Below are 66,406 nucleotides of genomic sequence, written 5' to 3' on the forward strand. Positions count from 1 at the left end.
TCTGGGGGAGCCCAAGGACCCTCACAGACCACAGCTGCAGACACCTGTGGTGCCGTCCTGCTTGCCCTCAGGCTGATTTGCACTCGCACACCTTCATCCACATGGTTCTACTACCTGCCTCTCCACACGATCCCTCCTCTCCCTGTCCCCACAGTCTCTGACTTTCCAAATCCCACCTTTCCTGGAAGCCCATCTTCCCAACATCACAAACTCCCCACAGATCCCACCATATGCAAGGCTGGACTTTGACATTTAATTCACTCATAGACATTTACTGAGCTCCCACTGTGTGGCAGGCACTCCTCTAAATTATTGGGGTACAGCAGTGGAAAAGGTAGATCGCCGACTGAACATGTGGAAGACAGATAAGCACCTTAGACCGTTTCATGCCGCGCTATGTACCCCAAGGGAAAGGAAAGCAGAATACAGGGATAGAGCTCGATGGGGCCGTGTGGTAGCTTCAACCTGTCTGCACGCTCTTTGACGCGCATCCCTTCAAAGGGGAGCCCAGTTCCTCTCTCCTCGAATGTGGATGGACCGAATGACTCTCCTACTGGGTGGAACGTGGCGGAAGTGGCAGTGTGACTTCTGAGGTGAGGTCTAGAAGGAACGGCTTCCCTCTGGCACTGTCCTTCCTGAGTCACCTGCTCTGGGGGAGGCCAGTGTGGACAGGAACTCTCTGTCAATGGCCCCCTGCCGGTGGCCAGCATCAACTTGCCAGCTATGGGAGTGAACCACCTTGGAGACTCCAGGGGCCCTCCGGCCCCCTTCGAGCCTTCAAGGGATGACAGTCCTGGCTGATGTCCTGACTGTCACCTCATGAGAGACCCAAGCCTAAGCCACCCTGTCAAGCTGTGAGAGATAATGAATGTCTACGGCTGTGGGAATCAATAGATGACTAAGTAATCAATTCAGGTTGCTTTTTTTCTGAATGAAATGAGAGAGCAAGCCCTGCACATATCTGAGGAAAGGGTGTTCCAGGAAGGGGGGTGCAAGGGCATGGAGCAGAGGGAGGGGGAGACAGGAAGGAGGCCAGAGGGGCCGTGGGCCAGGTCCTGTGGGATGGGGCTGGCTGTGTAGAGGGCCCCAGCTTTATTCTAATCAGATTGGAGGGATGAGACCAGGAGAGTGACACTGTTCAATTGACCTTTTAGAAAGGACCACCCAACTGCTATGTGGGTAACAAGGGAGGAGCGGTGTGACCAGCCAGGAGGTTACTGGGATAATTCGTGTGCCAGGCAGGAGGTGTAGAGGCGACAAGACGTGGGACGAGAAAGTGAGGGGTCACGAATAACCCCAGAGCAACTGAGAGAATGGCAGTACTACCACTGAGAATGGAAAGGTGGGGTCCAGGAGGAGTCAAGGAATCAAAACTTTTATTTTCTTATAAAGTTCCCACTAAGCTTTTAATCCTGCAAATTTTGATACGTTGTGTTTTTGTTTTTGTTCAGTTACATATTTTTTCTAATTTTCCTGTAATTTCTTCTCTGATTTATGGGTTATTTAGAAGACTGTTGTTTAATTTTCAAATATTTGGAGATTTTCTGCATGTATTTCTGCTATCGATTTTTACTTTAACTTCAATATGGCCAGAGAACATATGTTGTATGATCTTAAATACACTGAGACTTATTTTATGGTCCATAATGTGGTTTTTCTTGGTGAATATTCTATGAGCACTAGAGGAAATTGTGTATTTTTCTGTTTTGGGTGTAGTGTTTTAATAAATGTAAATGTTTCTCATTGTGGTTTTTTTAAATTAATTAATTATTTTATATATGTTTGGCTGTGTTGGGTCTTTGTTGCTGCGCGCGGGCTTTCTCTAGTTGTGGCGAGCGGGGGCTACTCTTCGTTGTGGTGCACGGGCTTCTCATTGCTGTGGCTTCTCTTGTTGCCAAGCACAGGTTCTAGGTGTGTAGGCTTCGGTAGTTGTGACTCATGGGCTCTAGAGCGCAGGCTCAGTAGTTGCGGCGCACAGGCTTAGTTGCTCTGCGGTATGTGGGATCTTCCCGGACCAGGGCTGGAAACTGTGTCCCCTGCGGATACTTAACCACTGAGCCACCAGAGAAGCCCCTCTCATTGTGGTTTTAATGAGCATTTCCCTGAACGACTGATTAGGTTTAACATCCTTTCATGTGCTTATTGGCCTTTTGTATACTTTCTTTGGAGAAATGTCTATTCAAATCTGTAACCATATTATCAGATATATGTTTTGTAAATATTTTCTCCAAGTCTGTGACATGTTTTTTCATTTTCTTAATGTTGTCTTTAAAGTGCAAGAGTTTTAAATTTTGATGAAGTCCAATTATCAGATTTTTTGTTGTTGATCGTGCTCTGGTATATCTAAAACATCTTTGCCTGACCCAAAGCCGCAAAGATTTTATTTTATGTTTTCTTCAAGAGTTTTGTAGTTTTGGTTCTCGCATTTAGGTCTATGATCCATTTTGAGTTAATTTTTTATATGGTATGAGGCAAGGTGTAAATTCATTCGTTTGTATCTAGGTATCCAATTGACCCAGCACCATTTGTTGAAAAAGAGCTTTCCTTTCCCATTGAATTTTCTTGCTACCTTTGTAGAACATCAGTTGACCAGAAGCGTAAGGGTTTGTTTATAGAATCTGGATTCTGTTCCATTGATCTGTATGTCTGTTGTTATGCCAGGACCACACTGTCCTGGTTACTGTAGCTTTGCATTCAGTTTTGAAATCAACTAGGGTGACTCCTCCAACTTCGTCCTTATTCAGTATTGTTTTGGCTCTTCTGGGTCCTTTGTAATTACATATACATTTTAGGATCAACTTGTCAATTTCTGCTAAGATTTGATAGAGATTGCAATGAATTCATAGATCAATTATTAAGACAACTGCAGTCTTGGGACTGTCCTGGTGGCGCAGTGGCTAAGAATCCGCCTGTCAACACAGGGGACGCGGGTTTGATCTCTGGTCCGGGGAGATCCCCATGCCGCAGAGCAACTAAGCCCGTGCACCACAACTACTGAGGCCGCGAGCCACAGCTAATGAGCCCGCGCACCTAGAGCCCGTGCTCTACAACAAGAGAAGCCACTGCAATGAGAAGCCTGCACACCGCAGTGAAGAGTAGCCCCCGCTCACTGCACCTAGAGAAAGCCCGCGCACAGCAATGACAACCCAACACAGAAAATAAATAAATAAACAAATTTATTTAAAAAACAACAAAAAAACAAAACCTAGACCTGGCTTTAAAAAAAGAAAAAGACTGTCCCTTGTGAGCAAGACCCCCAGTGTCTGCCCAGGCCTGGCCTGTCTGGTGCTGGGATGGCCCAGGCTGGGCGAGCATCCTGGACTCTGGCTGCAGACTGGAAACCCAAGGTCCCAGGCCAGGCTAGGGTGGAGTGGGGAAGGCTAACCATTTGGGAAGCCTTCCGGAGGCCCTCACACTGTCCCAGGACTGTCACTGTGGCAAGCAGCATAGTAACAATGACTGTCCACCAGGTCACACTACTAGCTTCCAGAGACCCTCACACTGTCGCAGGACTGTCACTGTGGCAATCAGCATAGTAACAATGACTGTCCACCAGGTCACACTACTCCATGGACACTGGTGTGGCTGCCACCAGACGGCAAGGGTTCAGGTCCCCGCTCATCCTGGACGTGGACACGGCCAGGACACTGCAGGCCTGACTCCCTCCTAGACCTGCCGGCCCCGGGGTCCCCAAGGCTGAGGAAGCAGCCCTGGCCTGGGCTCCAAGGAGGAAAGCAGGCTGCTCTGAGTTTCTGACTGAGAACATGGACCACAGAGGGTGGGAACTGTCCCGCCTCCCGCTCCCCTGGGCCCGTGACCGCAGGCCCGCTGTGGGCCCACTCGGCCTCTCTGGCTTTGCTTCTGCTGTGGGGTCCAGGCCGCAGGCAGAGGGACTCAGGACCTTGCGCAGTGGGGCTCAGAGGAGGCTGATGGGGGCCCGAGGGAGTGTAGCCGCTCCGGCCTGAGCTGAGGCCTGACGGGACAGGACGGGGCAGGACGGCATGGTGGCTCCCCGGCCCCAGGCGAAGCCGCACGGTGAGAAGCAGCAACCGCCCCGCGCTTCTCTGCAGAGATGAGGACAGTGTCCTCCCCTCACAGGGCGACAAGTTGGAAGCGGCTGCCCCTCCCTCCCTGGCAGCTGAACCTAGGGGCCGCGGCCCAGCCCCCTTCCCCGCCCGGCTGAGACCGACAGCAGGTCGGGATGGCTCTCCGGAAGCTTGGCCTGCACGCCTGGCACTGAGTTCTCTCGAGTTCCGCCCGAGGCCTCGGCCCCCAGGAACCAGTGGGACTGATGCCGGTGCCGGGGGCTCCCGTGGTGGCTGATTAGTCTGGAGTTTCACCAGGAGGGGAGCGCCGTCCCCGCCCAGCCTGCCGGCAGCTGCTGACGGATCCCGGGGCTCACACTCCGCCCCTGCTCTCTGGGGCCGTGGCCCCCTTGCTGCACCCCGGCAGCCTGGCCGAGGCAGGGAGAAACCAGCTGGCTCTGGTCTCTTGCCCCTGACGTGGCTGCTCTGGGTGCCAGTGCCCGATGTCCCATCTGGAGAGCAGCAGGCGGCACCGGCCTCTTCCTGCTGACGTGGAGCGCATCATAAAACGCAGCCTGCCCAGCCGACGCCGCCCGCCCCCTCGCCGCTCCACAGTCCACGCGCAGCAGTGCTTTCCCCCGGGAAGGATGCTGTCCGGCGGTGGGTTCAGAGGCGGTGATCCCTCTAGCGACTTGGAGTGGACGGTGGCTGCGTCCACGCCTCCCAACCTGGGCGTGCCGGCGGGGTCAGGGCCACGCCCAAGGCCCACAGGACGACTTTGCATCCACCCAGGCGCTGCCACGTTTTTCAAGCCTCAGAATCGAACCTTGTGCCTTAGTTTCCTTCTCCCCGCTGCTCCACAGGCGAGCAGAGGGCCTGGGGCAGCGGAGGGTCGCCAAGGGGGAGGCCGAGGTTGAGGCTCCCGCCGCGGCCCAGGGGCTCCTGACTGCCACACAGGGGCACCCGGCAACCTTTTTGCTACACAAGTACAGTTAGTGGGGTAAACTGCTGAAGCAGCTCGCTTTTGAAAACGCTTTCTATTTCCACGTGAAGTTTCACACGTAGCACAGAGGGGTCCGGGCTACCCTGCACTGGGTTTCCTGCAATGTTTGCATCTTCCGTGACGCTAGGACACTGTGACCAGGAGACCCTGCTTGTGCTGAGCCCTTTCTCACAGGTGAGGCTCCCCTGTGCCCACCTAGCGCTCGGGGGCAGCGCGGTCGGTGGGTCCCTTCGCCGCACGGGCCTCCCTCCTGCTCCCCTGAGGGCCACACGCCCCCACCATCTCTAACCCAGACGGCCGCTAGTGAAGCAATTGAGTTGAAAGACGGCAGACCCTCGATTTTCCACAGAATGTGGGGATTCCCAATAAACACGAGGCGCTGTGATGCCGCCCGGCCTGCTGACTGCAGTTTCTGACCAACACGTGTGGGAGCAACACCGACTGTTCCCAGGGCCGCGTCCATCCAGGGGCTGCAGCCGGCTGCGCCCTGAGGGGACAAGAGCCCACAGGCTGTGCTGACCCCGCTCTGGACCACCCAGGGATCTGCCCCATGCTCCGTCTAGCTCTTTCCCAGGGTCTCAGGGGAGCCCGAGGTGACCTAGTGGAGCTGGCACCCTGGGGACGGGCCCAGAACATGCCCTTTGAACCAGGTGTCGGGGGGGCGGGGGCTCCTGCACCCTCAGGTTTGACAGCCTGTGACTCGCCCTCCTGCACATGCATCCTCCAGATGCCAGCGTTTCCCTGGTAACTCACTGCAGGGAGGGGTGCGTGAGGACATCGCTGGAACTGCCAGCAAAGCTGTGTGTGGGAGAAGACCTGAGGAGACCCCAGGGACGACCCCTAGAAGGGAAGGGGCAGGAGGGGAGGAAGATCTTTCTGGAACGGGTTCAGACAAGCCTAGCTGCTGAGTAGTAGGTGCACGTGCTGGGGAGCCCTCCTGAGGCCCAGAAATGTCAGAGCTGAGAAGGCAGGAAGCAGTGGGCTCCCCACGGAGGGAGTGGGCAGTTGGGGCCTGGAAAGCCCTGGAGAGGGGCCAAGTTTGAGGTTCACCAGCAGAGAACACTGGGTAGGGCCGTGAGCTGAGCAATCCTGGGCAGCACAGAACTGCTTTGCCCTGCTTATTGAGGGGGAACATGCTCGCAGCACAGTGCAGTGGTCTTTATTGTTTTAAGTCTTTTCTTCTTATTTATTTGGCTGCGCCAGCTCTTAGTTGCTGCACGTGGGATCCTCTTAGCAGCTTGCAGGATCTTTTAGTTGTGGCGTGCAGGCTGTTAGTTGCAGCATGCATGGAGGATCTAGTTCCCTGACCAGGGATTGAACCCGGTCCCCTGCGTTGGGAGCGAGGAGTCTTAACCACTGGACCCCCAGGGAAGTCCCAGTGCAGTGATCTCTAGTACATCCTGAAGACTATCGAGTCTGTTGACCTTAAGAATGAGCAAAAGTGGATTTATTTGGGAACATCAGAGGAATTGCGATTTGGGACAAGCAAGCTACAGCAAAAGCCATAGGTAAGTCCAACAAACAAAGGAGAGGAATGGTTATTTTACAGAGAAAAATGAGGAAGTTGAGCGGTTTGTGTGGGTTTTGCTTTTTGTTGCTGTTGTTGTTTTTTGGTTTGTTTGTTTTTTATGAAAGCCCTTTGGAAAAAAGTGAGAGTTCAGGGTGAGGATGGTTTCTCATTGGCTAAGTTGCTGAGGTAGTTGATTTCTTGTACAAGATGCAATGTACATCTTTTCCTGTTGGGGCCTGTGATAGACGATTCTTCCCTGTTATGATTCTTCTGCTATAGTTCATAATTGACTGTTGACCTGAAGCAAGATAACAGCCAATTATTTTAGCAGCAACATGGGTTTATTCAGGAACAGTAAAGAATTGGAAAACAGAACAAGCAATCTAAGGTGAAGGGCAGAGAACAAAGGAGTGCAGAGAACACAGCAGAGGAGACTCTTTTATAGAGGAGAAGTGGGAGTTGCCAGGGGCTGTTCTAATCAAAGAATCCATTGGCAGAAACTGGGAGTTGGAAGTGTGGTGGCTTTTCATTGGCTGCACTGTGATGGTGTCTCATTGGCTGGGCTGTTGCTGGGAGCAAAATCCTCCTTCCTCCTGCTGGGTAGTAAGTAGTAACCTTCCTGTTGGGCCTGCAATTAAGGCTGCGCGGTAGGGTGTGAGAGCTCCCCCTTCTGGCCTCCTGGCTGCAGTTTAGTGAGGGTTCCCTTTATTACTTTTCACAGGTCCAATGGATGAAGACCCCAAGAGCCCGCCTGCCGCTGACCCTACGGCGGGCCCCCCAGGCCCCAGCCCCTCCAGGCCCCCGGGCAGGCCCCTGGGTCGAGACCTGGGGTTCGGGGCACAGGAGCTCCCCGCCGACGTGGCGGAGCGGTGGGACACCTGCTCAGGGTTAGAGCCAACTGAGAAGGCCTGGCCGATCCCCACTGCTTGCTCACAGGCCTTGGGGGAGCCGCACCGGGGCGCAACAGGACGCAAAGCCGCGGATTCCGGCGAGACCTGCTCGGCCGGAAGCCAGCTCCTCCTGTTGCCTTGGCCACCGCCCAGCTAGGAAGCGGTCGGCGCATGCGCAGAATGGCGCCGCCGCCAACCGCCGCAGGTCCCGTTTCTGCGCACGCGCGCTGCGCCGCGAAGGCTGGTCGTTGAGTGCCGCGCGAAAGACGCGTGGGGGCGTCAGGCCCGCCGAGCGCTCCGCATCTCCGGGAGCCCGGCCTCCTGACGCCGCCAGCGCCCCCTCGCTTTCACGGGTCCGCGGCCCGCCCCGCCGGGGGCGCCTGGGCGCTGACTCTGAGCCCGGGCCGGAGCCCGGACGGCGGCTGCTGGCGGCACTGCTGGTGCTGGCGGGTGAGCGTCCGGCGGCGCCGGGCCCGAGTCTTGGCGTGGGACAGCCGGGCCGCGACAGCCTCCCCGGGACGGGACGCCCGGGACCCAGCCTCGGACACGGGCATCTGAGACCGTGAGGAGAGACGAGGCGGGGCGCTCCCACTCCCGCTGAGCGCAGGACCCCAGTCAGGCTCGCCACCCTCCGACCCCCGACCAGAGCTCCGCTCCCCGAACGGTTTCTTCCCGGCATCCTCCTCCCGAGACCCCCCGCCCCCAAGTCCCCGCGGTGCCTGGAGTAATGACCCCACCTTGCTAACCGCAGTTGTCTGTGGTGGGCTTTGGCACAAGGAACCTGGACTGGGACCCTGGGCTCGGTAACGGTGGGCCCATCTGAGGCCCCTGTGCCTCTGTGTGTCCGAGGAGCCACCTGTCCTTGAATGGGAAGTAAGTTCACGCTGAACTCTGGTATTTCATTGACACCCTCAGCATTGAGTGTGTGTGTGTGTTTCTGGGAATAACTCCGTCAGTGGGGTTTTGGTTATCTGATTAGATTTGTATTTTAATTAGGTGGAATTTTTTTTCCTGGCCGCTGACATCTGCTCCCTAGTGCTTTGTCTGCTTTCTCATGTCTTCAATCGTCTGTCCTTCCTCAAGCTGCCCTCTTGAGCTAAGACATTCAGAAGGTTTCTTCTCAAACCCATTTCCTTTGATAAACTGCCCCGTCACCATTTAAAACTTTATAAGGACTTCTTCCTCTGATTCGGGTGTCTGTGTCCCAAATGCTGCTTTTGTCTTACTTCTGCCTAGAATCAGGAGGTTTTTGTCCAGCCACTGATAGGAGACCAAAGGAGGAAAAAACAAAACAAAACAATTAATATGATCTTCCTTACCTTCATTCTGTAATTTCTCTCATGGTCTCATAAAAGTTAAGGAAAAACAAAACTCTTATGCGTTTTCCCCAGACAGACCCTGCAAGAGGTCCCTTCTGGTTCTTAAGTTTCTTTCACATCTCTGCTCCCGAACTTAAGTTGTGAACATTGAACTTGACCTCACTTCAATAAATGTGCCTGCTGGGGGTTTCCCTGGTGGCTCAGTGGTTAAGAATCTGCCTGCCACTGCAGGGGACATGGGTTCAAGCCCTGGTCCAGGAAGATCCCACATGCCGCAGAGCAACTAAGCCCATGCACCCCAACTACTGAGTCTGTGCTGTAGAGCCTGCGAGCCACAACTACTGAAACCTGTGCGCCTAGAGCCCGTGCTCCACAACAAGAGAAGCCTGCAGACCGCAACGAAGAGTAGCTCCCACTCGCCGCAACTAGAGAAAGCCCACGCACAGCAACAAAGACCCAACACGGCCAAAAATAAATAAATAATTTAAAAAATAAAGTGATGGAAAAATTGTCAACCAAGAATTCTATATCCAGCAAAACTGACCTTCAAAAATGTGGGAGAATTTAAGGCATTCACAGATAAACAATAGCTGAGGGAGTTCATCACCACCAGACCTGGCCTACGGGAAATGCTCAAGGTAGCCCTTCAGATTTAAATGAAAGGACGTTAGTACCTCAAAGCCATAGGGAGAAATAAAGATCTGTGGTAAAGGCAAAACCATGGGCAAGTATAAGAACCAGTATTACTGTATTTTGGGTTATGACTCCACTTTTTATTTACTACATGATTTGGAAAACAAATGCATAAACAATTACAAATTCATGTAATTGTGCACACCGTGTACAAACATGTAGTTTGCAATGACAACATAAAGCAGATGGAACTGCTTAGAAGCATAGTTTATGTGATTGAGTGAAGTTGTCCACCTCAAGTACGCTGTTATAAATTTAGGATGTTAAGTGCAGTCTCCCTGGTAAGCAAAGAAAATATCTAGAAGATATACACAAAAAAATCCACAGGAAAGCTACTAGAGATAATAAATGCAGGAAAGTTGCAGGGTACTAGATCAACAAACAAAGTCAGTTATGTTTCTACGCACCTGCAATGAACAATTCAAAAGGAAATTAAGAAAGCAATTCCATTTAAAATAGCATCTAAAAGAATAAAATAATTAGAAATAAATTTAACCAAGGGGGTGATTTAATTGTACACTGAAAACCATAAAACATTGTTGACATAAATTAAAGAAAACCTAAATAATTGGAAAGATGTCCTTTGTTCACGAGTAGAAAGATTTTTTTTTTTTTTTCTGGCTGCACCACGCGGCTTATACTTAGTTCCCTGACCAGGGATTGAACTACGGCCCCAGCAGTGAAAGCACCGAGTCCTAACCACTGGACCACCAGAAAAGTCCCAGGAAGACTTAATTCTAAGATGTCAGTACTACCCAAAGTGATGTACAGGTTCAATGCAATCCCTATCAAAATTCCAGCAGTGTTTTTTTTCTTTTTTTTTTTTGCAGAAATTTTATGTCAATCCTCAAATTCATATGGAATTGCAAGGGGGGCCCTGAATAGCCAAAATAATCTTGGAAAAGAACAACGTTAGATGACGCACATTTCCCAATTTCAAAACTTCCTACAAACGCACAGTGTTCAAAACAGTGTGGTGTTGTCATAAGCATAGACATAGACCAATGGAACACAAGTAAGGCTCTAGAAATAAACTCATATATCTATGGCCAATTGATTTCTGCAAGGGCAGTAAGTCTATTTAATGCGGGAAATAATTTGTCTTCAGCAAATGATTCTGAGAAAATTAGATTTCCACATGAAGTTGGACCCCTACGTCACACCATATGCAAAAAGTTAACTCAAAGTGAATCAATGACCTAAATATAAGAGCTAAAACCACAAAACCCCTAGAAAAAAACATACAGGTTAATCTTCATAACCTTGGGTTTGACAACGGATTCTTAGATAAAACTCCAAAAGCACAAGCAACAACAGACACATGTTGGACGTCATCGAAGTAAAAATGTTTGTGCAGCAAAGGACACTATCAAGAGTACAAAGGCAGCCCACAGAATGGGAGAAAATATTTTCAAACTACAAATCTGATAAGGGTTTAATAACCAGAATATACTTTTTAAAACTTCTAAAACTCAACAACAAAAACAAAAACTCTTGAAACTCAACAAACAACAAAACCTCAAAAACAAAAACCCAAATTAACAAAAAACTAAAACTCAACAAAATGAAGAATGAAAACACCTTTTATAATGTCAAAAGGGTACCTTATATGTTATGTATAATTTAACACACACACACACACACACACACACGAACGTGGGCATAACTGCAGGTGCCGCGTGGGTCAGAGCTGAGAGCACTGGGACCTGCTTGGGGACACCCCTTGCCCATTCAAGACATTTCTCCAAAGAAGATTTATAAATGTGCAATAAGTACATGAAAAGATACTCAACGTCACTAATCATGAAAATGCAAATCAAAATCTGAATGACAGACCACTTACACTCATGGGATGCTACTATTAAACAGAAAACAAGTGTTGGCAAGGATGTGGAGAAATTGGAACCTTTGTGCACTGCTGGTTGAAATGTAAAATGATGCAGATGCTGTGGAAAACATATGGAGGTTCCTCAAAAAATGAAACATAAAATTACCATATGATCCTGCAATCCCACTTCTGGGTATACCCCCCCAAAAATTGAAAGCAAGGTCTTGAAGAGATATTTGTATACCCAGGTTCACAGCAGCATTTTAAACAATAGCCAAGAGTTGGAAACAACCCAGGTGTCCACTGATGGATGAATGGATGTGCATAATGTGGTCCATCCATACAATGAAATATTATTTACCTTTAAAAAGGAAGGGAAAAAAAAAAAAAAGGAAGGAAATCCTGACACAAGCTGTGACATAGATAAGCCTTGAAGACGTTATGCTCAGTGAAATAAGCCAGACACAAAAAGATAAATTCTGTATGATTCCACTTACATGAGGTATCTAGAATAGGCAAATTCATAGAGACCGGACAATAGAGGTCACCCCAGGCTGGGGGAGGGGGAATTGGGAGTTGTTGTTTAATGAGTGAATGGTTTCTGTTTGGAAAAATGAACTCGTTTTAGAAATAATGATGATGCGTTAAAGCCAGTGCATTTAGGGACTTTCCCTGGTGGTTCAGTGGTTAAGACTCTGCGCTCCCAATGCAGGGGGCCCAGATTCTATCCCTAATCAGAGAACTAGATTCCACATGCCGCAACTAAAGATCCCATAGGCTGCAACTAAGACCCAGCGCAGCCAAATAAATAAATAAGTAAGTAAGTAAGTAAAAGATTATTTGTGTTTGGGGGGGGGAAAAAGCCAATGCATTTAAATGTGGTTGAAAGTGTATAACTTAATGGGCCAGAGCTGAGAGCCCTGGGACCTACTTTGGTACCTCCCATCCATCCCCCCTCCCCACCCTTGGTTCCTGGCAGCTTTGAGGTCTGAAAAGGGCAGAGTAGGTTGTGATGAGGGACTGGGCCTGGCTCCCCAAATCTGTGGGCTGTGGAGGGGGAATCAGGCCCCAGCTTTGTCCCCAAAGTCAGTGGCCCCGGGCAGTTGGAGGAAGGGCCCTGGACCCCCAGACATACCCGAGTGTTCAGGGTCACCAGGTGTGGCAGGACAGTCTCAGAATGCACCTCTCTGGGCCTTTTCAGTTCCACCCCAGGCATGGAGGAGCTGCCTGGAGGGTTGGGAGGGGGGAACGTAGTGGGTCTGTGGTGGGGGTGTTGGGATCAGGCCCCTGAGCTGATAGAGGAAGAGATGCAAGTGAGAGCAGCCTGGGGAGGGGCTGCCATCCAGGGGAAGGGGCTGTGAGTCCTTGTGTCTTGTCCTTGCCCCCACCCTGAAGAGGCCGTTGGGGGCCTTCAAGTGTAGCTCTCTCAACACAGGACAGGAATCCCTAGGTGCAGGGATGGGGACCCAGGAACAGGGACATGGGAACATGGGAACCTGGGCACACAGGGACACGGAAAAGGGGGCATGGGGACACAAGGATGGGGGCATGGGGGTGGGCACACAGGGATGGGGACACGGGGCCGTGGGGGACATGGAGTCACAGGGATGGGGACATAGGGACATGGGAACACGGGGGTGGGCACGTGGGGACATGGGAAAGTGAGGAACACAGGGACACAGGGATAGGGACATGGGGACGGGGACACAGGGACATGGGGATGGGGACAGGGGCTGTGGGATGATTGTGGGGTGGCACTGGGTGACCTCAGGGTGACTACACCCATAGGGTGGTGTCATGTGATGGACAGTCATTGTCACCATGCTGACTGCCATTGCAACAGTCCTGGGACTGTGTGAGGGGAAGCCAATGGGCCAGCTGGCCCGGTTTCCCGGCTGTGGCCAGAGCCCAGGACCCCAGCCCAGCCTGGGCCGTCCCAGCACCAGACAGTCCAGGCCTGGGCAAAGCCTGGGGGTCGAGCTGGCCGGGGACAGTCTTGGGAGTGGGAACGGGTGGCTCCCCTTCCCTCTGCTGCCTGGCTCACTGCCCACGTCCCCAGCAGGACTGTGGTCAGCACGGCCCCACCTGTGCTGAGCGGGCCGCCCAGCTTGGCCTGTCTGGCCCCTCACCGGGCCCTGGACTGGCACCGGGGGAGAGGTGGCCCTTCCGTCCTCTGGGTACTGCGGAGCCAGTGAGGGGGCTGGCCTGATGGGGAGGGGAGGGGGTCCCAGATCCCAGGCTTGGCCTCCTAGCCTTCTCCACCCCCACCAGCTGCCCAAACTCCTGCCTGGGCTCCGAGGCCCCCGCTCGCCCGCCCCCTGCCCAGCCACACGGGCCCTCACTGTTGCTCGGACAGGACAGGCTCTTCTTCCACGGCGGCCGACGCTCTTCGACGGAGCCCCCACCCCCATCCTCCTAAGGCTCCCTCCCTCCCTCTCAGGGCTCGTTCTGAGCAGCTGCTCAGGAGGCGGCCTTCCCCAGCCCTGCCCTTGACGGTGACCCTCCCCTGGGGCTGCCCGCTGGGGGGCCCGACCCAGGACAACGCCGTGCGGCCGGGAGGCGGCTGGGCAGCGGGGCAGGCACTTCCGCCCGGTGCGTGTGTGGCACGGCGCCCGGCCCTCAGCAGTGGCCGCTAGAGGACGGGTGACTGGCCAGGCACGTCCCCGCCCAGCACCGGGCCCTCGAGCCCTGGGCCCACTTCCTGTGCCCCACAGCGACCATCTTCGTGGTGACACAGGAGCGCCAGAAGCTTGAGGACCCGGAAGCGGGCCGCCGGCGGGACACGGCAGAGCTGCTCACAGCCCCGCCCAGGCCGTCACGTGAGGGCGTCCTGCCGGTCACGTGACCCCGCCCACCTGACCCGAAGCCGGCGGGCAAAGTGAACATGAGCTCCCCGCCGCAGGCGGCCCCGACGTGGGCCCTGGCCCTGGTGCTGGCCCTGCAGCTGCGCAGCCTGGAGGCCGGGGGTGAGTGCCGGCCCGCGGGCCCCCCACCCGGCACCCCCAGGTGCCCCCCGCTGAGCGCTGTGCCCTCCAGCCCACAGAGCCACGGACCCTGACTTTCAGGAGGCCTACTTCGAGCAGCTCCTGGACCATTTCAACTTCGAGAGGTTTGGGAACAAGACCTTCCGCCAGCGGTTCCTGCTGTCAGGTGAGGTCGCCCTGGGGACAGTTCCTGCTGTCGGGTGAGGACGGCACCCCACGCCTCACCCGCCCCCTTGCCTCCATCCGACAGAGAAGTTCTGGAAGAGGGGCGAGGGGCCAATATTCTTCTACACGGGCAACGAGGGGGACGTGTGGTCCTTCGCCAACAACTCGGGGTTCATCCTGGAGCTGGCGGCGCAGCAGGGGGCCCTGGTCGTCTTTGCCGAGCACGTGGGTACCGGCTGGGGCTGGGGGTGGGAGTGGGGGCCAGACCGGGGCGCGGGGTCAGTGACCCCTGGTCTCCTGCCCACAGCGGTACTATGGAAAGTCTCTCCCGTTCGGTGAGCGGTCCAGGTGCCGCGGGTACACGGAGCTGCTGACGGTGGAGCAGGCCCTGGCCGACTACGCGGGGCTGCTCCGGGCGCTTCGGCAGGAACTTGGGGCCCAGGACGCCCCCGCCATCGCCTTTGGCGGGAGGTGCGTCCTTGTCTCCTTACTCTCCCGGAACAAATGCAAGCCTGGCCCCGGCCAGAATTTCTGTGGGTCTTAGAAGTTTGGGGTCCTTTGGAGGCATGGGGTGGGGGGCTCTGAGAAAGGAGAGAGGAGGCAGGTGTCGTCGCGGAGGCGCACTGGGGCCGGCGGGAGCGGGGTGCTGCAGGGTGGCGTGGGGAGCCACCCAGCTAACCCTGCGCCCCTGCCCAGCTATGGGGGGATGCTCAGCGCCTACATGAGGATAAAGTACCCCCACCTCGTGGCGGGGGCACTCGCAGCCAGCGCACCTGTCGTCTCGGTGGCAGGCCTCGGTGACCCCTACCAGTTCTTTCGGGACGTCTCAGCAGTAAGTGAAGCCTCCGGCCCCCGACCCCTCCCCCAAGCAGCCCAGGCTGCGGGTGCAGCCACACCCTTCCTTCCTCCAGGATTTTGAGGGCCAGAGTCCCAAGTGTGCCCAGGCCGTGCGGGACGCCTTCCGGAAGATCAAGGACTTGTTCCTACAGGGAGGTGAGGAGGCCGCCCCCTGCCTCCCTGCCCCCCATTCCCCCTCCCCCACATGTGCCTGAAGGCTTCAGAGGCCCTTCTCCTGCTTCTCCTGGCAGCCTATGACACGGTCAGCCAAGAGTTCGGCACCTGCTGGCCACTCTCTGGCCCAGGGGACCTGACCCAACTCTTCGGGTTTGCCCGGAATGCCTTCACCCTGCTGGCCATGATGGACTACCCGTACCCTACCGACTTCGTGGGACACCTTCCTGCCAACCCCGTCAAGGCGAGGCACCCACCCCTGGCTGGCGGGAGCCCGGGGAGGGCAGTGTCCTGTGGATAGGGAAGGGCCTGGCTGCCCTGGGGTGGTCAGAGCTGGCCAGCCCCAGGACCTTGCACCTACTCTGGGACCTGGGACTAGGGAAGGTCTCGAGGGGGGTGGCCGGCTGAGGGGCTCTGCTGGCACCCACAGGTTGGCTGCGACCGGCTGCTGAGCGAGAGCCAGAGGATCAAGGGGCTCCGATCGTTGGCCGGTGCGTCTGCCCACCTGCCTGGGCTGGTGTCAAGCGTGAGGGGCCCAGTGTTGGCAGGGGAGCGGGTGGGCTGAGGAGTGGGCGGGCAGCAATGAGGGCCGTACGGGGGCGGGGAGCGCAGAAGCCTCCACTTGGTCCCTGGGGCAGGAAGTGGCCATCCCCCTCATGGCCCAGCCTGGAGAGCGCGAACCCAAGGGCCTTCTGGGAGGTCCCTAGTGCAAAGGGCAGCACACCCCACCTCGGTCCACCCTGCTGGGAGGGAGAACATCAAGGTGGGCTGCCCAGCTGCCCTCAGCAGCCAGGACAGGAGCTGATAGTACAGATCCACTCTTCACTGGGCCCATAGGACCCCAGAGCCCCTGACACCTGCTGGACCCGTCTAAAGGGGCAGGGTGAGTGTCCAGGCACCCAGCCCCAGTACTCCTCTCCCCCAGGCCTGGTGTACAACTCCTCGGGCACGGAGCCCTGCTATGACATCTACCTGCAGTACCAGGTCTGTGCCGACCCCACGGGCTGCGGCTTGGGCCCTGATGCCAAGGCCTGGGACTACCAGGTATGTGGGAGCTGGGGGCCTGGGACTGCCAGGTATGGGGTGCTACATGTGGTGTCCTGGCCCCCTGGCCTGATGGTGGTGCGGTGTCCTGCAGGCCTGCACTGAGATCAACCTGACGTTTTCCAGTAACAATGTGTCGGACATCTTCCCTGACCTGCCCTTCACCGAAGCCCTGCGCCAGCAGTACTGCCTGGACACGTGGGGCGTGTGGCCCCGGCAGGACTGGCTGCAGACCAGCTTTGGGGGAGGCGGTGAGGCTCAAGACAGGGTTGGGGGCGGCATCCTTCCCCCTGCACTGAGCTGCCTCTGTTTCCCACACTCCCTAGCCCCTGGGTCACAGACTTGGGGTGGGGGGCCCACCCAGTCCCCACCACTGCTTGCTCTGTCCATTTCAGACCTCACGGCTGCCAGCAACATCATCTTCTCCAACGGTGACCTGGACCCCTGGGCCGGGGGAGGGGTGAGTCAGGCCAGGAAGTCCCTGCCCTGTGTGGGTCCTGGCACTCTTGGCTCTGCACCTCCTTGGTTTTTGTTCCAATCTCCCTTCTTCCCTTCTCTCCCTTTGTTGGTTCTTTTTCTACTTCTTATGGCGGCCTGGCTTCTGACTCATTCGTCTTCACCTTTCATTTCTAATGGGACCGTTCAGGTCTATGCAGTCACCTCAAACTACTGCTTTAACTGCACCCCACAGGCTGGGACATGCAGCCTCCCAGCAGGTTGTGCTGCGAGGCTGAGGCCGAGAGCACAGTCTGCACCCCTGACACGGATGCTCCTTCAATGATACAGATTCAGAGCAACCTGAGCATGTCAGTCCTCGCCGTCACCATCCACGGGGGAGCGCATCACCTGGACCTCAGGTGTGGTCCTGCCTGGGGAGGGGGTGCAGTACCTGGCCTGGGCCGATGGGTGGACGTGGGCTAGGGTGGTGTGAGGCTCGGGGCCTGCCAGCCCTGCTGAGTGCCCCCCACGCCTGCTCCTCAGAGCGTCCCACCCAGAAGACCCCGCATCTGTCGTGGAGGCGCGCAGGCTAGAGGCCACCCTCATCGGCAAGTGGGTCGAGGCAGCGAGGCATGAGCAGCGGCTGCGGCTGGCACAGCACAGGGGCTCCGAGGCTGAGGGGTGCTCCCCCAGCAGGACCAGGGAGGACTTGCTGGGAGCCTGAGGCGAGTAAGCGGGGGAGGAGCCCTGGCCCGACATCCTGAACCTGGAGCTCGGCCAGGGTGGGCAGGGCCTTGCCCGAGGGAGAGGCCGGACAAACACTGGTGGCCTGTCAGGCATGTCCTGTCCCACGTCCTGTCCTGTCTTGAGGCCCTGGACACAGTGAACACACTTACACCACCTCCTAAACTCCGCTGATAAATAAAGCAGCGTCCTCAGCTCCCATCTGTGCCTTGGGTGACGGGGGATACCGGCCTTTCCTGCAGTGGCCAATCCACACCACCACGAGAGGCCACCCCAGTGATTCTCCACCTCCCTTCTCAGCTGTCCTCTTCATCCTCTTCGTCCCCAACCACTGCAGTGTCCGTCTGGGGAGCCCTGCAGCCCCCAAGTCCCCCTGCTTGGGGCCAGGCCTGGGCGGGGCCGGGGGGCAGTCTGCCTCACTCAGCGGACTCAGGCCCCACCGTGTGGGAACCCTGCTGTCCCGAGTCCCACACCCACCGCTGCCCAAGAGGCTCCTGCGCTGGGGTATGGGGGGCGGGGGTAGCGACAGGGGGCATCACGTGCCCCCCCAGCTGGGGAGGTCGTGCCAGGCAGGCAGCCACAGCTGTGAGAGGCAGGGCAAGAGGCTGACTGAGACACGGGCCCCGCACACCTGCCGGGCACCTGCCGGGCACGGAGCCTGCAGGGCCCGTGGGCAAGTGGAGGGCGGCAGCCCTGCCTGAGGGTGAGCACACAAGGTGCGAGCGGAGGAGGGGCCACAGCAACAGGCCAGGCGCTGCCTGACCCTGGGTCCGGCGCCTGTGTGGAGGCTTCTAGGGGTAAGAACGAAGTCTCCTTACACAGAGAAGGGGCTGGCCTGTCCTGCAGGGTCACCAGGGCCTGGGAGCTAGGGCCAGCCGAGGCCCAGGATCCTGGCTTCTCTCTGGAAAGCTACCCCGGGGTCAGTCCTAAGGCATGGATGGAGCCGGCTGAAGAAGAGGAGTGAGGGCTTCCGTGGTGGTGCAGTGGTTAGGAATTCGCCTGCCAATGCAGGGGACACGGGTTCGAGCCCTGGTCCGGGAAGATCTCACATGCCACAGAGCAACTACTGAGCCTGCGCTCTAGAGCCCACGAGCCACAACTACTGAAGCCCGTGCACCTAGAACCCGTGCTCCGCAACAAGAGAAGCCACCGCAATGAGAAGCCCGCGCACCGCAACGAAGACCCAATGCAGCCAAAATTAAATAAAATAAATTTATTTTTTAAAAGAAGGAATGAAATAGGTTGACCAGGCACCCTGAGAAGGAGCCCCAGGCGCGGACACCCCACACACCAGGGAAGCGGGCAGAGCAGGTAGGGCCCGCCATGCTCACTGGCGCTGGCAACCGTCACAGGCATATTCTCACCCTGGGCACCACTGTGGCCAGCACCTGCCCTGGGAAGCTGACGCTCCCAAATCTCCCCCCGGGGGCAGGGGCACAGCTGACCTCTGGACACGTCAGACCTGACCCAAACACTGCCCCTGCCGCCCCTCCCCGTTTCAGAGTTGCGATTCCGGAAACAAAGACACAGCAGGTGCCAGTTAGAACAAATGTACTTTTATCTCCACTGAAAAGTCCATCCATCAGGGCTGGCCTGGGAGCCAGTGAACTTGCCGGCCCAGCCCCGCCCAGCCCCTGCAAGGGCAAGGGGAGGATCCCTGAGTCCAACGTGTAAACACCACAGCCAGCCAGGGGCCCAGATCCCCATGAGGTCACGGATGCCCCCTGAGACCCCCGGGTTGGGGCGTGTTCACAGGCTGTGAGGCCTCGAGGCTGAGCTCTACCCAGGCTGTCCCCGCAGCACCTGTTTCTGATCTCATCATGGGCTCTGGGGACCCAGTGTGGCCCAGGACCCCTAGGAAGCCCTGCACGGCCAGCAGGAGGGCATTCGGGTTTCAGGAATGTAGTCACGATATCATTTTCTCAGGAAGAAGGAAGAGACTCCCCGGGTGGACGGGACCTCCCTGAATCACAACACTGATTTATTCCTACTTGTTCCTAACGGTGTCCCGACGAGAACCAGGCAAGGAGCCCAGACCCGTGGCAGAGCACCAGAAGCCCAGCGGCCACCCCAAGCAGCTGTGAGGCCCCGAAACGTCCTGGCCCAGCTGCCGCTGGCCTCGGTCATCAGCCCGGCCTGGAGCACTTCCAGCCGGCTGGGAGGACACCGCACAGCCAAGGTCAGGGCCAGGGTCTTGCCCACAGGCACGCTCCATGACAGGACTCATCAGTCCCCCGGGCAGCACCCACTCGGGAGCCGTCCCGCCCTAGGAGGGGGCCCAGATGGGCAGGGGGTGAGCTTCCGTGTTGAACACGTAAGTGTCCAGGCTGAGCAGGTCTGGGTCGTCGGAGAAGAGCAGGTACAGGTACTTGAGCGTCTCCCCCAGAAAGAAGCTCTCCATCTTGTCCCTGGGCTGGGGATTGCGCGGGTCCTGGACGTTGCTGATGGAAGAGTAGCCGCCCGAGGGGACCTGCACGAGAGCCAAGGCCACGGCGTCACGACGCAGGCTCAGCCCTTTCAAGGGCTGCAGGCTAGAGGCCCCCCAGGGCAGGGTCTGGGGCGGTGAGGACACCAAGGCCCACAAGGGGATTGGCCGCCCCGGAGGTCAGCCGTGGTTCCTCCAGGGACCCCCTGGGGGATGCCAGCAGCCTGCAAGCGACCAGATGGAAAGTGCGACCTCCAGAACCTGTACAGGTCTTGCAAAAGCCCGGAGGTCACCCGAGGGGTGTACAACCCAGCACCTCACGTGCCACGGGGCAAAGACCAAGTCTCAGCTCTGCTGGGCTGGGCACTGGGCACTGGGCCCTGTGCAGGGCGAGACCTTCTCTGAGCCATGGCCCCGGCTGCACGATGGGCGGCTGGGCCTGAGCACAGCGGGGGTGGTGGCGGTCACGGCACCCGTCCTGGGGTGCAGCGGCCGAGACACAGACGACCCAGGAGGGACACGCCCTGTGCACCTCGGGCCGCTGCAGGGACCCGCCCCACCCAGGCTGGCCCCCCGAGACAGGGAGGAGGGATGCCCTGGCCCCCTGGGCCCTCCCCCACCCAGTCCAGCGGCAGGCGACGGCGAGGAGCTGGGGATGAGACCCAGGGGCGGGCGGCCTCACCCTCGCGTACGCGTTGAAGCTGCGGAGGATCTCCCAGCCCCAGTCCTGGTACTTGCGCTGGCCCGTGAGGCGGTACAGGTAGAACAGGCTCTCCACCGTCTCGGGCCGCAGCAGGTTGTGTCTGTCGGCGGCCTGGGGAGGAATGCGGGCTCAGGATGAGCCTCGCCACGCCCCTGCCCTGGCGCCCCTGAGCCGCACCAGCCCCAGCGTGGCTCACCTTGACCTGCACGTCCTTATGGGACCTCTGGGGGTGCAGGTTGAAGTGCACGATTTCGGGGCTCAGCCCCGTCTCCATCTGACGGTTCATCTGGTAGCAGGTGTCCATGAGCGCCTGGGCCAGCTCCATGTGGTCGGCGGGCAGGCCGTGGTGGGCGCCCAGAGCTAGCGTCCCCGGCAGGAAGCACACCAGGTGGTCCTGGAATCAGAGGGTCACCTCACCACCATGGACCTGCGGCCTCACGGGTTCCACACAGGTCCAGCGTTATCAGGCCTCCCGTGTTCCCAGGAGCCAACAGGCCTGAGTGCCGGCAGGGCTCCAACAGGGGACTGAACTGCAGGCCACACACCAGGGCCCCACGTGCGCAGGGCAGAAGCTGCTAGAAGGACCACCACCTCCCGGGGAGCACATGCTGAGCCGGGTCTCCCTCACCTCTTGCCCCAAACGGCCGATGGAACACCAGCTGCAGGAGGGCGGGGGAAGGGGGGCTGGGGGCAGGGGTCCCCTGGAGCACGGGAGGCGGGGCTTGGAGCAGGGGAGGGGCCCTGGCACCACACAGACCTCAGCTCCCCCTGTCACGGGACAGCCCAGGCTGCGCAGCCCACGTCCACTCGGGACGGCTCACACTCCGCGGCCAGAATCGCATGGTTCCCTCCGACGTCCGGAGTCTCAGAGCCATCCGATGTCAAGGACAGAGGGCGGAGCCCCAAGACCCCACTCGGCCGCGTCAGCCCAGGCTCACCATCTTGGCGCTGAAGCGGCCGTGGGCGAGCTCCCCCACGAAGGTCAGCTGGCCGGGTTCAGACCTGCGCAGCAGGTGCTTTCTGATGCCCTCCACGGCTTTGAGGTAGTCTTCCAGTAGCCTGTGCAGACCAGCGGGGCCCATGTTCCGGGAAAGGGCACGACCCTGAGCGCCCGTCCCCATTCTCGCGGCTGCCCTGTCTGGGGTGGTGCCCCGCCAGTCTCCGCGTGGAGGCCCGCGTCAGCCCCGTGGGCTTCTGCCCCCACCCCTCACCAGGGCCCATGCCTCCCAACCAGCCCCAAGGGGCCACCAGAGACCAGTCTCTGCCGAGCCCCTGGCCCCGACGCGCTCACCCCAGTTCTCTGAACCAGCCCGCGGGCTCCCCAGTGGGTGACACCCTTGTTTCACCCGTGGGTGATGGCCTGGAGCTGCCCCTGCCCCTGATTCTGGGTCACTGTCACCCCTGGGCCTGAGACTTGAGGGTTAATCTCTATTTTCCAACCTTGACGAGGAGCTACGGCTGCTCCCCGGGAAGCGTGCATTTTCAGGGTCAGGGCACTAAGCTCGAGGAGGCCCAGGTGGCCCCGGTCGTCTGCCACGGGAGCGGACGCCAGAGGGGCGGCCACAGGCCCGAGGAAGACCCCGGCTGCCCGGCACTGACGAGCCGTGGACCCCAGCGGCCAGCCGGGCCCTGGCTCTGCACACAGGCTGTGAGGAGAACCCCACCCCGCGGAGGGGCCCGGCCCCAGCTGGCGCGGCTGCCAGTTCCCACCACCCTGAGAGCTGAGAAACGGGCCTCACTGTGTCTCCTTCTTCCCACCCTGGATCCACTGCTTCAGCAGGTACTCGTAGTAGCTGTCGGCCCTGGCGCCCAGGGTGAACACGCCCAGGTGGGTGAACAGCCCGCTGTTGGTGTTGATGAACATGGGCACCAGCCCGTCCTTCTTCCCGCGCAGGGAGTGCACGCGCCTGGTCACCTCCTCCACGGCCTCCTGGGGCACAGGAGGGCAGTGCAGTGAGCAGGGCGGGCTGCGCTCCCCGGATGCTGTCGCCCCGACGGGCCTGACCACGGGGCTGACCCTGCCCTTGCCACGGTTCTCAGCCCCCACCCTTGGGGGACATCTTAGGAGCAAGTGGCCACCGTAGCACGTGTATGCGTCCTGACAACATGCGCACGACCCCTTCAGTCCACCGATGGGCAAGGGACCTGATGACGCACTTATACACGAAGATACACAGCAGCCCAACACGCAAACTCAGAAGACGAACCACTGACTGTCAGAAAAGTTGCTCCAGCGAGACACAGTCACACACCCACGAAGAGGTACAAGTATGGCTGGACAACACACGAGGACGTCTGTGCAGGACGGGACCCGACAGGAGCCGTGTTGTCAAGATCCCCAGTGGGACACAGGCCAGAGCTCAGCAGGTGACCGTCCAGACACGCGGTCAGCCCACACGAGGAAGCCTGTCTGCGCTTGGAAAGGAAGGGTTCTGACCAGTCCTGCAACTTGAGGACACCGTGCTCACTCAGCGCCCAGACTGCAGTCACTGCACGAGGGACACGAACTGACCAGAATGGGGCCCATGCCAGAGCCCAGCCCTGTGCGGCTGCCAAGGGGGTCGGCAAACAGTGCTGGGTTCAACCTGGGTGAGGGAACTGTTCTGGAATTACGTAACGATGACGGTCACAGACATGTGAGCACACGCAATGTACACAGAAGACAGGATTTCTCGATATGTAAACTAAATCTCAATTAAAAGCAAAAGGGAAGGCATCCCTGGTGGAGCAGTGGTTGAGAGTCCGCCTGCCGGGCTTCCCTGGTGGCGCAGTGGTTGATGCAGGGGACACGGGTTCGTGCCCTGGTCCGGGAAGATCCCACATGAAGCAGAGCGGCTGGGCCCGTGAGCCATGGCTGCCGAGCCTGCGCTCCGCAACGGGAGAGGCCACAACAGTGAGAGGCCCGCATACCGCAAAATAAAAAAAAAAAAAAAAAAAAAAGAATCCACCTGCCAATGCAGGGGACACGGGTTCGAGCCCTGGTCCGGGAAATCCCACATGGCAGCGGAGCAACTAAGCCCGTGTGCCACACCTACTGAGTCTGTGCTCTAGAGCCCACAAGCCACAACTGCTGAGCCCTGCAGCCACAACTACTGAAGCCTGCATGCCTAGAACCCATGCTCTGCAACAGGAGAAGCCACCACAATAAGAAGCCCACGCACTGCTACGAAGACCCAACGCAACCAAAAATAAGTAATTAATTAATTAAAAAAATAAAACAAATAAAATGCCATCCTTTAAAGAAAAAGGAGAGAGAGAAAAAAAGCTGAACGAATAGAGGCAACCTTAGAGGAAGGCCCACAAGCAGAGACATCGTCCACAGGAGGGGCCCTGCCTAAGGCGGTGAGCAGACACTGCTAGAGGCAATAACACACAGAGAGCCAAGAACAAAACCCACAAGTCAGCCCTCCGTTCCACGTGCACCTGCTGGTCCCACCACACAGCAGGAGCCATGCCAGCAACACCGCTCCAGCCGCCCGCCCAGGACAGACATGTGCGTGGGCACTGTCCAGGTGCCACAGCTGGGACGACCACGGTGTCATCTGCACTGAACTGGCTACAAAACCCGGTGACTCCACACATCCCACGGCAGCAGCCACGACAGAGCCGGCCGCCCTCGCTGGCTCAGAAGAGTCCCGGACAACAGTAGGTGGACCCGGGGCCACGCACAGCGCCACACGACAAGACGTCCACTGCCAGGACCCTCAGGACACAGGACTGCACGGGGGTTGGGCCAGGCAGAGGACTCACCCTCCAGTCAATGCCTTTCATGCCTGCACCTCTGATATCACGATAATGGGATTCACCAGGAAAAACGTGGGACAAAACCAAAAACTCACTGGTCTCTGGCCCCAGGATCAATGACCACACAGACCTGCACCTGCCCCACTGAAGCAGAGACAGCCCCGCAGCAAACCCGCTCCAGCTGGAAGCACAGCCCCTCCGTACCTGAAATTTCTTAACTCCCGTGAGACGAGAGAGCTCTCGGAACTCCAGCTGAATGCTTGTCACCTCGGCCACTGTGCTGTCAGAGGTCCAACGCGGTGGGTGGGCAACTCCAGTGCCGATGTTTACGTCGGAGTACGGGATCTTAGAGGGTGTTTGGAACGCAGGCATTAACCGATTTCCAAAGTCCTCCTGATACACAACACAGTGACGAGTCAATGATCCCTGTCCCAGAGTGGCCTGTCTCCATGGCATGACACTAACCTGTCACCCGTTTCCACCTAATCCAGTGGAGAGTTGAGTTTGCTGGCTTCATGTGGCCCCACCCCTGAAGAGCTGCAGAAACCGAGCTGGACTCAACCAGCTCTGAATGACCACGCCTGCGGGCAGCGGGGCCACTTCTGCCACGCACGTGCACGGAAACAGGCTCAAGCGCGCAGAGGGGAGCGCAGACTGCGAACAACGCCTCCCCGCCCTGATCCCACGAGCAAAGGACCGACTGTGCGGCACTCGAGACCCCAGGGCCCCCAGGACGTGAGCCGCCCTGGTGCCAGGACACTCACGGCCTTTTCCAGAAAGAGGACATCCCCGGACAAGTGGAAGGCGCTCAGGAGACCCCCCAGGATACGGATGGTGCTCTCAAACAGGTTGACGTCCACATTTTTCTGAAATAATAACTTCTGGGACACCCACTTCCTGGCTTCTTCAAATTCTATCACATGAAACAGCAGAGATACGAGAACAAATTAACAGTCCAAGCGTTTCCCTGACTGCTCCCTCTGGGGCCACATGCATCCCCTGCGGGGTTTCAACATCACTTCCTAGTGCAAGAGGGTACCCTGAAGGCTTCCAATCCCGCAAAAAAAATCGAGCCAGTGTGCAGCTGGGGGAAGGCCATGCAGCACGAGGTCAAGTGCGCGACAATCACAGCCACGCTACAAAGGACCACGAGGGTGAGTGAGTGGCAGGCGGTCTTCAGCCCCATCAGAAAACTTAAAGCAGGTGTTTAAAATGCCAGTTTAGAAACACCTAGAGACACACCATCCCAACTTAGCCCCATCTGCGCGGCACAGGAGGACATTAGGGAGAGATTCGGGGCGCTGGCGGCTCCGTCAGATCACGTGTCACCTCCCACCACCGGGCCCCGCCTGACTGCAACAGAAACACGGGCTGGGAACGCCCCTGGAAGCCCACCTACAGCCTCACTCAGCTCTGGGCAGGGGGCGCAGGGGACACTTGGCCTGAGCATCCCCAGGCCGCCTGGACGTGAGGGGACAAAGGAACTGCCCACGGCCAGCACGGCCACCCTGGCGCCCAGGACAAGGGGAGGCGCAGCCCAGCGGGACACGGCGCGTGGACACCTTCCAGGCCAGGCTCGCTCGGGCCCGAGGGTCACGCACGAGAGCTCGGCCCCCCAAGCTAGGGATGAGCAGATACCTTTCTTCAGACCCAAAATCCACATGGTGTCCAGGGCGTCGATCAGCGTGAGGCCGAGGCCGAACCACTCGCTGAAGGACTTGGACACGGGCTTCAGCTCGTCGTGGCCCCAGGCGAACTTGCGGTATCCGGCCCACGCGTGGCGGAAAGCAGCGACCACAGCCTTCTGGCGCTCGTTCTGCGAGGCTGCGAGGAGGGAAGCGGGGCGTGGGCGCCCGGACAGAGCTGTCCTGCAGCCCCTCGGCGAGGGAGGCAGACGGGGGGCACCGTGGGCTGCAGTGAAGGTCTGAGCAAGACCCGCTGCCTGGCCCGGGCCCATCCGCCTCCACCAGAGCCCGGCGGGGACCACCTTCCGGGGGGCAGTGAACACTCGCAGAGCAAAGGATCGGAGGCCGCGGGACCACTACGGCTGCGATGTGCAGTCTGGTTTGGGGACATCAAACGTGACAGACGCTGGTGACCCGGACAAAAATACCTTGTCTGGCGGTGCTGCGTCCTGCCCGATCAGCTGCGGACACTTCCAACGGGGACGAAACGGGGAGCAGAACCACCAAGGCCACCCTGACACTCCCCAGGGCGCCCTCGGGGCGCGTCCAGAGGCTGCTTCCCGCCACACGCGGGGGGACCACGTGCACACACGTGGCTACCGCGCAGGGGAACACGTGTGTCCACAGCTTCGCCACATGTCCCGTCAGTGTCGACACCCACGGCTCTGCCGTCCATTTCTAACCCCACACGGTCGCCCCATGTCCCCACGTGCATGGCCACGAGTCCCCACTCCGGGCTCTCTTGTCCTCCCTGGGGGCTCCACCACCGAGAGCAGAGGGTCCCAGTGGGGACCCAGACTCAGTTCTCCTGTCCATGGAATGGGAACAGGACAGACTGACCCCTCAAGGGGCGACATGAGGACCGCAGCACCCAAGGCCCCTGGCTGCCCGGACACAGGCAGGAAACGAGCCTCCCGCACACACGTTCCTGTGCGGCTGCAGCGCCGGACACGGGACGACAGCCGCCAAGGAGCCCCACGTCGTTTGCAAAGCTCTAAGGGGTGCCAGACGCTGAGACCCGTGCGTCCTTGCACCTGGGTGTCCAACGCTGAGCAGCGCTTGTTGGGACGGCAGGCTCTTGTGCGTGTCCGCACGCCCCCTCCCTCAGAGTGCCCAGGGGAGGCCCGAGAGGGCGCAGGCGGGACCTTACCTGGACTGTTCCTCATCCTGAGGGCCTGCGGGGAAGGCCTGGGGGCGGCCTCTGCCTTTCTCGGAGGGAGCTGGGGGCCCTGCTCCGGTTCGGTCCCTGTGCCCCTCCAGCTGCAGTGGGAGTAGAGAGAGAGCTCAGGGCAGGGGCAGAGGTGCTGAGGCCCCGCGGTCGAGGTCAAGGTCGAGGTCACAGCCGAGCTGGGCTCAGGCTGGGCCTCCACGCTCTCCCACCCCCCACGGGACACACACTGTCTGCGAGGAACAGAAACCAGAAGGTGCACTATGCGTCAGGCTGCTTCTCTCTTTTCCAGGAAAAGAAACACCACAGAGACCGCCTGGCGGCCTCTGCGTCCCCATTCAGTCCAGCTCTGCTGTACCTGACGCGGCTCCCCTGCGCGTCGTCTTCCCAGCGAGCCTCGCCGGCTGCCTCTGCCCTCCTCTGGGCCTCGTCCTGCCTCCTGTCCTTGGCGTCTCCATCGGGGGCTCTGATCTGCAGGTTGGGTGGTCCCCGTCGGAAATGCCTTGGAGGCTTCTGGACAGACACAAGCAGAGACGAGAGTCACTCGTGAAATGATTCAATCGTCCATCTGGGACGCTGCCCCCGTCTGACCTGGCCCCGTGCAGGGAGCACTGTGGACTGGCGGAGCAGCTGCAATTTCCCAGAGGAAATTGTTTTCATTTTTCATACGGCGGGCAGCTCTGGGAGGAGCCCCTTACTCGCCAGCTCCTGGCCCTGACTACCCGGCTGGAGGCTCTGCCAACGGGCAAGTGCCACCCTGGACAGCGGGTTAAGCCGCTGGCAGGGACGTTTCCGGGTGTCAGACCCTGAGGGTAGCAGGGCTGGCAGGGTGAGAGCCAGCACGGCCCCATGGATGGAGCCGCAGACACCGTCGCAGGCCCGCGCCCGGCCTCCCCAGCTTCATCCTCGGAAGGGCGTGGCAGGGGTGGCCGGTCAGTGACAGAGCGCTGCGGGGAGGGCAGCGCCCCTCCTGGCTCCCAGCCAGCCCTGACCAGTGCGCATGATGGCAACTCCTCCAGGATGTGAGGACGCTGAGTTGTGAATGTAAAAGTCTCTGCTTTTCAGCGTCCGTGGAAACCTTGCTGGCAGATCCCGGAAAGCATTCTCCTTCCAGGGATTCAAACCCCACCCAGCTGGGCCCCCCTGGTCAAGAGCGCGGGTGTGGCCGAAACAAGGATGCGTCGTTGCTCAAACAGGTCCTGGGGACGAGGGCTGGCGTCTGAGCGCGAGAGGAGGTCCGAGCGGCCCCAGGACTTGTGCCAGGGGAGACATGGGTGTTCAGCCCCTCACGTCCAGCCCCTCCTAGACACCAGAGACGGGGTCGTGGACGCTGACGTGGGGAAACGTGCCGCACTCTGCTTTCACAGGACCGTGAAGGTCAGTAGGCAGGAGAGCAGCCACAGAAGCGGCAGGAAGAATGCTCGTGGCTCCGGAGGAGAAATTCCCTCTTCTACCCACAGACCCTCCAGTGAGACACGGGGAGAACGGCTGCCTGTGTCTCCCCGGGGCAGCCCTGCAGGGGTGTGAGGCCAGCACCCGTCCCAGGATCCTCTCCCTGGGGGGCCCTCGGCGCACCCGCAGTGCAGGGTGTCCCCAGGTGCAGAGCGCCCTGGGTTCTCCAAGGCCATCCCCCCCAGAGCCACCGCCCTTTGCAGGGGACTTTCCCTGGCTCTCTGGCTGCCCAGACTGCCCTCTGGTCTCCACGTCCTCCCCCCGCCCCACCTCCCCCACCCCGGAAGGCGCCCCAGGGCTAGGCCTCGCCCCTACTTCCCCTTTTCTGGACAGCAGGCACCACGCACCTGCACACTCCCAAACCTCTCTCCCAGGCCCCGACTGACGCTCGGGCAGGTCCAGAGCGGAGTGCCCGCCTGCGTGTCCCCCGCCAGTAGCTCCCAGAGAAAAGGGATGGGTCTCACACCTACCAAGGCTCCGGCACAGCAGATGCACAAAGAAGACAGGGACAGAATGGCCCTCTTCCTGTGCCCCGTCTCCTTCATCCAACCAGCCCAGAGCAAGGAGTGCGAGGTTCAAACCTCAAACAAATGGTAAGAAGCCGAACCCTTCCGACCGTCGGAAGCAGCACGCGCTGCCTCGAAGTGCTGCCGGCACGGGCCCGGGCCGCAGCTCCACGTACAGTTTATTCAAAGTACCTGAGGTGACGCCCCCGCCAAGGTTTCCGGGTTCTCAGCTGCTCTCCGAGGAGCTGGCAAGACGGGTGGATTTGCAGGTCTCATCTTCGGCCCTTCTGCCGACCTGCTGCCCACGGCTAAACAAGACAATCTACTTTATCTCAAATTCGCCACGAAGCCTGGAGAACGTTCAACGTGCGCTCGAGACGGCACCCACACAGCTATGACTCCGCGTAAAAGGACGCGGCGGGACCTCCGCAGAGGGCCGTTCAAGCAATTCAAGAACGGCCAAAGGGAATCAAACCTTTTCCAAAGCACCTGGCCGTTTCTGTCCTTATCCCCACCCACATCCCCGTTGCTCTGCCTTTATGATTTCCGTTTCGGGAAGGGCACAAGGTGGCACACGGGCCATTTACTGGAGCAAACCTACAGGAGCTCTGTAGCCCTCCTCCTCAAAGAAGCCACCCTAGAGCAATTCGGAAGGGACCCTGCACCTCCTCACTGGCACCCTGCCCGGCCCTTCCCAGCTCCCGGTAGCGCGTGTGAGGAATCCACGCGACGCGTTCGGACTCAGCATTCAGCCTCAGGACCTGAATCTCACTGCGAGACAGAGAGGGTGAGATGCCGGTCCTCACAGCAGACATTTGGGGAACAGTCACACAACCTCAAATTAACAGCCACCTCCTAGCCGAGGCTTGGGAACACTCTAGGCTTCTCTGTTTCGACTTCCTGCCACTGTGTCGAGCCTATGCCTCCTGCAGCTGCGAGAGCCGCTGCTGCCGCTTAGTCCGACCTCAGGAACCCCCACGGATCCCAGCGGAATCGTGGAGCTGGTACCTTTCCACTCGTCGGCCACACTGATGTAGGACAGGAGGCCGCAGAGCATCAGGCACGCCAGCAGGAAGAGGACCACGTTCCGCTGTAACCTCGACAGCTGCTTCCATTTCTGAGAGAGAGAGACAATGGCACTTTTTACTGACAACAGCACAGCTGGAAATCTCTCCCACTGTGACACACTCCGTGGGGGCGACGAGGAATTCCGGAGCCCAGCGTGGGCTCTGCTGCTTTTGAGCCGGAGGAAGCTGCCTCTCGGCAGGGGCCGCAGGCTGGGATGATCCTGCTGCAGACGACACACCGCGCGGGCCCGCGTTCGAGGAGAATGCAAACCCACGCGGAGACCGTTTCTGGCTGCCACGGGGACAGCGGGGAAAGAGCGGCAGCCCGCGTGTGCTGGCTCAGGCTCCGCCGGCCTCGCCTCGGCCCTGCCGCCCGAGACCCCGGGAGCCGCGTTCGTGCGCTCGCCCCGGGGAGGCCCCCAGGCCGCCCCTCACCCGCCAGAACGAGCGCCGCCTCAGGCCCTGGCCGCCGTCGTAGCTCCGGCCGGGGCTCAGCGTCACCGAGATGAAGTCCCGACGCGGCGGCAGCGGCGGCGGCGGATACATGACAGCGGCAGCGGGCCGGGGAGCTTCGCCCTCTGGCGTCGTCAAGAGGCCCGGCTCCGAGCTAGGCAGTGAGGCCGGCAGGTCCGACGCCGGTAGGCGGCCATCGCGGCGCCGTCGACTCCCCGCCCATCGCTCTGAGCCAATGCGCCTTTGCCGCGCCCTCGGAGTCCCATTGCGCCTGCGCCCGCCGTCGCTGCTCCTGCGTGCGGGCTTACATCCCACGGCGCGCCTCCGTGCGTGCGCGGTGACGTCACGCCCACCCTGCTCGCTCCTGCGCACATCTCGCTCGTGTGGCTGCGCAGCCTGTGGGGTTTCCGCTCGAGCCGGTTCCCCTGGGATTTCCCTGTCATTGCGGCCCCGCGCGGCTTCCCCAGGGCCCGTGGGCCGTGGGATGGGCCGGGCCTTCTCGGGCTGGCGCTGACACCGGGCAGGTGTGCCACCGCTCCGCCATGTCGGCGGGGTGCCTCTGCGCCCCAGACCCCAGATCTCGACCCCGCCCTCCCCCACCAGGTGGATTTGATCCGGGTGCCTGCCCCAGAGCCTGGAGGGGCTGGGGCCTGGCGGGGCCGGGGTCAGCGAGAGGACTGGGGGCCCGTTGCACAGTAAGAGGCTCTGGGAGTTTTCATCCATGGACCTATCAACCTTAAAAATAGCTGGCTATTTTATCAGCAAAATGAGTTTATTCAGGAATGGCAGAGGAATCGCAGTTAAGGGTGTGCAAATATAGCCTGTAATAGCCATGTCCAGAGACCAGGGAAAGCAACAGTACTTTACAGAGAAAAAAGGGCAGTTGGGAAGCGCTGCTTTGTATGAAAGTCCATTGGAGGTGGGGCTTACTGTTAGGTTTGGGGAAGTTCAGAATGCCATGAAGCCTACCTGGATCCTACTGCGTCCTTGTTCCGAGATCCGGTGACCTAAAGAGCGATCCTGAGTTCGAGCAACTGCAGTGTTTCCTTGGAGGCTTTAATGCTCCTTTGAAACCAAAAGTTTTAGCAGTTGGATGATGTCTTCCTCTGAAGAGGTTTGAGGAGGCGAGCAGAGCAGATAGTCATCCACATACTGTAATAAAGTAGAGCCTGCAGGAAACAGCATCCGCATCAGCCTTTAAGCCTGGGAAAAGGAGGAAGGAATTTCAGTGAAACCTTGGGGCATTCATGTCCAGATGTATTGTCCTTCCCAAGTGAAGGCTGAAAAGGTCTCAGCTAGCCTTATCAGCTGGAATTCAGACACACCTCGTTTTATTGTACTTTGGTTTATTGCACTTGGCAGATCTTGTGTTTTTTTCAAATTTAAGCTTTGTGGCAACCCCACATCCAGCAAGTCTGTGGGCGCCATTTTTCCGACAGCATTTGTTCACTTCCTGTCTCTGTGCCACATTTTGGTAATTCTTGGAATTTTTCGAACATTTTCATTACTGTTATATGGGTTATGGTGACCTGTGGTCAGTGATCTTTGATGTTACTATTGCGAAATATTAGAACTTGCTGAAGGCTCGTGATGGTTAGCATTTCTTGGAATAAAGTATTTTCAAATTAAGGTACGTATATCGTTTTTTAGACACAATGCTATTGCACATTTAATAAACTGCATTAGAGTATGAACATAACTTTTATATGCACTGGGACCAGAGTATTCACGTGACTTGCTTTCTTGTGATACTCGCTTTTTTGTAACGGTCTAGAACCAACCCCGCAATATCTCCGAGGTGTGCCTGTACCAAAGCGTGCGCAGCACAGATTAATAACAGTGAAAAAATGTGCTTTCAGTAGGAACGGATGCGAGTGGAGTATGGAGGTTAAGAACAACAGGGTGTCGAGGGGCAGCACGTTGATTATTGCCTGCAGGTCCTGGACAGGCCTCCATCCTCAGCTGTTGGGCTTTCTCACGGGTTATATTTAATAGTATTACAGAGACTAGCACAAGGGGTAGTGAGGCTCTGAGCCTTGGAATCCTCTTACGGGCTTTACACCTTGAAGGGCTTCTTTCCTCATAGGGTATTGATTAGTTCTGGGGAGACGTTTCGAGGGACCTATTTGAGTCTTAATGGGAAGAGCACTGTGGGTTTTGCCAGTATCAGTTGGAGAAGTTCTGCCCATAAGGAGGATGGTAGCTGACTCAGCAGGGACGAATGATCAGCGTCTCCCGAATCAGCTCCAGGACTGTCAGAGACAAAGCAAAGCCAAGCCAGTGAAGGGTCACTGAACTCACCTGGTTGGCTATTTTGACTGTTACTGTGAAATTCTAGAATTATTTCCCCTTTTGGGAGAAAGAAATTCCAGCATATTTGCTGAGCTGTCTTGGCCCAATAAATGAATAGGGGCGGAGAGACTAAGGAGGGAAGTGTGGGTATCTCTCAGGGGCCTAAGCAAAAAGGAGCAGGTTCAGGGACAGGACCCTGTTGAGGTTCATCAGAGACCCCCACTACTTGGATCACTTTCGTGCTCCGAGGCCGGGGCTGCTTTACCGCAGTTGAACTGAGAGTGAGGCTCTGGTGCCAGAAGAGATTGATTCCCAATCTGGAGAGTTGTTTTTCTGAGCTGATGAAGAGGGAGGGTTGGGAAGAACCCCTGTGGTTCCTCAGAGGCCCGTTGGTGGTGGTCAGGAGGGCGTTGGAAAGGCTGGTTAGAGGGCTGAAGGCACTTGAAGCACTTACACTCGAGACAATCTTTTCCCCAAAGTCCTGGCTTTTTGCGATAATAGCAGGAACTAGGAGGGTTTGGGTTTTGTCTCGGGACCTTCATTTGCTGGAGTTGAAGGTTAAGGGTTTGAGTGGACTTCCTTTCAGTTGAATAGTCTAGAGTGCAGATGAGTTGGTGGCTAAATTAGCTAAGTCTGGAGTGGGCGCGGTTTCCGGTTCAAGCCTGGTCCTTTTATCTAGAAGGGAAGGATCCCAGTTACGCCTGTTAATGAACACAGAGTTAAAGGCTTCCTGAGTGGATTCGTGACCAAAGCGAACTTGGGTCTGATCGTCCATGCAGTAAAGCCAATCTCCTGACACCAGCGTGTGAGGAAGGAAAGGGCAGCGTTTACTGCAGGCGCTAAGCAAGGAGTCCACGCAGCTAGTGCTCAAAAGACCCAAACTACCTTAACTCTTCCAGGTAAAGGTTGTTGTTGTTTTTTGTTTTTTTGTTTTTTTGCGGTACACGGGCCTCTCACTGCTGTGGCCTCTCCCGTTGCGGAGCACAGGCTCCGGACGCACAGGCTCAGCAGCCATGGCTCACGGGCCCAGCCGCTCTGCGGCATGTGGGATCTTCCCAGACCAGGGCACGAACCCGCGCCCCCTGCATTGGCAGGTGGACTCTCAACCACTGCGCCACCAGGGCAGCCCCAAGTAAAGGTTTTTAAAGACAGGGTGAGGGAGGAGGGTTGTGGGGTGTGTGATCAGCTCGTGGACATTTTATTCTTTTAATAACTTTACTGATTTTTTAAAAAAAAATTATTTTTGGCCACGTTGGGTCTTCATTGCTGCGTGCGGTCTTCCTCTAGTTGCGGCGAGCGGGGGCTACTCTTTGATGCAGTGCTCGGGCTTCTCATTGCAGTGGCTCATCTTTGTTGCGGAGCATGGGCTGTAGGCACGTGGGCTCAGTAGTTGTGGCGCACGGGCTCAGTAGTTGTGGCACACGGGCTTAGATGCTCCGTGGCACGTGGGATCTTCCCGGACCAGGGCTCGAACCCGTGTCCCCTGCATCAGCAGGAGGATTCCTAACCACTGCGCCGCGAGGGAAGTTTGGACATTCTCTGATGGGCTGGTGGTGAGGTTATTGGGAGTCAGCATCATCAACCTTCTGGTTCCAACCGGTCTGGGGTCTACATGCTGGAGGGACGGAATACAGTTAGCTTCTTCCACCTGGTGGGGTTTTCAGTATCTGCAACACAGCTCAAGAACATGGCTCAGAATGTTATCTATAGCCCTTGAGGAGGAACTAAAGGTCCTTGGCTTTGTTTAATGGCTAAACTATTGTTTTTTGGTATTGTTTGTTTTTCTTTCTTCTGCATTTTCTCACTTCTCTGATTAAATGTACTCTTGGAACTCGGGGAAGGCCTGGGAGACTAAAGGTTTTCTACAGACAAGAGGCAGGTGGAGGACATGGTGGGGGGGAGGGGCTGTTCTGGGAAGGCCCCCATAGTGTCCTGCTCGTGTACAGATTCAGTCTCCAGAGGAAGACCAGAATTTTCTTTAAGGACAACCTGAAGTCGACTAGAATAGCTGTGAACACGTTTGTCAGATCGTTGCCTGCCAGCCTGAATTTTGTTCCCATCAACAAGCTTAGGAAAAGCTTTTGAAATGTTCAGTAAAGATCTCCAGCAAGTCCCCATGCCTGTCAAGAGTCAGGGTCTGTTTTTCCAAATCCCTTCCAGATTCCCACTTGGTTTCATTCAGTATGGGGCCTGACCTTCACTAATAAGCCTGTGGATTAATTGATACATATCTGAGAAGCCAGGCTGACAAGTTTGAATCACTAATGTTAAATTCTTCAGCAAACCTATGGGTTTCTCAGTTACTTTCAGAAGATCTTTGGATTTTCTGAATCCAACTGTTAGCCATCTATGCATGGCTAACAATTCAACTTTACTTAGTTCGGGGAACATAAAACACTAGGGATTTAGCATTTGGACCTGCAGAAGGTTTGACTTTAATAAGTTCAGGGGAGGGGGAGTGGGCAGAGGTTTTGAGAAAAAGGGGAGTCTCAGCAGGAGGGTTAAGAGGAGGGGGTGGGAGGCCCAGAGGAGGTGGGGATGGCAGGGGGTGAAGGGAAGGCGGGGCTGGGGGCACAGGGAGGGGAGGGGAAAGGCCTCAGAAGCCATTTCGTGTTCTTTCAAGTGCTTGCTCGCCTCCATTAGTTAGTTTAGAAGTAGTATTTTGTGAAGAGGCAATTTAGAGTCCTGGATATGTTTGGAAGCCTCAGGGTACAAATTAAAATAAGCATCCCAGAAATTCCCTGGCAATCCAGTGGTTAGGGCTCTGTGCTTCCACTGCAGGGGCTGCGGGTTCAATCCCTGGGCTGAGGAACTAAGATCCCACAGGCTGGAAAAAAAAAAAAATCCCACTCAGTCTGTTTAGTTTCAGAGCCATGGCTTTCTGAGTTGATTCTCAGACAAACAAGTTTGGGGAAAACCAAAGTTCCCCACAATGGCCACTAGTGTTCTGAATTATTTCTGGTTAAGGGACCATAGTTTTTTTTTTTTTGCGGTACGCGGGCCTCTCACTGCTGTGGCCTCTCCCTTTGCGGAGCACAGGCTCCGGATGCGCAGGCTCAGCGGCCATGGCTCACGGGCCCAGCCGCTCCACGGCACGTGGGATCTTCCCGGACCGGGGCACGAACCCGCGTCCCCTGCGTCGGCAGGCGGACTCTCAACCACTGCGCCACCAGGGAAGCCCGGGACCATAGTTTTTAAACATGAAACCAGCTGAGGTTCCTGAAGAGGGGCCGTACTTAGGGCATCGAGATGACTGGGATCGCATCTCTCAGAGGATTTCCCGAGAGCAAAAGAGAAACTCCTAAATGACGTGACCCCAAAGAAGTGTTACGAAAATTCCAGCACAGGCTGGGCGGACACACCTCGTGTCTCCTTGTTTTCCAATAAGGAGAACAAACAAGTATTCAGCAAAAGGACAGAGCCTTCCCCAAAAGCCAAAAAACAGAACAGATGGATCCCAGATAAAGCCAGAGAGCTCAACCAGGAGGGCCTGAATACCAGAGACTGGCCAAGGGCATCGGGCGGCAGGGCCGTCAGCCCCCAGGCTTCTCCTTCAGACCCCACTTCTGGACACCAAGTCATGTCCACTTTACAAGTAAAGCAGCTATTAGCTATTTTACCAGCAAGATGAGTTTATCTGGGAATAGCAGAGGAATTAGAATTCAGGACGTGCAAACCACGGCTAACCACAGGCAAGTGCGGAGAAGAAAGCACAGGACCATTACTTTGCGGAGAAAAAGGGGACGTTTCACTTGTGGGAAAGTCCATGGGAGGAAACAGAGTTCAGGGTGGTGACAAGTCTCCTTGGCTGGGCTGTCGCCTTCCTCCTGTCCAGGGATGAGTAGGGGGCCCAGGGGCAAGCAAGCTCCCCCTTCAGGCCTCCCTCAGCTCAGGGCCCCTCCCTGGTGTTTTCCAGGCCTGGCTGCCCACTCCCTCCCAGGGGAGCCCACTGCTTCCTGCTGTCCTGGCTATGACATTTCTGGGCCTCAGGAGGGCTCCCCAGCACGTGCACCTACTGCTCAGCACCTAGGCTTGTCTGAACCCGTTCCAGAAAGATCCTCCCCTCCTGCCCCTTCCCTTCTAGGGGTCGTCCCTGGGGTCTCCTCGGGTCTTCTCCCATACACAGCTCTGCTGGCAGTTCCAGCGATGTCCTCACACACCCCTCCCTGCAGTGAGTTACCAGGGAAACGCTGGCATCTGGAGGATGCATGTGCAGGAGGGCGAGTCACAGGCTGTCAAACCTGAGGGCACAGGAGCCCCCGCCCCCCAAGACCTGGTTCAAAGGGCATGTTCTGGGCCCGCCCCCAGGGTGCCAGCCCCACTAGGTCACCTTGGGCTCCCCTGAGACCCTGGGAAAGAGCTAGACGGAGCATGGGGCAGATCCCTGGGTGGTCCAGAGCGGGGTCAGCACAGCCTGTGGGCTCTTGTCCCCTCAGGGCGCAGCCGGCTGCAGCCCCTGGATGGACGCGGCCCTGGGAACAGTCGGTGTTGCTCCCACACGTGTTGGTCAGAAACTGCAGTCAGCAGGCCGGGCGGCATCACAGCGCCTCGTGTTTATTGGGAATCCCCACATTCTGTGGAAAATCGAGGGTCTGCCGTCTTTCAACTCAATTGCTTCACTAGCGGCCGTCTGGGTTAGAGATGGTGGGGGCGTGTGGCCCTCAGGGGAGCAGGAGGGAGGCCCGTGTGGCGAAGGGACCCACCGACCGCGCTGCCCCCGAGCGCTAGGTGGGCACAGGGGAGCCTCACCTGTGAGAAAGGGCTCAGCACAAGCAGGGTCTCCTGGTCACAGTGTCCTAGCATCACGGAAGATGTAAACATTGCAGGAAACCCAGTGCAGGGTAGCCCGGACCCCTCTGTGCTACGTGTGAAACTTCACGTGGAAATAGAAAGCGTTTTCAAAAGCGAGCTGCTTCAGCAGTTTACCCCACTAACTGTACTTGTGTAGCAAAAAGGTTGCCGGGTGCCCCTGTGTGGCAGTCAGGAGCCCCTGGGCCGCGGCGGGAGCCTCAACCTCGGCCTCCCCCTTGGCGACCCTCCGCTGCCCCAGGCCCTCTGCTCGCCTGTGGAGCAGCGGGGAGAAGGAAACTAAGGCACAAGGTTCGATTCTGAGGCTTGAAAAACGTGGCAGCGCCTGGGTGGATGCAAAGTCGTCCTGTGGGCCTTGGGCGTGGCCCTGACCCCGCCGGCACGCCCAGGTTGGGAGGCGTGGACGCAGCCACCGTCCACTCCAAGTCGCTAGAGGGATCACCGCCTCTGAACCCACCGCCGGACAGCATCCTTCCCGGGGGAAAGCACTGCTGCGCGTGGACTGTGGAGCGGCGAGGGGGCGGGCGGCGTCGGCTGGGCAGGCTGCGTTTTATGATGCGCTCCACGTCAGCAGGAAGAGGCCGGTGCCGCCTGCTGCTCTCCAGATGGGACATCGGGCACTGGCACCCAGAGCAGCCACGTCAGGGGCAAGAGACCAGAGCCAGCTGGTTTCTCCCTGCCTCGGCCAGGCTGCCGGGGTGCAGCAAGGGGGCCACGGCCCCAGAGAGCAGGGGCGGAGTGTGAGCCCCGGGATCCGTCAGCAGCTGCCGGCAGGCTGGGCGGGGACGGCGCTCCCCTCCTGGTGAAACTCCAGACTAATCAGCCACCACGGGAGCCCCCGGCACCGGCATCAGTCCCACTGGTTCCTGGGGGCCGAGGCCTCGGGCGGAACTCGAGAGAACTCAGTGCCAGGCGTGCAGGCCAAGCTTCCGGAGAGCCATCCCGACCTGCTGTCGGTCTCAGCCGGGCGGGGAAGGGGGCTGGGCCTCGGCCCCTAGGTTCAGCTGCCAGGGAGGGAGGGGCAGCCGCTTCCAACTTGTCGCCCTGTGAGGGGAGGACACTGTCCTCATCTCTGCAGAGAAGCGCGGGGCGGTTGCTGCTTCTCACCGTGCGGCTTCGCCTGGGGCCGGGGAGCCACCATGCCGTCCTGCCCCGTCCTGTCCCGTCAGGCCTCAGCTCAGGCCGGAGCGGCTACACTCCCTCGGGCCCCCATCAGCCTCCTCTGAGCCCCACTGCGCAAGGTCCTGAGTCCCTCTGCCTGCGGCCTGGACCCCACAGCAGAAGCAAAGCCAGAGAGGCCGAGTGGGCCCACAGCGGGCCTGCGGTCACGGGCCCAGGGGAGCGGGAGGCGGGACAGTTCCCACCCTCTGTGGTCCATGTTCTCAGTCAGAAACTCAGAGAAGCCTGCTTTCCTCCTTGGAGCCCAGGCCGGGGCTGCTTCCTCAGCCTTGGGGACCCCGGGGCCGGCAGGTCTAGGAGGGAGTCAGGCCTGCAGTGTCCTGGCCGTGTCCACGTCCAGGATGAGTGGGGACCCGAACTCCCGGCCTCGCAGGTACACCTCCAGTCCCTGGAAACAAGCAGGTCATGATGCCCAGGTATCCAGCCCCTGGGCTCCGGGTGAGATGCCAAGTCAGCCTGGAGTCAGCGAGGGGCAGGGGAGAGAGGCTTCTAGAAACAAGGCTTGGATGTCCTGAGACCTCAGGTCAGGGAAAGCCGTCCCCCAGTGCAAGCCAGAACTTTCCAGAGAAAGGGGAGCCAGGTCTCCTGCCCCAGCGACGTTCCCACCGGCCCAAACCCCAGGCTCCGATGAACCTGGCTTGTCCTCCCTGACCCCTCGAGGCTTCTCGACACCTCACCGCAGCCCACGTCTCGGAAAGTCCTCTGCAACTAAGGGGCCGCTTACCCCGCTCGTCGACTGAGGCAGAGGTATGATTTCCCACCAAGCTCCCAACCCGCCCCCGTCCTCTGACCACACAAGCGCGACCCCAGAAGAGCCCCAGATGGGCCTGGCGGCTCTCACCTCTCCGGAGTATGACACCAAGGGCGAGATCTCGCAGATGGCCGGAGGCTCTCCGCTGCCGGGTGGGCTGGGGGGTGCACTTGTCAGCATCTGCTCGGGGGTGCGTACCCCAGGGCCCTCCCCTGCCCTCCCACACTGGCTGGCCCAGTCCCCACCCAGCCGGGCTGTCCACCACACCTGCCGCCCTCCTCGCGGACAGCTGGGCCCCGGGCACCGACCCCACCCGAGCAGCAGGCTCTGACTTAGGCTGGAAAACCCTCCTCGCCCCTCGCAGGCATCTCACACAGAGCCCGGGCAACCAGACTTAGGGGGCGGCCGCTGACAATCACAGAAGGAGACACCTAAGGTCTTATTCTTTCTGCACCCTGAAAAATGACCTGGTGCCGCTTTCTGGATGTCACGCCTGGGTCTTGGCTTCAGAGCTTCTGATGAGCAGGGAAGGCGTGACCCCCATGTCCCCTGGGGCTCTGAGCAGAGCTTGAGGGCCGGGCACACAGCCATCTGCCTTTGGTGTGGGGCCGGGGCGGAAGTGCCCACCCCAGCTCAGACCACAGCACAGCCAGCAGGGCCCTGGGGCTGGGGCTTGGGCCACAACACCCTGACATCCCATCCTTCGGGTCGCACCCTGCAGCCCACGCTCACCTGGGCTGCTCGGGGAGCCGGGCCCCGTGTGTGTCCAGGAAGTGGGCTCCCGCCTGCAGGGCCCACCGGTGGTGCTGAGCGAGCAGGGCCCGCCGCGCTGTGGAGGGGTTGTCTCTCTCAGCCGAGTCAGCGTTCTTCAGAGGGGAGAACTCCTCTCGCCGCAGCACTTGGAAGGCCACGAAGTTCCTGGGAGGGCGGGGACGACAGCTGGGGACCCAACCTCCCAGCCCAGACGCCCTGGTCCTGGGCAGGTGAAGGCCAGGCCGGGCGACAAGGACTACGTGGGGGTCTGGTCTGCAGGCAGCAGGCTGGGGAGGGCCCCGCAGGCACCGCGTGAGTCTTTGTTCCTGAGATTCCGGAGCTGCCCTTAGTCCTCCCTTCCCTCCCCTTCCCACCAACCCCATCCCAGAACCTGGGACCCCAGGGTGAGGGCCACATACCCTGGGAGTCCCCAGCAACCTCGCCTGGAAACAGCTTCCTAGCTCCCGGCCAGGGGCAGGTGGAGGGCTCAGGAGAGAACATGGGTGCCCCCCAAAGTCCACAACCCCAAGGGCTCCAACTGCCCCAGACGCTCCCTGTGCTCCCACCCCAGGGGCTGCTTCTTCTGGCCTTCTTGCCCTGAGACCCGCCTGCAGCCCCCCAGCTCCCCCCTGCAAAAGGGCACTCCCACTGTGAAGCCCCCAGCCTCCACTTCCCTGCCTGGCTGGGCCTCAGAACCACCGCCAAGTCAGGGAAGGGAAGGAGGAAGAAATGAATGACTTCTCCACTAACCTGGCAAACGGCAGCACGTCAAACACGAACTTCTCCATCTTTATCCCGTTGGGCTCGAGTGGCTTTACTGGATTCCCTTGCTCATCCACGTAGGGGACCTTCTTCACAGCCACGTGTGGCTTCAGCAAGGGCTCGAACTCCCTGGGGGACAGGAGGCCAAGGGGAGGAAAGACACAGCTCAGACAGGACATCCTGAAGCCCCAGCCCACCTCCCCCATGCCCGGCCAGCCGGGGTAGGTGGACAGATGGACACAGCAGGCACAGGGCGGTGGGGGCTGAGCCCTGTCTCTGGAGGGCCAGGCATCCTCATGCACCCCGGCCTGAGAGCTGGGCACCATCGGCCACATCCCTGCCCAAGCCACGGGGTGGACGTGGTGCCTACGGGCAACGGCCCCCTCCCGGGAGCAGGGCCACGCCCACTCGGCCACAGCCTTGTACCAGATACTGGAGCGCTCTGCTGCCTCCAGCTTGTCTGAGCGCAAGACCCTTTCCGTACCGCACCCCACAGCCCCACCCAGCTCAGGTCTGCCCCCAGTCCCTGTGGCCCGGCTGGCCGCCCTGCACACCTGGTGGCCATCTGGAGGAAGTCTCGCGTGAAGAAGTGGTTGCAGATGTTGCCCGCGTTGTAGAGCAGGCCCCCTCCGGGCGCACGCAGCCGGGCCGTCTCGGGGCTGATCTCGCTGTACTCCACCACCTGCGGGACGCCGTCTACCTGGCACACCACACCCACCGGCTCCTCGGGGGACGCCTTTTCCACCACCTGCGGCCGCCACGAGCGGACGGGCGGGGACAGCTGACTGGGTCGGGCCCGGCGTGCGGGGGAGGAAGGGGCGGGGCCCGGGCCTGGGAGGAGGGCGGGGCGCGGAGGGCAGGGCGGGGCGCGGAGGGCGGGCGGAAAGGAGAGGCGAGGGCGACGCGAGGGGGCGGCAGGCTCACCTTGGCTCCACAGTCGGCACCCCGCAGCACGCAGAAGCCGATGAAGACCGGGTCGGCCAGTCGCACCAGGATGTTGTCCACACAGTACACGTGCACAAACTCTACTCCGCGCCGCTCCATGTCCTCTAAGACCTGGTGGTCCGCCAGCGCGCAGTACAGGCCCCCGTTGCCATCTGCAGAGGGAGAAAGCAAAGGGTCTTGGAAGGGCTCCTGCCGGCCTCAGCCAGCTAGTTGAGGGCGCGCTAGAGGCAGGCGAGGGCCCCTGGGGCTGGGCCTTGTGCCTGAGGCCGCTGTCTGTCGCCATCCAAGTAGCCCTGCGGCTGTTCCACGTGACAGGAGGGAATCAAGGCCCAGAGAGGGAAGGCCACTGGCTCAGGACCATGCGGCCTCTGTCCCCGGCCTCCTGACCCCCAGCCAGCTCCACGTGGTAGGCCTGGCGGACCCTCCCTGCCGCAGGGATGGGGGGGTGTACCTGGCGCCATGGCAACCTTGTCTTTCTGCTCTAGGATGGCCCTGCCATCGAAGGTCACAGCAGGCAGCATGCGCTGTTCAAACATGACCACGTTGTTGGGGTCCAAGTGGAAGAAGTCATGCTCCTTGAAGAACTTGGCTGTGGGCTCCAGAGTGAACTCACTGGTCATGATGTACCTGCAAGGGGAGGCAAGCCTGAGCCAGGCTTTTGGAGGGCCTGGCCCCTCCGGTAGACGGGCTGACATCAGGGTGCAGCCTTAGGGCAGCGGTCAGGCCTCCGCCTGGGTGGGTGCTGGGCTCTGTCCGGGGCTGTGCTGGGGTTGGGGTTCAAGTCTTGGTGTAGAACAGGGCTAGGGCTACACGGGGCGGATCACTCTGGGGCCAGGGTAAAGCAGGAGGGCACACCAGGGCACGGTGCAGCGGGTCCCATAGCGCTCGCCAGCCAGCTGCTCCACCCGCCGAATCCGTTCTGCCTGCAGCTGATACAGGGTCTTCTGGCTGGGCAGCCCCACCTGATACATGCCCTTGGGGTAGGTCACGCCCAGGCGAGTGCCCTGCCCACCAGCCAGCAGCAGCACAGCCACCTTGTTCAGGGCGATCTGGTGGAAACCTGGGGGCATGGGGCGCCATGAGGGGATGCCTGGAACCCGTCACACAACCACCCTTTCGTTTGAGAGCAAACCAAACTTGTGCCTGGGACGGTGAGACGTCTGATAGTCGCAGAACAGAACGATCCAGATAACATTCTGATTTGGGCCTGGGCCTCACCCAAACCTAACCCTGCCCCGGCCCCGCCGAGGCACTGACCATATCCTCCTGGGTTCACTGCCAACATAGGTCCTCCAGAGGAAACACCAGGTGGGCCTGGCCGGAGTTGTCCAGCAGGGGCCTTGGGCAGGCTCCCCTGCAGGAGCGACTGCCTCCCCTCCAGGCCAAGAGGCAAAGGGCGCAGCTGCGCCGGCGCTGGTGTGAAAAGGAGCGTGTGCAAGTGTCTAATGGGTCCCCTGCTGTCAATACGTGGGCTGGGCAGCTGGCCATCCAGGCGTGCCCAGCACAAAACACTCTCCCCAGGGAGTGCGGCCTAGGGGCGGCTGCCAGCATGGCAGCGTTCGGGGGCTCCAAACCCCAGCCCCGAGCTGGTGCGTGTGAGAGCGTCGATTTCACGAAGGAGGCAAACTGAACTCCAAGTACCCCCTCCCCTGTCGCCCCGCTCTGTGGGCGAGGCCGCCTTCCGGAGGCTGGGGCGCCCGCCGCCTGGACCTCCGCCCCGCCTACCTTCCTCCTCCCAGAGCCGCCGCGTCTGGGGGGCGACCCCGCTCGCGCAGCCTACGCGCTCGGGAGGCAGGGGCCGCAGGCGCGCGGCCAGGTCAGGCGCGGGGGCCGGAGGGCGCGCGCAGGCGGCGGCCGCGCGCCGGCAGTGCTCGCGCAGCGCCTCGGGCTCCAGGAGCTCCAATTGGGCCAGCAGCGCGGCACGCGGGCCCGGCGCCAGCTCGGCGCAGAAGCGCAGGAGGTGCTCCTGGCCGGCGCGCTGCAGCCGGGCGCGCACGTCCAGCTCCGAGGCCATGTCGCCGCCGCCGTCGGCCGCGCTGGCACTCGTGACCCGCGCTCTCGGACCAGCGTCACGGGACTCGGCGGGCGGTGCCGACCCCAGCTGGGCGGGCCCGGGGCGCCCCGCCTTGACCCCGCCCAGGCCCAGCGCGGCCGGGTCGCGGACCCCCGCCCGCCCCGCCTCTTTTCGGCCCCGATCCCGCCCCGGTCCCGCCCCCGATCCTCCCCGCCTCTCTTCGGCCCCGGAGGCCACGCCGAGCCCCGCCCCTGCCCACTGAGGCGCTGGAGGACTGACTTCAGTTCTAATTCACCAACCTGCCCACAGCCCTGGGGGGCGGGGCACCCGAGGGAGAGGCTAGAGTCTGTCCCTGCCCGTGGACCTGTTTGCATTTACCAAGACGCCTGGCGCCGGGGACAACAGTCCGGGGCTCAGTGAAGAGGCCAGCCGACTCACGGCTGGGCTGGGGAGGACAGAGCCAGATCACCAGCAGGGCTGGGTGCCACCCAGCAGGGCCACCCTGCCTCCTTGGGGGCTCCCTGCTTCACATCCTCCCTCCTTCCCCTTGCCACGTGACCGGAACCGCGCAGGAGCTGCCCCTCACCCTGCCTTGTTACTTAGCTATATGGTTTTAAACACCTTGCTGTTTACAAACTCCCTTGTGAAAAATATGAAAGAGTAGCTTCAGCCACTTGAAGACAAAACTTTCTTTTAGAAATGAGTTTTATTAAGTCTGAAAGTAATACATGCCCATGGTTAAAACAAGTTCAAATGGTGCTTTAGGACCCAAAATGAAAAGTAAGATCTCCCCCAGCCTGTCCCAGGGAACCTGTGTTAAGGCCCTTGCCTCTCCTGGCAGGCAGGTTCTGCCCATAGAGCCCCACCCCTTCCACTACCCTTTCTGGGTTAGGACGTGGCGCTTCACAGCCTCCTGGGGGCCCACTGTACCTTCTCCTGGACCTGAAAGAAGTCAGCCTGCCTCAGGGCCTTTGCACCTGAATGGCTCTTCCTCAGAAAGTCACGTGACTTTCTGCCCCACTTTGCCAGATCTCGCCTCACAAGTCACAGTTGGAGAGACCTTCCCATCCTCTTCCGTTCCTTCGTGCCTTTCTACATTCTTCCCTGCCTGACTTCCTGATGAGAAGTAACCCCCATGAGAGCTGGATGCTGTCTGGTTCACTGCTCTGTCTCTCACTTTAATTTTTTTTTTGCGGTACGCGGGCCTCTCACCGTTGTGTCCTTTCCCATCGCGGAGCACAGGCTCCGGACGCGCAGGCTCAGCGGCCACGGCTCACGGGCCCAGCCGCTCCGTAGCATGTGGGATCCTCCCGGACCGGGGCACGAACCCGCGTCCCCTGCATCGGCAGGCGGACTCCCAACCACTGCGCCACCAGGGAAGCCCTGCCCTCACTTTAGATCCACGCCCAGCACACAGTGGACACTCCGTCAGTGTTTGTTAACGGAACGAACGTGTTGGACCCCAAGCCTAGCACAGTGACTGGGCCACACAACTGGTCGAGAGCGCGTGCTGAATGAGTGGATGGCCTGCTCCTGTAGCCTGTGGCAGAGAAGGGCGGCCCGGGGCAGATGCTGGAGCTGGACGTGAAAGGCAGGGAAGCAGGGAGCAGAGCAGGCTCCACACCCCAGGCCAGAGTCCACCCAGCTCTTACTGCCCCTGCACACGTGCCCTGGAAGGCAGGTGTCAGAACATCAACTTGGGGTCCATCTTGGTCAGGGTAACCCCTAAATCCTACCTCAAGGCGTGAGTGAAAGTGAGATCAGCAGGGTTGGGACGATCGGGGCTGGGAAGCCAGAGGCCCCTGCAGGGCCAAGAGCGCGGGAGCTGACCCACCCGGGCAGCCGGGGCGCAAACACGCGGGAGGCAGGGGCGGGCGACAGCTTCCCGGACCCCTGCCAAGGGCACACTTGTGGCCGTGAAGCCACCTTTCCTTTGGACTAGGGCCTAGTCCAAAGGGTTCGGGGGAGCAGGACCCCAAGGCCAACAAGGGTTCCTGGTTGTCACTGTGGGAGTGGAGGCCAGAGAGCCCTGGGGTCCGCTCCGGACTGGAGGCAGGTGCCTGTCCCTCCTCCCACACCCCGTGCTGGCTGGGGACAGAGGGGCCCAGGGCCCCTGCCCACTCCAGGGAGCTCCAGGCTGGCACAGTGAAAGGTACAACTGAGGTGGCTACCTCAAAAAGTTTAAGGGCCGCAGAGCACCTGCCTTGCCTGGGGCTCTGGGAAACTGCCCCAGGTGACAGCAAATCTGAAAGCTGCTGCTGGGAAAGTGGGCCAGGCTGGAAAGCAGCTTGGAAGGAGGAAATGATCAGACTTCAGGATAGGAAGGACACGGGGGCCACGTCTTAGTCCCACGCCCAGAGCTGCCACTGATTCCAATTGCCTCCATGGCTTCCTCCAGTGCCTAGCCCGGGGCCACGGAAAGCCCACAGACCAAGGGCCAGCGGGGGCCACCTTCCGCACAGCCCTAGATGCCCTGAGAGGCCTTTGCTTCCTCAACACAGTGGGCGCAGGCTCACGAGGGCCCTAGTCTCGTCTGGGTCCCGCTGGCCACGTGGCCCTGAGAGGCAGCAGTACCACTCGCTGTCCGCTGTCCGCCGGCCGCCGGCCTCCACACCCGCACTGACCCCCATAGAGCTGTCCCCAGGCCTCCCCCTCGCACAGGCCTCGCCCTGGCTTGGCATCCCACACAAAGATGCTCTTTCTGCTGCGACCTCCAGGGTGGTTTCCACGGAGCCCCACTGAGGACCAGGCCCTGCTTCCAGAGAGCACAGGGCGCAGCCAGGAGCAAACAGGAAGGGTGTTCCTGGTAGGAAAGCCACCAAGTGCAAAGGCCCAGAGGTGAGGGAATGCTGGTACCCTAAGGATAGGGGAGTGGGGTGGGGGGGTGTTGCTGGAAGCAGAGAAGGAGGGGGGAGATGAACTGTAGGACAAATGGCTTGAATGCCCCCTGGGACTTTGGCTGGTCCTGACACTTTGGGAAGACAGGGACGGACCAGTCTCCATGGGGTGACTCCAGGCTCACAGCTTTCTAGGTAACCCCCAGATTCCTTACCACAAAAGAGTCCTCACTTTGAGGGGTAACCCCAGGGGAGAAATGGACCCAGGACACTCCCTGGCCAGGGCAGCTGCCCTTACAGCCCGAGACACAGACCAGTGCCTGGGGCCCAAGGACACAGAGACCCAGGTAGGCAGGCCAGCCAGAGGGTGGAGCCGAGCCCTGTGCCAGCAGCCTGTCTGGAGGAGGTGTTTGGCGACTCTTTGCTGTTTTACCCCTGAAGGCGGACAGTCTGCTTCTGAAGCAGCAGATAACACATGTGCAGTGTTCAGTGGCAAGGTGCCAGCTGCATGTGGAAAACTGTCAGGGGAGGGGAGGGAGCAGGGCAGGGTCTGAGGACAGGCTGTGGTGAAGGCAGGGGTCCCAGGGGGTACTTCCCTGGTTTGGGGGAGGGGTTCCACCGGTTGGTCCTGAGATGGCCTCCCAGAGCTGGACTGCAGGCTAAGCCCTGTCCCCTCCCAGACTGACCAGATGGAGTGACCACATCCTGGCTAGAAATGAAGCCAGAGGCAGTGGTGGCGGCGGTACACACGGCTGCCTAGCTGGCCTGAGGAGGCCATGAGAGCCCTAGGAGCAGCTTGAGGAAGTGACCAGCCAGAGTAAGGGGCCGGAGCAGAGGACCTTGCGAGCAGACGGGAATCTGGGGACACGGGAAACGTGGCTTTGTCCTGCAGCCGACAGGAAAGGCCAGGCTATCCCCAGGGGCCAGAGGAAAAGCTAGCAGCCGTGGGGACAGAGAGGCCTCTGTGAGGGGAAGCGCCCAGCTGGCTGGAGCCCACAATCCTCTTGGGGCCCGCCTGGCGCAAGAGAAAGGAGCCCCAGGGTTGCGCCGGGGGACCCTCAGCGAAGAGCGCCCGGGGAGCTAGAGGGGGAAGGTGGGTGTCAGGAGGGCTGTGCTCCCCATCCATATCCCAGGAGGCCACCTGGGGACAGGTTTTCTGCAGGGCGCCTGGCCCCGCCCTTGGGAGGTGGGTTGGGCGGCCAAACCCCACAAGGGCGGAACCGCGGCGGGAGGGCTGGTGTGGTGGGGGTTGGGAAGTATAAGGGGGCCGCTCAGGGGTCCCTCCCCCACCCGCGAGGTCGGGAGGGAGGCAGAGTTGGGGGACCCAGCCCTCTACTGGCCGGGGGCCTCCGCGCGAGGCTCCGACCCCTCCGCTCGAAAATCAAACCGGGCTGCCGGCCTCTCAGCCAATCGGAGAGGAGATGGGTCAGCCTCGGCCAATGGCCGCCGCGAATGCTAATGAGCGCTGACAACGCGAGGAAGCCCATTCAAAAAGTCGCAGCTATTGTCGCGACGGGTTGCGTGCCGCCGGGCCCGCCGTCGGGGCGCGCGGGGACGGACTCTGGGCCACGCGGGGACCAGCCCGGGGCAGGCCGAGGACCGAGGCGTGCCGGCGGGCGCCCATGGCCGGAGCCGCAATGGCCGAGCCCGGCCGCGGGCCGCCTTCCGCGCCCGCGCCCGGCACGGAGGGTCTGCCGCGCGCCTTCTTGCAGAGCCTGCGCACCCTCTTCGACATCCTGGACGACCGGCGGCGCGGCATCGTGCACCTGCGCGAGATCGAGTCCCGCTGGCAGGGCGCCGACGCTCGCGAGCTGCCCCGCGGCGTGCTCGAGGGCCTGCGCCAGGTGGCCCCGGCCAGCGGCTACCTGACCTTCGAGCGCTTCGTGGCCGGCCTGCGCACCTCACTGCTGAGCGCCGACGGCGGCACGCGGGCCCCGGCGCGCGCCCCGGCCCGAGGAGGCTGCCCGGCGCGGCCCGGGGGGCAGCCGCCGCCGCCGCAGCGCCTGGTGTTCGCGCCGGCCGACGAGCCGCGGACGGTCCTGGAGAGGAAGCCCCTGCCCCTGGGCGCGCGCCCCCCGCCGGCCGGTCCGGGTGGCGCGGCCCGGAGCCTAGAGAAGCTGTGCAGCCCGGCGGAGGCGGCGCCCGGCCCGGAGGAGCCCGAACGGCCCCAGGGCGCGGCGCTGGAGCGGAGCCCGAACACGGACGCTGGTGAGTGCGGGGCGGACCCCGGCCCCGCCTCGTAGCTCCCCTCGCCGGCGCACCGAAGAGGTGCTGCCCGAGCATCTCCCAGCGGGGGGACAAGAGCGGACAGCTCTTCATCGGCTTCTGAGCCTGGTACACACCTGGCGGCCCGGAGGGGAAGAAACCTCGTCCCCATGCCGGTGTGCTCAGGGACCCGGGCCAAGGGGCTGGTGGGTGACTCAGCAAACCCCACCAGGAACCCACTCTGTACCAAATCCTAGCGGGGCACCGGGGAACCTGTCCAGTATGAGGGGGCTCTCCACCTCCAGTAACTGCCCACACCTGGGGACACCTGGGCCCTTGGGCTCACCTGGTGAATTAGGCAGAGGCAGTTCTCACTGGCGTAGAGCGAGGACCCCCAGACTGTGAAGGGCCCTTGCCGCCTTCTTTAGTCCCTCTCAGTCTGACGGCTCCGCCAAGGGGCCTGGGCCCGCTGCCCCGCTCTGAGGCCAGGGCAGGCAGGAGCTGCCAGAGGTGGTGCAGGAGGACCTGGCGTAGCTGCCAGGAAAAGGCAGAGGGGTGTGTGGTCTCCAGCCCAGTTTTCCAGGCCTGGAGCCGTGGCACCTCTGACACCTGGGAGGGACCGACCACAGCCCCTGGGGATGGCCTGGCGTCCGGTCCACTTGGCAGGGACAGGAGATGGCTGAATGGTCCCCTGTTTGTCCCCCAGAGTCTGCCCTGGGAACAAGACCTGCTTTATGGCTGTGGGCGGGGGCTGGGCCCCTCGGCCCATTCAGCCTGTGCAGGTGCAGGCCTTCCACCCGGGCAGCTGCCAGCCCTTTCTGTGCTGCCCACCGCTCTGCCAGCTTCGCTGGACCCCCCCGCCCAGGCTTGGACATATTCCCCAGCCCGAGACTGCCAGCTGGAGCTGCGGCGACCCCCTAGCCTCCCTGGTGAGCTAATCCAGCAGCCCACCCGAGGCTGAGGGCTCCCGCACGCAGGCGCCTCGCTGCCCAGCCTCCCTGTCCCCGAGGTGTGTGTAGGGGGAGTGGGCTTCTGCGTGTGCCTGGCCTGAGTCCAGGGCTGGCGCAATCCACACGGCTGCACAGCTGGAAATCAGCCGTGGGTTTGGGGTTTGGCGGCCTCAGTCCTGTCGTCCCCCCCGGCTTTGCCCTGGTGCCCTGTGTGACGTGGGGTCCCTCACTGCAGCCCTCTGAGGTCCAGGTCCGGGGTCGGGCAGCTGGCTGCTGCCCACCACGGGGCAGGGTTCACATCCGTCCCTCTCTCGGCTTCAGGCCAGGGCTCTCGCTGTCACCTTTTGCAGGCAGAGGCCCAGCCAGGGCGTGTGGCACACTCTTTGGGCGCCAAACCTTGAGCTCCAAGAGCCCCCAGCACCCCGGGAGGAGAAAGGCCTCCATGCGCACAGCTTCCCAAGCCCTCTCAGAGGCCCAGGTCCCGCTTCCTGTTCCCTCTCGGAGCTCAGAGTGCACAGCAGGCCGGCCTGGGCTCCATAAGTACCCGCTGCTCTATCAGGCCCAGACACAGGTGCTGATGCCTCTGCCTGCTGCTCAGCCGCTGGGCGTCCAGCGTGCCGTCCTCTGGGGGTCCCGGGGCTGCCCTGCAGACCTGACAGTGCAGATGAGCCCAGGTGTTCCGGGGTGTCCTGTCCCCCTTCCCCCGCGGTGCCTTCTCTGCTTGCCGGGCAGCCCGGCAGGTTGGAACGTGAACTCGGCCTGCCTGGAGCCTGTCTGCCAGGGCTGGCTGGTGGCCTGTGTGGCCACCTGGTGCCAGTCCTCTGGGCGTGCCCCTAGCAGGCATACCTGTGCCCCCTTCTTGCACCACCCGCCCACCACTGTGCGGGGCGGGGCACAGGGCTAGGGAGCCAGTGGAGGGTGCCCTCCTCACCTGCACCCCACTCCTGCCCTCCTGGGCAGCCCTGCACATACGCCCCCATCCCCCAGGAAAGCCTGCTGGCCCTCCAGGAGGATCTCCCAGGGAAGTACCTGGCTTTCCAGCCCCCAGCCGACTGCAGCTGGCCACATTTGCTGTAGGAGTTGCCTGCTGAGGGCACGGCTGGTGCACACACGCAGGGAACTAACTTTATGCTGCAGTCACCTTCCCGGGAGAAGTCAGGTCTCTGCCACCCATGCCCCACGTTTCTCCTGCGTGAACTCCAGTCACCCTTAAAGGGCCTGGGTGGGCAAGGAGACAGGAGTGGACTCCAGAGGCCGCCTCGCTGTCTCCTACCTAGCAGCCTTTGAGCCCCTGAGGTGCGGGCCCTGGGTGTGCACAGATGAGCCAGAGGAAACCCCTGCCCTCAGGGAGCTCACACCTGAGGCGTGTGTGTGGGGTGTGTGCAAACATGCAGCCTCAGCGGCCACACGGCTGTCCCCAAGGCAGGTGTGAGGGGAGCTTGTGGAGGTCGAGTGGGGCCCAGACCCCAGCCTGGCACCGGCAGGGTGCGGAGGTTCTGAATTGCTGAGGAATCCCGAGGCATGCAGGCCGGCACACCTGGCTCTGCATGGCTGGGTTTTGTTGGCAGGGGGTCCGGGATGGGCCTTTGCGGGGCTGGGGGAGTCAAGCTTGACTTGGCAGGCCTGGAAGTGAGCCAGGCCCTCGCCTCTGCTGCAGATGCAGTGGCCTGCAGGGCCCGGGAGCTGGGCGTGGGGGACGCCCGGTGGGGCCCCCGTGCCCGAGGGGAACGTCGGAGACACACCATCACCAACGGTGTGGACTGCGACCTGGTGAGTAAGGGCCCGGGGGGCTCTGGGGGGCTCTCCATCTTGCCTGGCTTTGGCCTTGGCCCCCAGACATGGCCTGCTGGACCACCCCTCTGCCCGGGAGGGGACAGCTGGTTTCGGATTCTGTGGCAGGAACGTCGGCAGTTCTAAACCCCTCTCCCCATCCTGCTTTGAATCCCCTTGCGGGCCGGCCCGCGGCCAGGTCAGGAAGTCCTTTAGGGGGAACGTTTGGCCCCCTCCTCAGCACTGCGCTGGCCCCTGCCTGCTTCCCTGCTATGGTAGGCCGGCCCAGCAGCCGGGGGCTACCACTCACCGTAAAGAGAGGGGAAGGTTCCCCTGGGGAGGGCTGCGTGGAGGGCCTGAGGAAGGCCAGGGCCCCCCGGAGGAGGAGGCGGGCTGTGCTTCCCAGCGCAGGAGGGCTCACGCGAGTACGGGTGTGCGCACACGGGCCGGTGGGCCCGTTCCTGTGCGGGCTGGGTGAGTTGCGGACATAGACAGGTGCAGGCGGCACCCGCTATTACGCCCGTTGGCATGGCGCGTGCCCGTGTGTCGCAGCTGAAGCAGATGAAGGAGCTGGAACAGGAGCAGGAGGTGCTACTGCAGGGCCTGGAGATGATGGCACGGGGCCGGGAGTGGTACCAGCAGCAGCTGCAGCGCGTGCAGGAGCGCCAGCGCCGCCTGGGCCAAAGCAGGGCCAGTGCCGTGAGTGATGCTGTCCAAGGCTAGGCTGCCCCCCAGCCCCAGGCAGAGTGGCCCTCGCCCAACACACACAGTGATCACCCACCCAAACCCGGGCACCCCCAGCTGGGCACAGTGGCTGTCCCTCCACCTAGAATGCTGGGCCACGCCCCCCCCCCGTGATATTCCCCACCTGCTGCGACACCCCTGGGCTCCCTCAGCTCAGAGCAGTGACTTCCCCCCACCCGTGGGGACCCCCCTCGAGGCATTGGGGCTGACCCTGGCCGGCCTGCGCTCTGACCACCCCTCCCCCACTCTCCTCCCAGGGCTTCGGGGCTGAGGGGAGCCCCCGCCTGCTGGGGCAGCTGCTACCCAAGGTGCAGGAGGTGGCCCGATGCCTGGGGGAGCTGCTGGCTGCGGCCTGTGCCGGAAGGGTGAGTGCTCGCCAGACCAGCTCGGTGCCGCCCTCACCCTTGTCCTAGGGGCTGTGCCAGGGCTGCCAGGCCTGCCTGACCGTGCCCTCCTGTAGGCTCTGCCCTCGTCCTCCTCAGGGCCCCTGGGCCCCGCCCTGGCGCCCGCCTCGCCCGCGGTCCCCAGCTGGCAGCAGCAGACCGTCCTCATGCTGAAGGAGCAGAACCGGCTCCTCACCCAGGTGAGCTGGGGGCGGGGTGCGTGGCCCGGGGCCGGAGGCCGGGCAGGCCCTGACTGCCCTCCTGCCCGCCCAGGAGGTGACCGACAAGAGCGAGCGTATCACACAGCTGGAGCAGGAGAAGTCCGCCCTCATCAAGCAGCTGTTTGAGGCCCGTGCCCTCAGCCAGCAGGACGCTGGGCCCCTGGACTCCACCTTCATCTAGCCGGCCCCAGGCATGGACGAGGGGCCTCGCGGCCTGGCACTCAGCCCTGAGGCTGAAGGCGCCCTGGCCAGCCCGAGCACCGCCCTCCTTCCTCCCTTCCAGTCCGGGCTTCCCTAACCCCAGGATGTCCTGAGACCCCAGACATTGACTCCATCTTGGTCTTGGGGGCCTGACCTGGGGTGGGACTCCATCATGCCAACACACAGCCCGAAGCTGCTCCTGCCACTGTCAGTGGACAGTGGGGGACACCCCCTCGTGTTCACCAGATCTGGGCAGCCCTGGCAGCTGGTGTGTCTCCCCTCCCACCTGGGGTCTCCAGTGGAAGGCACTGATCACACTAGGCTGCGTTCCCAAGAGTGGCCAGCAGAGGGCGCCACATGCGCTGGTGACTGCGGCCTTGGAGGCCCCGCTGTGGTGTCTCAGATGGGGCCCGGAGTAGGGGAACCTGGGGCGGGCTGGGACACCTGCAGGTTCAGTGGGTGATTGGCCCCGGGGGTCCAAAGCGTCTTGCCCCGCTCAAGACTAGGCGGCTGTCCCTCAGTCAGGAGCAGATGGAGGGTGTCCTCTAAGAAGGGGGTTCTGCTTGTGTCCAGTTCCAGGGGAGCCCCGAGGGCATGGTGTTGGGGATTCACTGGATTCATGCCTGGGCCAAAGCTGGCCTGCTTGGTCCTCCCCACGGACCTTAGATGCTAAACAAACGGGCAGACCCAGGCCCCAAGCAGGGTTCAGCCTCCACATCCCCGGCCCCCAGCCCTGCCGGCCCGGGCTCTCCCGTTTCTGGGCTTTGCAAGTGCTCTTCCGTCCCTGGGAACACCCACTTCCTGCTTCACCTGACTGGCTCCTGCCCAGCCCTGCACCTTGGATATAGAGGGAACGAACCGGCAGAGGCTGAAACGGCAAAGGGGGTAGCCTTTGCCCTGAGGGTATCTGCTTTCCCCCTGAGGTCTTCGCGGAACTTGGAAGGCAGGACCAGAAGCCAGTGTCTGCCCCAGGGGTACTGCCCACAGAAGGCGGACCCTTCAGCCGCAGGGTGAGTGTGGAAGAAACCCGCGACTCAGGGAGAGGCCTCGTGGCGCTGGCTTTCCACGCAGGGTGGAAAATGCATCCTATTCATTTGCAGTCTGAAATCAGGCTGCCTGTGCGGCCCTAGAGACCCCAAGGGGAGAATTGTGAGTGGCCCCAGGTTGGCGGGGCCCAGGCGGCTGGTGGAAGCAAACGTCCTCGCTAGAGCAGCGAGTGTTTCTTAGCCACGCACGGGGGATGTCTGGGGCCGCGTTAAGTCTTGGGGGAGCTGTCTGTGCCCCATAGGATGTTTAGCACCACCCCTGGCCTCTATCCACTAGATGCCAGCAACACACACACACACTCAGTTGTGATGACCAAAATGTCTGGACATTGCCAGTGCCAGGGGGCAAAGTTGCCCTTAGCTGAGCATCTCTGCTCTAGAGCAATGCAACTCCACCAGGCCTCAAGGATTTCCTACAGACCAAGTTCCAAGGAAAATGAGCATCTCCAGCTTAAAAAAATTTTCACAAACCCCACAAGGAAAGAATCTACCATGAGAGCCAGCAGAAACAGCAGATTCAGATATTCAATAATCAGAGAACATAAAATGGCTGTGTTTTGTACGCCTGAAGAAATAAAAGAGACCCCAGAAAATACGGACAAGGAATAGTCTTTATAGTTTCTTATTCTGTTAAAAAAAAAGTGTAATCTTTTCTTCTATAAAGGTGACCGATAACATGAAAAAGAGTCTAATAGAACCAGGAATTTAAAATATATAAAAAAAATATATAAAAAAAATATATATAAAGATATATATATATAAATATATATTTTAAATATATATTTTAAATATATATTTAAAACTCAAATGGACCTCAGATGGAAAATTTCAGCATAGCTGAAGGGAGACTTAGTGAATTGAAAGACAGAGCTTAGGAAATGGTCCAGAACACGGCCCAGAGAGACTAGAGTTGAGAAATATGGACGAGAGGAGGATCTTGAAAGATAAGGGGGAGAGGGCTCCTTGTCTGATTGGATTTCCTGAGAGAGAGGCTAGGGAAGGAGGGACAATATATGAAGTTAAACTGGCTTAAATTTTTCCAGAATTGGCTAAAAATATCAATTCTCAGATCCAGGAATCCCAGTGGATCCCAGCCAGGATGAATAAAAAGAAATGACGTTTTCTCTTAAAAGATTGCTAAAGACATTGAGGGAGACATCTCTAACCTTTACTGTGGGGTTGGGGGCAGGTGTGGTTATTGGGGGAGGGGTGAAGAGACAGTTCAGGGAAAACCTTTCCTGGACAAGTTGAAAAGTGAATGGATACCTGAACCAAGCCTCAGATGATGAGTAAGATAGAGGCAAGGGAGCACATGGGTCATTCCAGGAATGGAGAGGTTTAGAAGAGGAAGAGTTCAGGAGGCGTAGAGCCAGGGCACGATGGGCTATGGATGGAGTTTGTACTTTTTCCTGAGCTCTGTTAGAGAGCTATGGAAGGATTTTAGTTGGGGGTTGCATATGTGTGTTTTATGTAGCTTATAGATGTTTGTTATAGAAAAAAACAGAAAATAAAAATAAACAGAAAAAAAAATTGTTAAAGAATCCAGAAACAGAAAAACAATTTGCTACAAAAGAGCTGCCGCAGTGACATCAGAGGCCAGAGAGAGCGAAATGCCGTCAGTGGCTGAGATTCTATACGTAATTATTAACCTAGAGGCCCACGTCCCGAGAAACTGTCTTTTGAGGGTGAGGGCAAAATAAAAACATGTTCGTACAAAGTTGAGAGTTTACCACCAACAGCACTTGACTAAAGGAAATTCCAGAGAAGGATTTCAGCGAGAAGGTACAATTCAAGAAGGAATCGTAGACCGGGGTGAGTTAGTATCTGTGGCTGCAGAACGAGGCAACTTAAAACTTAGTGGCTTAAGGCAACATATTTTCTTGCCGTTTCTGTGGGTTAGGAGCTGGGTGGCTCTGGCCTGGAATCGTGTGAGGCTGCGGTGAAGATGATCTGCCGGGCTGCAGTCTCCCCTGATGCCGACTGACAGGCAGGACCCACTTCCAAGACAGCACATCCACACGGCTGTCGGCAAAACATCGCCGTTTCTTGTCTCCGTTGTAACAATAATTATAATAATGATGATGATTTGTGGGAGAGCAGGACAGGACCCAAATAATGTCAATAATGCCATAAAAATGGGGAGGAGTGATTGGAGATAAACAATTCTAAAGTATAATTGTTCAGGGACTTGCCTGGTGGTCTAGTGGCTAAGACTCTGCGCTCCCAATGCAGGGCGCCCAGGTTTGATTCCTGATCAGGGAGCTAGATCCCACATGCATGCCGCAACTAAAGAGCCCAGCTGCCACAACTAAGACCCAGCGCAACCTAATTAATTAATAGTAAATTTTAAAAATTCATCAAGTGTTAAAATAATAAAGTATAATTGATCATAAGGAGGGAAAAGATATTAAATTTATATTTTATTTTATTAAATATGTATGTTACAATGACTGGGAGAACCAGATAAAATAACTGCTATTCGGTGTATACCTTCCAAAGAAGGGAGGGACAGCGAAATGGGGGAGAAAAGGGAAAAGAAGTTCAACTGTACAAGAAAAAAAAATCAGAAAACACATAATAAGGGACTTCCCTGGTGGCGCAGTGGTTAAGACTCCACCTGCCAATGCAGGGGACACAGGTTTGAGCCCTGGTCCGGGAAGATCCGACATGCCACAGAACAACTAAGCCTGTGCGCCACAACTGCTGAGCCTGAGCTCTAGAGCCCACGAGCCACAACTACTGAGCCTGCGTGCTGCAACTACTGAAGCCCGCCCGCCTAGAGCCTGTGCTCTGCAACAAGAGAAGCCACCACAATGAGAAGCCCGCGCACTGCAAGGAAGAGTAGCCCCCGCTGGCTGCAACTAGAGAAAGCCCGTGCGCAGCAATGAGGAACCAACGCAGCCAAAAAGAAATAAATATAAATAATTTTTTTAAAAAAGAAAACACATAATAAGATTGGATATGTTAGTAATCACAATATATGTGAATGGATTAAACTCTCTAGTGAAAGTCATCAGATTGGATTTTTAGAAATTCAGATATAAGCTGTTTTAAGAGACACGCCTGAAGTATGACACCAAAAAACAAAAGCTCAAGGAGTTGCATTAATATAAAACAAAATAGATTTTAAGGCAAGAAACATTAGTAGTGTTGAAGAGAGTAACTATCTAATAATAAAATGTTTAATTTACCAGGAAGGTATAGCAACCCTAAAGTTGTCATCATCCAATACCAAAATATAAATCACAAAGACATGCAGACATTCCACCAAGGCGGACACACGGATGGCGTATAAGCATGTGAAGAAATGTTCAATGTCATTAGCCATTAGAAAAATGTAAATTAAAACTACAGTGAGGGCTGCCCTGGTGGCGCAGTGGTTGAGAGTCCGCCTGCCGATGCAGGGGACGCGGGTTCGTGCCCCGGTCCGGGAAGATCCCACATGCCGCGGAGCGGCTGGGCCCGTGAGCCACGGCCGCTGAGCCTGTGCGTCCCGAGCCTGTGCTCCGCAACGGGAGAGGCCACAGCAGTGAGAGGCCCGCGTACCGCAAAAAAAAAAAAAAAAAAAAAAACAAAACTACAGTGAGAATGGCTACGCCCCAATCAGAGTGGCCAACGTGAAACACTGGTAACACTGTGCAGGTGAGTATGGGGAGATGACACTGGCTCACCCACACATTATTGGTGGGAATGTCGAATGATGCAACCACTCTGGAAAATAATTTGGCAATTCCTTTTAAAACTAAAATTGAGGGGCTTCCCTGGTGGCGCAGTGGTTAAGAATCCGCCTGCTAATGCAGGGGACATGGGTTTGAGCCCTGGTCCGGGAAGATCCCACATGCCGCGGAGCAACTAAGCCTGCGTGCCACAACTACTGAGCCCGAGTGTCACAGCTACTGAGGCCTGTGCGCCTAGAGCCCGTGCTCCACAATAAGAGAAGCCACCCAATGAGAAGCCCGTGCACCGCAAGGAAGAGTAACCCCCGCGCGCCGCAACTAGAGAAAGCCCACACGCAGTAATGAAGACCCAACGCAGCCAAAAATAAATAAATTTATTTTTAAAAACCAATAAAATAAAATAAAATTGACTCACCACGTATGATGGTTAATGTCATGTGTCAGCTTCGCTAGGATAGGGTGCCCGATCCTGTGGCCAAACACAGAATTTGCCGTGAAGGTATGTTTTCGATACGACTGACGCTTACTCCAGTGGGCTTTGAGTAAAGCAGATCGTTCCCCATAGTGTGGGTAGGCCTCGTCCACTCAGCTGAAGGCCTTAAGAGAAAAGACTAAGAAACCCCGAAAGGAAGGAAGTCGGCTTGCAGACTGCTTTTGCGCTCAAGGCTGCTGCATCCAGTCTTCCCTGGGTTCCAACCTGCTGACCTGCTTTGCAGACTTCAGACTTGCCAGCTCCTACAACCGCATGAGCCAATTCCTTAACATAAATCTGTTTCTCTCCCTCTCTCCTCCCTGCCACCCCCATATGTATATTCCTGTCGGTTCTCCTTCCTTTCTCTGGAGCACCCTAACGCATCATACACACAGCGATTGCATTCTTGGGCATTCATCCCAGAGAAACGAAGACTTATTTTCACGCAGGAACATGTACATGATTGTTCATAGCAACTTCACTGGTAGTAGCTCCCAACTAGACACTGCTCAAATGTCCTTCCTTCTATGGGTGACTGTTTGAAGAAACTATGGTCCATCCACGGGATACAAATCAGCAATGAAAAGGAAGGAACTATTGATAACACAGCAACATGGATGCACCTCAGGAAAATTATGCTGGGTGGCGAAAGCCAATCTCAAAAGGGTACATTATGTGTGACCCATGCATGAACCAACCGGGAGATAACATGATTATGGAGATGGAGGGTGTGGGTTGGCTGAAGGGCGGTGTGAGGGGTCTCGTGGGGATGGGTCAATTGAATTTCTTGGTTGCCGTGGAGGTCCCATAAGGCTACACGTGTGGTAAAATTGCAGAGAGCTACACACACAAATGAGTGCAAGTAAAACCAGTGAAAGAGAAGCACGCTCCTTAGGTTGCACCAGTGTCAATGCCTTGGCTTTGCTATTGTACGATATGTTAAAAGAATCTGTCTATCTATACGGCAAGACTTATCAGAACTATAAAGAAAAATTGACAGACTCACCATCACAGTGAGAAATTTTAACATATATCTCTTGATAATTGATAGGATATAGTAGATTTGAACATTATTGGTAATGTTGATCTAATGGACAAATCCAGACCGAGACACTCACTAATTGGAGAATTCTTCTCAAGCACACGGAGAGCATCTATAACTATTCATGACCACATGCTGGGCCCAAAAGGCAATGCAACAAATATCGGAAGATTGCTCTCATGCAGACTACATGATGCAACCACGATGCAGGTACCTTAGAAAACAGCCCAGACTTTTGGATATTAAAGCACACACACTTCCCCCCAAAAAACAAAACCAAAAGAAACAAAAAAAAAAAAAGGGGAGGAAAAAAAGAAAAAACACACAAAAAATAAAAAACAGGAAAAAAAAATTTAAAAAAGGAAAAAACCCACACCCACATCTAAACAATTCATACATCAAATAAGAAATCACAATGAAAATGAAAAAAAATTATCTAAATGAATATAAAAAGAGTGTGCCTCAAAAGCAGAGACCAGAGGGAAATGTATATAGACACTTAGATACATCAGGAAAGAAGAAAGCCTTGTAAGAAGTGAATTAAGCATTGAACTTCAGAAGTTGGAAAAAGAAATAGAAATAAATACAAAGAATATAGAAGAAAGAAATTATAACACATTATATTAAAATATTTTTATTGACTATATATATGTACTTGACACATTTTTTTTGGCCACGCTGCGTGGCTTGTGGGATCCTAGTTTCCCCACCAGGGATTGAATGCGGGCCCTTGGCAGTGAACATGGAGTCCTAACCACTGGACCACCAGGGAATTCCCTGACACTTTTCTTGATGCTGGGGAACATCCAAACAAAAGAGACACGAAAACTCCTGCTCACATAAAGTTATATTTGAGTAAGAATAATAAAGGTTAGAGCAGAAATTAGTGAAATAGAAAACAAACACACTTTATAGAAAACATCCATGAAGGCAAAGACTTGATTGAGGAAACTAACGAAGTGCAGAAGCATCTGCCTGGAATAGTGAAGAATAAAAGAGATAAAAGGCAGAAATAAAATGATTGAGCAATTTAAAAAAATAACAACATATGCTGCAGAAATTAAGTAGATGTTAACAGGATTTTTTTTTTTTTGCCCTGCTGCACGGTATGCAGTATCTTAGTTCCCCGACCAGAGACTGAACCCGTGCCCCCTGCAGTGGAAGCGTGGAGTCCTAACCACTGGACCACTGGGGAATTCCCACTAACAGGATATTTTAAACAAGATTATGCCAATCCATTAGCGGTGGATAAATACCTCATGGTAGATTATGCGTACAGGACCCAAAAGGAGCAAATGATAGAGCAGAAAATGGATACATCTGGACTAATCAAGCACTTCTATGATTTCACTGCAAAGGACTCGTGTCCCCAGTATACATAAAGAATTCCTGCAGATCTATAAGGAAAAGATAAACAATCCCTAGAGAATGAACAAAGATTTGAAAAGATGCCTCATGGAAGACAGGAAAGACTCTATTTCTTCAGTAATCAAGGAAATGACATTAAAAGCTCAAAGAGAGGACTTCCCTGGTGGCGCAGTGGTTAAGAATCCGCCTGCCAATGCGGGGGACACGGGTTTGAGCCCTGGTCCACATGCTGTGGAGCAACTAAGCCCGTGCGCCACAACTACTGAGCCTGCGCTCTAGAGCCCGTGAGCCACAACTACTGAAGTCCGCGAACCACAACTACTGAAGCCCCCATGCCCTAGAGCCCGTGCTCTGCAAAAAGAGAAGCCACTGCAATGAGAAGCCTGCATACCACAGCGAAGAGTAGCCCCTGCCCACCGCAACTAGAGAAAGCCAAGAGTTGCACAATACCAACCAAAATGGTGGTGTGTGCTCTTGAGATCGCCAGGTGGCGCCACCATCCTGAAAACAGTGCAGCTATTTGCAGGTGAACCTGCACACACAGGTGCGCTCTGGTCACCAGCTCCTAGGCTATTCCCCAGGGAAAGGCTTGCCCGCGTGCAAATGTGCACAGGAGCAATCTTAGTGAAAACAGCCTGAAGCCAGGACCCCCGACACACTCACAGCTGAAATGCGAGCTTTGCAACACTCACAGCAGAGGACGATGCAGCAACGGGGCGGACCATCTACAGCTTCACAAGCCAGCGTGCTGAATCTCAAAAATACAGTGGGAGTGAAAGAAGCAAAGCCCAGAACAGTATTCCAGTATAAAAAAAAAAAAGTAGAAAGAAAGGGACTTCCCTGGTGGCCCAGTGGTTAAGAATCCCCCTGCCAATGCAGGGGACACAGGTTCAAGCCCTGGTCCAGGAGGATCCCACATGCCGCAAAGCTACTGAGCCTGCACGCCACAACTACTGAGCCTGTGTGCCACAACTACTGAAGCCTGCGCGCCTAGAGCCCATGCTCCGCAACAAGAGAAGCCACCGCAATGAGAAGCCCACGCACCACAACCAAGAGTAGCCCCCGCTCACCACAACTAGAGAAAGCCCTCACGCAGCAACAAAGACCCAACGCAGCCAAAAATAAATAAAAGATAAAATTCTAAAAAAAGAAACAACCAGGAGAAATAGCACAATATATTATTTAGAGAGATGGAAAACTATAAAGAAAAGCAAGAGAGTAGCAAGTACGAAAGTCAAGAGAGTAGACACCTCTGGTCAGGACAACCGAAGGCTCTCTGATATGCCTGTTCCTGCACTGTGAGTCTTTCCACAGGGCATGTGTACCGCACTTGCTCTCCTGTCTGTCTGCTGCCTCTCACGAGGCAGCACGGGCCTCCCCTGACCCGGGGAGCCTTTGACAAGCCTGCTCTCCCCTGGCCGGTGGTGGGTCCCCCCACATGCCCTGGAGTCCGTGAGCATCCCTCACTCGCTGTGCATGCACGCAGCCTGGTGTGCCTCTGGCCCCATAGGAGGTGCTCGGCAAACGTCTGTTGAATGACTTGATGAGCACGTGTAGAAAGGGCGCAGTGAGTGAAGGAGATGTTTCAGCCACGAGACACTGTGGCTTCCGATGGAGAGACTGAGCCAGGGACAGCCAAGACCTTGACCGGCCCCCCTGGGAGGTCTGGATCCTGTCGGGGGGGAGGAGGGTTCTGAGGACCCCTCTCCTGAGGGCCTCTCCTGGCACCTCTCTGCAGCCGCATGCCTCTGCTTGGAGCCAGGGCCAAGCCATGTGCAGCACATCTGGAGCCCCACCCCTGCTGAGGTTCCCGGAGGCCCAAGGCCTGGGGCTGCCCCGCCAGAGCCCCCTCCTGCCGGTGGGCTCCTGCCAGGGCCTCCCTGCCGCCTGTCCCCCAGCCCAGTTTCCAGGGTCCCATCGAAGGAAGTCTCTGGGCCAAGAGGGGATTCCAGCCCTGGTCTCCCTGGGAGAGAACTCGCTCCCAGTCTCCGCCGTGGCTGTTCCATGTCCCCTGGCTTCTTCCCTTCTTCTCTCCCCAGGCTAGTCTGGGCCCCTGCCACGAGCACCAGGGCAGGGTCCAGTTCTCTGTTCTCCAGGACCCCTCCTCTCAGGTCTGGTGGGGCTCCCTTGGGCCTAGAGGGGTGAGGAGGGGGCAGGGGCCGGCCGGCAGCACCAGTGTCTCCTGCCCTTTCATGTGCAGGCCTCTCTCTGGGCCGCCTTTGTCTCTTACATTTCAGCCTAAACTGCAGGCCTCTGGCTCCTCTGAACTTTCTGGGGTGGAAGAAAGGGCCTGGGGGAGGGGGAGGAGAGCTGGCAGGAAAACGGGGCCTGGAGCCCTGTGCTGGCCTGCCGCACCCAGTGTCTCTCTGCTGGAACCCAGCCCGGCGGGGCTGGGGAGGCCCAGCAACGTCCCGAGTCGCCCACCCTTCCCACTGGGGTCCTGAGCTGGAAGAAAGGCTCCTTTGCTGGGCCTGAGACACCAGACCCTCAGCCTGGGCAGCCGTCCCAGCGATCCCAATTGTCCCTGCCGGTTCCACCCGGCCGGGCCATTGCCCAGACCCTGTGCCCATCAAAGGCTGTCCTTTTGGTCCCCTAACCCCGCCCCCATCTGCTGGCTCTCCTGGGTGGTCTTGCCACATGGCTCCCTGCTGCTGGAATTCCTATTTTGCACAAAATGGGGGTGGCCCCTGGCCAGAGAAGGGGGTGATGCTTGGCCAGGGTGGCACACAGGGCCCATGGGGATTCCAAGCATAGCGGCCAGGCATTTCATGGGGTGGAAGGGCTGAGCTGGGTCCTGCGACCAGCTGAGCACTTAGCCCAGTGTGCAGGGACCTGGGTGCTGACAAGCCCGGCCTGGGGGACACTCTCCCTCATCCGCAGAGGCTCCTCCTCCCTCCTTGGGAAGCCTCTGGCCTCCCCAGCCCAGGCTTCTGGGTCCCCCAGGAAAAGGGGGCCACCGGGATGGGGGGTGGGCCAGCCTGAGCGTGGGTTCTCTTGTTTCTGGGCATGGTGCGGCTGTGGCCATCCTGTTCCTCTCTCTGCCTGTGCCCTCATCTGTCACCTTGGAACTGTGTGAAGTAGGTCTGGCTTCACCCTGCTTGGCACTCAGCTTTGAGGTCTCAGCACCTCCAGAGCAGGCTCAGCCTGGGTCAGCTCAGTGTCCTGGGGGGTGACCAGGGCGATGCCCTGCCATGCAGCCCAGGACTGGGTCAGCATCGCAGGCTGGCCAGCCCTTTCTTGCCGGGAGGGCATGGCAGGGGCCCAGCCAGGAGCCCACGTGGTTCCTGTAGCTGGCGTTGCCTCCTTCCTTCACGACCAGGCCGGGGGAAAGCCGGCTCTGAAGCGGCAAGACCCTTGGAACAAGCCTGCCTGGGCGGCAGCCCAGCCCACCCCCAGGCCAGGCCTTCTGCCGCCGTGCCCTAAGGCCCGAGGGGCTGGGGGCTCTCTAGGTCCTGCTGGAGCGGAGTGCCCAGAGGCAGAGCGTGGTCGGCAGGCGCTTACAGGTCAGCGGGACAGGTCAGAAGGGGTGAATCTTTGGGGCTGAGCGGACAGGAAGAAGGTGGGACATAGACTCAGGGCGCCAGGGCTGAGACCAGGGCGCCGAGAGGGGCAGCGCGGGTGACTCAGCCGCCGCGTCTCTCACCTTTGCTCCGGAGCCAAGCGGGAGGTGGGCGGGGCGGCCCACCAGGGGGCGTGGCAGCCGTGGACCGGTCCGCGCCCCGCCCCAGGCGCCTACCCGCGGTCCCGGGACCTCGGCCTCCGGCTCCCCGACGCCGCGCCGTCAACGCCTGGTCCGCCCCGCGCCCCCATGGCCGGGAAGGCGCTGTCGCTGCTGCCGCCGCTGCTGCTGGCCGCGGCGGGCCTCGCCGGCCTTCCCCGGCCTCCTGCTGCTGTGTGTCCCCACCCGCGACATTCGGGAGCCGCCCGCCCTCAAGGTGCACGCTGGAGCGCCCTGGCAACCCGGCGCAGTCCGGGAGCTGCTGGCTGGGCCGGGGCGCCGGGCGGAGAGGCTCGGACGGAGCAGGGCCAGGCTGCGCCCGCGTGGCAGCCGGGACCCCGCGCGCTCCGCTCCCGGCCCGGCGGGATGAGGTCCCAGGCCCCTCACCAGCGCTCCGGGTCCCGGTCCAGGGCGCGGCAGCGGCGCTTCCGGGGGACGCGGTGCGGGAGGCCGAAGTCCCGGGAGCTCTCCGCTCGCCGCGCCCGCCGCGGAGCCTTTCGCGGCGCGGCCGAGGGGCGTCTCTCCACACCCCCGCGGCTCCCTGACCGCGGCCCGGCCCGCGCCCCCAGCACGTTCGGCCTCCAGGGAGGCATCGCCTCGGGGTTTGGCCCAGACGGGGTGCGACAGGCGCTGGGGCCCAGGGACTCCTCCCCAGCCTCTCCGGTGGCTCCCACAGTGAGGGGGCAGCCCTGGCTGGTCCTGAAGGGGTCGGAGCGGGCTAGGCCTGATCCCCCCACGCATCCCCGCCAGACTCAGCCTCCAGGAGCCCGCCCTCCCCAACCCTCTATTGGGCTTGTGGGCCGGCCTGATGCGTGGGTGGATGGTGGGTGCTCTAAGGCCCAGGAGCCCAGGATGGAGATCGCTGGGGTGGGTGCCCTGTAGCCAAGGGCGACCACCCGGTAGGGGTGCGGTGGGGCGGGCCACTTGGCCTGCTGCTGCTGGAGTTCCCTGTGTCAGGGAGAGGACCAGAGGGGCCCCCTTCCCGGCTCAGGAGGGCATGCTCTCCAGACCGCCTCCTCCTATTGGAATCCAGGCCCCTGGGGGCAGGTGCTGGAAAGTGGCTCTTGCAACCTGGGTGCTGACCGTCACCCGCCCGACCTGCCTGGAAGGCCCATGTGGCGCCGGGGCAGCTCTCTCTGGCCCTGCCTTTGAGGCCCAGGGAGGGGGTGTCTGCTTATCGCAGGCCCACGCGCAGCCTCAGTCCAGCTTTCCCCTTCGCTTCCACATCCTCAGGTTGGGCTGAGGTCAGAGAGATAAGGACAGAGGGGAGGAAGGAAGAGCAGGCCCGAAGGGGCGCTTCCTGAAGCTATAGCTTTTCTCCTGCAGCCTGGGGACCTCATGCCCCCCCGGGCAAGGTTCCAAGCGTGGTCCCGGGACCCCTGACTCTGATCCTGCCCCTCATTTGCCCTT

The 66,406-nt window shown here is 59.0% G+C and overlaps 5 protein-coding genes across 13 annotated transcripts in view; 3 read left to right on the forward strand and 2 right to left on the reverse strand.

The window, feature by feature from the left end:
• The first annotated feature begins 14,090 nt into the window (after nt 1–14,090).
• On the forward strand, nt 14,091–17,851 carry DPP7 (dipeptidyl peptidase 7). Of its 2 annotated transcripts, XM_027104216.1 has the most exons (13): nt 14,097–14,234; nt 14,305–14,418; nt 14,503–14,642; nt 14,725–14,888; nt 15,114–15,249; nt 15,329–15,410; nt 15,506–15,672; nt 15,859–15,919; nt 16,354–16,472; nt 16,567–16,723; nt 16,868–16,932; nt 17,259–17,329; nt 17,454–17,851. In XM_027104216.1, exons 1-13 carry the CDS (start codon nt 14,153–14,155, stop codon nt 17,632–17,634), a joined length of 1,539 nt encoding a protein of 512 aa, XP_026960017.1. In that variant the 5' UTR covers nt 14,097–14,152; the 3' UTR covers nt 17,635–17,851. The 2 variants fall into 2 exon arrangements, with proteins under 2 accessions (XP_026960018.1, XP_026960017.1); XM_027104217.1 differs by lacking the exon at nt 16,868–16,932 and having other exon boundaries at nt 14,091–14,234.
• A 1,001-nt stretch (nt 17,852–18,852) lies between these two features.
• On the reverse strand, nt 18,853–31,078 carry MAN1B1 (mannosidase alpha class 1B member 1). Of its 3 annotated transcripts, none has more exons than XM_027104220.1 (13): nt 30,840–31,078; nt 30,346–30,454; nt 29,530–29,645; nt 27,738–27,892; nt 27,362–27,471; nt 26,165–26,350; nt 25,291–25,439; nt 24,731–24,871; nt 22,522–22,712; nt 21,721–21,841; nt 20,979–21,176; nt 20,772–20,893; nt 18,853–20,124 (listed from the first exon to the last, which is right to left on the reverse strand). In XM_027104220.1, the coding sequence occupies exons 1-13, from the start codon at nt 30,948–30,950 to the stop codon at nt 19,881–19,883; spliced, it is 1,953 nt and encodes a 650-aa protein (XP_026960021.1). In that variant the 5' UTR covers nt 30,951–31,078; the 3' UTR covers nt 18,853–19,880. The 3 variants fall into 3 exon arrangements, with proteins under 3 accessions (XP_026960021.1, XP_026960019.1, XP_026960020.1); XM_027104218.1 differs by having other exon boundaries at nt 24,731–24,919; nt 30,840–31,075; XM_027104219.1 differs by having other exon boundaries at nt 20,762–20,893; nt 24,731–24,919; nt 30,840–31,072.
• Nucleotides 31,079–37,677: 6,599 nt separating this feature from the next.
• UAP1L1 (UDP-N-acetylglucosamine pyrophosphorylase 1 like 1) lies at nt 37,678–44,415 on the reverse strand. 4 transcript variants are annotated; one of them, XM_027104222.1, is made up of 9 exons: nt 44,074–44,415; nt 43,204–43,408; nt 42,800–42,975; nt 42,328–42,500; nt 41,958–42,085; nt 41,392–41,532; nt 40,621–40,806; nt 39,979–40,045; nt 37,678–39,593 (listed from the first exon to the last, which is right to left on the reverse strand). In XM_027104222.1, exons 1-9 carry the CDS (start codon nt 44,360–44,362, stop codon nt 39,345–39,347), a joined length of 1,614 nt encoding a protein of 537 aa, XP_026960023.1. In that variant the 5' UTR covers nt 44,363–44,415; the 3' UTR covers nt 37,678–39,344. The 4 variants fall into 4 exon arrangements, with proteins under 4 accessions (XP_026960023.1, XP_026960022.1, XP_026960024.1 ...); XM_027104221.1 differs by having other exon boundaries at nt 41,958–42,151; nt 44,074–44,412; XM_027104223.1 differs by having other exon boundaries at nt 37,678–39,525; nt 41,958–42,151; nt 44,074–44,410.
• Nucleotides 44,416–47,884: 3,469 nt separating this feature from the next.
• On the forward strand, nt 47,885–56,965 carry SAPCD2 (suppressor APC domain containing 2). 3 transcript variants are annotated; one of them, XR_003432385.1, is made up of 6 exons: nt 47,885–49,407; nt 52,012–52,124; nt 52,677–52,823; nt 53,126–53,233; nt 53,329–54,683; nt 56,620–56,965. XR_003432385.1 is itself a non-coding variant. In XM_027104227.1 (6 exons), exons 1-6 carry the CDS (start codon nt 48,822–48,824, stop codon nt 53,651–53,653), a joined length of 1,206 nt encoding a protein of 401 aa, XP_026960028.1. In that variant the 3' UTR covers nt 53,654–55,418. The 3 variants fall into 3 exon arrangements, 2 of the variants coding, with proteins under 2 accessions (XP_026960027.1, XP_026960028.1); XM_027104227.1 differs by lacking the exon at nt 56,620–56,965 and having other exon boundaries at nt 48,822–49,407; nt 53,329–53,451; nt 53,525–55,418; XM_027104226.1 differs by lacking the exon at nt 56,620–56,965 and having other exon boundaries at nt 53,329–55,419.
• A 7,366-nt stretch (nt 56,966–64,331) lies between these two features.
• The window catches only part of ENTPD2 (ectonucleoside triphosphate diphosphohydrolase 2), a 6,515-nt gene continuing 4,440 nt past the window's right edge, over nt 64,332–66,406 (forward strand). Inside the window, 2 exon segments of the mRNA XM_027104228.1 lie at nt 64,332–65,146; nt 65,148–65,213. Of these exon segments, the coding sequence (XP_026960029.1) occupies nt 65,087–65,146; nt 65,148–65,213 (126 nt within the window). The 5' untranslated portion in view covers nt 64,332–65,086.

This window comes from Aethalodelphis obliquidens, unplaced genomic scaffold, assembly GCF_003676395.1.
Source record: "Aethalodelphis obliquidens isolate GAN/ISIS:26980383/991018 unplaced genomic scaffold, ASM367639v1 scaffold7, whole genome shotgun sequence".
Lineage (NCBI taxonomy): Eukaryota > Metazoa > Chordata > Mammalia > Artiodactyla > Delphinidae > Aethalodelphis > Aethalodelphis obliquidens.

Excerpts from the sequence above, each read along its gene's own strand:
- DPP7 (XM_027104216.1), top strand. The coding sequence starts at position 14,153 with ATGAGCTCCCCGCCGCAGGCGGCCCCGACGTGGGCCCTGGCCCTGGTG. Across the intron at positions 14,235-14,304 it reads GCGCAGCCTGGAGGCCGGGG|CCCACAGAGCCACGGACCCT; the intron begins GTGAGTGCCGGC and ends TGTGCCCTCCAG. Across the intron at positions 15,920-16,353 it reads GGGGCTCCGATCGTTGGCCG|GCCTGGTGTACAACTCCTCG; the intron begins GTGCGTCTGCCC and ends CCTCTCCCCCAG.
- MAN1B1 (XM_027104218.1), bottom strand. The coding sequence starts at position 30,950 with ATGTATCCGCCGCCGCCGCTGCCGCCGCGTCGGGACTTCATCTCGGTG. Across the intron at positions 27,893-29,529 it reads TGGCGGGGGCGTCACCTCAG|AAGCCTCCAAGGCATTTCCG; the intron begins GTACTTTGAATA and ends GTGTCTGTCCAG. Across the intron at positions 22,713-24,730 it reads CGGGAGTTAAGAAATTTCAG|GAGGCCGTGGAGGAGGTGAC; the intron begins GTACGGAGGGGC and ends CCTGTGCCCCAG.
- UAP1L1 (XM_027104221.1), bottom strand. The coding sequence starts at position 44,362 with ATGGCCTCGGAGCTGGACGTGCGCGCCCGGCTGCAGCGCGCCGGCCAG. Across the intron at positions 42,152-42,327 it reads GTGCCGACTGTGGAGCCAAG|GTGGTGGAAAAGGCGTCCCC; the intron begins GTGAGCCTGCCG and ends TGGCGGCCGCAG. Across the intron at positions 40,046-40,620 it reads CGGCTCCCCGAGCAGCCCAG|CCCACCCGGCAGCGGAGAGC; the intron begins GTGAGCGTGGGC and ends TGCACCCCCCAG.
- SAPCD2 (XM_027104226.1), top strand. The coding sequence starts at position 48,822 with ATGGCCGGAGCCGCAATGGCCGAGCCCGGCCGCGGGCCGCCTTCCGCG. Across the intron at positions 52,125-52,676 it reads ACGGTGTGGACTGCGACCTG|CTGAAGCAGATGAAGGAGCT; the intron begins GTGAGTAAGGGC and ends CGTGTGTCGCAG. Across the intron at positions 53,234-53,328 it reads CTGCGGCCTGTGCCGGAAGG|GCTCTGCCCTCGTCCTCCTC; the intron begins GTGAGTGCTCGC and ends GCCCTCCTGTAG.